The 72,089-nt window shown below is 33.0% G+C and overlaps 2 protein-coding genes across 5 annotated transcripts; both read left to right on the plus strand.

Annotated features, from left to right (window-relative positions):
- Positions 1–6,609: 6,609 nt before the first annotated feature.
- On the plus strand, positions 6,610–20,831 carry LOC132749886 (interleukin-6 receptor subunit beta-like). 4 transcript variants are annotated; one of them, XM_060739800.1, is made up of 12 exons: positions 6,610–6,759; positions 8,806–8,901; positions 12,855–13,196; positions 14,203–14,320; positions 14,763–14,950; positions 16,040–16,182; positions 17,090–17,261; positions 17,397–17,497; positions 17,917–18,142; positions 19,500–19,633; positions 20,178–20,341; positions 20,698–20,831. In XM_060739800.1, the coding sequence occupies exons 2-11, from the start codon at positions 8,820–8,822 to the stop codon at positions 20,241–20,243; spliced, it is 1,572 nt and encodes a 523-aa protein (XP_060595783.1). In that variant the 5' UTR covers positions 6,610–6,759; positions 8,806–8,819; the 3' UTR covers positions 20,244–20,341; positions 20,698–20,831. The 4 variants fall into 4 exon arrangements, with proteins under 4 accessions (XP_060595783.1, XP_060595782.1, XP_060595784.1 ...); XM_060739799.1 differs by lacking the exon at positions 6,610–6,759 and adding an exon at positions 7,133–7,181; XM_060739801.1 differs by lacking the exon at positions 6,610–6,759 and adding an exon at positions 7,649–7,806.
- A 1,110-nt stretch (positions 20,832–21,941) lies between these two features.
- Positions 21,942–29,562, plus strand: LOC132749888 (uncharacterized). The gene is made up of 2 exons (XM_060739803.1): positions 21,942–22,029; positions 27,560–29,562. The coding sequence occupies exons 1-2, from the start codon at positions 21,988–21,990 to the stop codon at positions 28,679–28,681; spliced, it is 1,164 nt and encodes a 387-aa protein (XP_060595786.1). The 5' UTR covers positions 21,942–21,987; the 3' UTR covers positions 28,682–29,562.
- Positions 29,563–72,089: the final 42,527 nt, after the last annotated feature.

The raw sequence follows: 72,089 nt of genomic DNA on the forward strand, positions 1-72,089 counted from the left end.
ATTTGTTAAGTTGTAGGTAAATGCGGAAGTCAAAATATCACTTTGTTTATAATGTTCTCTTTTTGTGGTACATTATTTCACATTTTGTGCTACTTTTTTCGGAAGACTGAACATTAAACATACTCTAAATATATTATTAAAACATGACAATATAATAATAATGCAATAATGTTTTATATTTATATACATGTGTATGTGCTCTTCAGAAAGTTGTTAAGTTGTAGTTGAATAGGAAGTAATGATACAACTTTGCTTATACTGTGCTACCTTTATGGCACAGAGTTGCAAATAAAGTGTTTAAATCTATAATCAAAATATTAACACATTATATTTGCTTTAACTAAAGGAATGAAAAACATAATAATAGAATCTTAGGTTAAATGTGCCTTAAACATGAAGAAAAAATGAATGGTTTTCGTATATAAGGGTTATTGTGCTTCAATAATTGCATTATTATTATCATGTTACCCTTATTAAATACTGTAACAGCTTATATCTTTTTTCACCAATTTAAGATCGGTCAATTAGTTATCAAAAATAAGAATCCCTAAAGAAAGTCCAAAGCGGCAAAATTGAAAATGATTGAGTCTGTTGTCAAGTGCAACTACCGTCCACGCCCAACCTTTGTTTTACCGCAATGTTGTTGTGCCTTAAAATGAGAAGAGATAATATGTTACTGATTTTAAAAGTTATTATGGTTCAACTGTTTTTATAGAGTCGAGATGATTTATATTTGTCATAGAGCAAGCAGGCAAAGGGAATATTAAGACAATACTTTTATATCAGGTTATGACAAAATGTAATTTTTATGCTGGCGTTAAAGTCATACGTTAAAGTAAACCAAAGTGTGACTAAAATGCCTTAACATTTAGATAGATGATTTTGTATCAAAATAAAAAATAGAAGTTGTTTTGGAATTATGAACAGGAGCAATGATAGGAAATGATGTTTACAAAATACATTTGTATACAATTAACTCAAAGAAGCATTTCTGATAATTATTGTGTGTCTGCTTGTTTAATTGTCTCGAGTTTCTTGGTACAACCATACTCATTGCAATAATCAATATATTAATCCAATTAACGATATCAAATGTCAAAAAATGATAAACCTTGAAGGAATGCATAAAAAATTAAATGCATGTAAGTGGTTAGCCTCTGTTTTTATTACTGCGCCATAACCTTGACGTTGGTTCAGAAAAAAAACGTTTTAATTTATAAATGTCCTTGATCGGCTCGTTATCTTGATACTTCAACGGAATTTAACCTCTCCTTGTTCTAGGACACAAAAAAGTTTCGATGCAGTTGCGCGATGATAAGATTTATGGAGGAAATATATTAAATTTATTGAAGTATGTTTTTCTTCGTGGCCAAAAAAGATTTTTATTATTATAAATGTCCTTGATGAATTAAAAGAAATAAACTACAGCCTTTCCACGAACTGGAAAATTAATGATAACATGTCGATATCTAGGCGAATAACAAATGCGGTCACTCCGCGTGAATGTGGATTTTTTCGTTGTAAAAGATACGGTTTCCAATAAAGAAACGTTTCTGAACCTGTTTTTTTTATCTCGATGATTTAAAAGAAATAATATTTCTGCCGTTCTTCGAAACAAAATAGAATATCACTTATGAAATGGGAAAACATCCATTACAGAAAAGACATAAACTAAATAAAAATGATACATGGTTAAATGTGTGAATTTTTTTTTATAAATGCCCTTGTGCATTAATTGATCGTTTATAAAACATAATACAGCTGCCTTTAAGTGATATAATCCGTTTATAAGACATAATACAGCTGCCTTTAAGTGATATAATCCGTTTATAACACATAATACAGCTGCCTTTAAGTGATATAATCAAATGTTAGACAGGTAGGTTGTGTTTGACTGGGGTACGCTTTACATCGGAGTTTGATGAAAGAGTTTTACTACTAGTATTCTAAAATTGTTAATTTAGATTTAAATTAAACTATCAATTCGTTTGTATATGTACACTGTTGAAAGGTATGTGGGAGGTTTTTGATAAGATTTTTTTCTTCAAGCACACAAGAGTTTGATTTCAATAATAACAGCTCGCCAGCATATACCTTAAAAGAACCACAGATATACCTTCCTTACATGACGAGATCAAAGAGTACATGCGTAAATAAGAACCGTCATATGCGACGACAATCTTACGTAAATCAGGACATTGTTTTCGCTACGTTACGTATCGAACGAAGGGTAAAGGAGCAACTGTTAGGATATGTTTAAATGAGATTCGTTCGACGAGTAAGTGAATTAAAAATTAAAGTCATCGATATGAATTCCCGCTCGATCACGAAGTATGCAGGTCTGCTGGTACGTATTAATAGTTATGGTTGGTTTATACAGAAAACGCTGATGTATAATATGGGTGCAGTTTTAAGTCGCTAAAAAACAATCAAAAGGTTTTCCGACTTGAATAAGTCACCTATCCATACAGTGAAATAAAGTTCAATAGTGATTTCGGTCCAAAAGACAAACTGTAAGATACAAGTATATACACGGTAAAATAAAAATACAAACATTCATGAATAGAACAGCATTAATATTTTTTATTGAAATGAGCGAAAAAAAACTCTTGCGACAATGTGTTCACGGTATTTTCTCACTTATGTAAAAGCATTGCAGACATGTTTTCCCACCGAAGTCATGTAAATTTAACCACCGCATCACGGAATACCGTTAAGTCCATTGCGGTTATACTTTATAACCCAGAGGGTGACAGTTCAATAGTGCGATGACGACAATACGGCAGTGTGATAACGCGATGGCGACAATACAATACCGCAATGGCGACAACGAGATAGTACTATCGTCCTGTCGTCATCGCACTGTCGCCATCGCATTATAGTAAAGTCGTCATCGCATTGCCGCCAAGTATAACTTTGATGGCCCGAACGGTATTCCGTACCGCAGGCATTGACAGTTTGTCAAGTGTTGTAAATGTGATACATTCAATGTAAAAAAGACCGTATTAAATTCTGATACATTTTTTTACATGCGGACATATTTCCCCTACGGCTTTCGCCCTACTTGAATACTAGTAATGGATTTGTCTCCGATGAAAACATCTGCTTGGAGATACATGTATGTACCTAAGTCCATTTATAGACATCAACCTCAATACCTGTGATTTTGAAACCCCACTAGTAACTATATCACCATACACTTTCTTCCCATAAGCACCACTCCCTACCAACCCCTTACTCCGTTAAATATAATTGGACATCCATCACCATGACCCATTGAATGCATCGCATCGCCTCCCAATATACACATGTATCATATCAAATTATTACCATTCTTATTTAAGTAAAAATACGTAGTTATCAAATTGATATACATGTACATATAAGAAATAATGTGTCAAATTTCATTTCAATTTAAATTTAAGATTGGCATACAGAAACAGCTTAATGTTCGCTTTTCCACTTAGAACTAACCAATACTGGCTCCATAAAAGGTATAATGCTTCTGTGACGTTAACCCAAAAAGAGCTCGAACTCGCAATAACTAGGTGGCTTTTTTGCGGGGGGGGCACCATTATAACTTCCATAAGGGCTTTAACCGATACGATGTGTATATATGAAAAAAAATCAAAAATGAAATATAAATCGGGCTCCAAAAATATGCTTCTTAAGTGACCCAAAATTTTACCGGTATAAATAACCTGAAATGCCCTTATTCTGTAACTTTATATTTTTGGGGTGTATTTTTGCAGTGGATTTGGATTTTAACAACAAAAAAGAAGAAACTTGTGATAAATTATACGTTAAACGCTTACACACTAAGTTTAAACTAACAATGTAAAGTGCAGCTTTCCTTACCGTCTATAACTGAGATTATATTCAAGTGTTATATCCGGGTGCATAAACTACATTCATACAAGTGTCAATAGCTCTTACATCCGGGTATGATATCATTATTGCGCATAAATTTATACTAGGACAAAAAGACAGCAGTCCTATATCTTATCGAACCTTGAAAGTAATTGACGTACAATGTAGTTAAAGAATGTATTTTTGAATGCGATGAAGGATATGTTGACCCTTTGTTTTCAATAAAGCGTTAAAAAAAGAAGTTATTTCTTGTTGACGTCAAATTTATCTAATAGTGAAAATGAGAACCCCTAAAGAAAGTCCAAAACGACAAAATTGAAATTGTTGCAGGCTCGGTTTGATTGAGCCAGTTCACTGTAAAGTGCAAACTACCGTCCACGTTCTCTAGTACCGGCTTAAGAAGAACATTTAAACATATAATGGTAAAATGCTGAATTTAGAAACATCCGTATGAACAGATGTTTTCATACGGCGGTTATCATGGAACCATCAATGTGACACTACCGTGCCATTCCATGAAATGCGGCGTATGGTCCCCTAATTAATTGAAAGCGTGTGCCCTAAACGAGAAAACAATGGGCAGAGTAAGTTTTACAAAAGAAAATGTGTATTTTTAATTTGCATAAATCATTGTTTTGAAAAATATTAAAATTTTGTTTAGAAAGAAATGTGAAAACGATATACAATTAAAATACAGTACGGATGCTTTGTGGGTTTTAACATACATTTTTTGTTTTGCTTTTTTCATTGATATTTTTGTGCTAATAACAATGCCGTCACAAGGTAAATATACCTTTTCAAGTAACATAAAAGTAACTACAAACATATGAAAAATCGTTTATTTTATGAAACGACCAAGTCTTTATACTTGACAAATTGATAAACCAACGACTTTGTATTAAGAATACTGTATAAACGTGCATTTTTATCTAAGTGTGAAGAGTTTTGAGTAGTTTTGGTAACGAATTCATGTGATGATTTTTAGACCACTTTATTTTCTGCTATATATAGATATATATATATATATATATTATACCAGATAATTGATCTGATATATACGAATACCATTGGTGCTAGGGTGCGTGAGGGATGTTGCACATTTTCATTATCCCTCATGTACAGACTAAGCCAAACCGAATCTACAATTTTCATGTTTGATGTGATTATTTGCTTCAGGAGTATCACACTTTTGCCAAATTGTTTTCCTTGTTTTATGTTGCGTGTGACACAGATACTTTCACATTAATATGTGTCATTTAAAATACCTTTTATTATAGACCCATTCATTTTTAAACTATTGAGGTTCACCCATGTATAGTGTACCGATCGTGACAATTGAATATGTAGATATCGTCACTTTTTATAATCTTTGAATCAAGTCAAAGTCAATCTTAGAATCCCAGAAAGATACTTAAGTAACAACTATTCATGGGTTTATCCTTATTGTGAACACAATAATCGTCTCAAGGATTTGCATACAACAGAAATCGGCGCAAGTCGGAACAGATGAAAGAAAATTTAAAGTTTCGATAACCAACACAAAGTAATACCTCACTCGGATATTCTGCATTACCGCACACTAGCTCGTATACATCTTTATTGGAATGTTTTATGTCGAAAAAGAATCAATTTGAAAATGGCCTTAAATTCGGTTAAAAACGCCTTCTAATATTAAAACGACATGTATATGCGTGAGGAGGTCTTGGTGTTAGATCATGGTTAAGATAAGTCAAACTGATGTGGGTTTAACCCGCCAGGATCTTTAATATGCTTCATATGAAAAGCTATCCAGCTATTCGACTAGCATACGCAAGAAGGTTTTCTACTAGAGATGTTGTTCACTTGTGCCAATAGAGCTCCTGAGTTATCCACTAGAGCAGCTTTGGTGTCACCTAATGAAGCTTACATAACTCAGGTATGTATCTTTCTTGTAGCATCTCTACAGTCACTCTTATCTGGTTTTAAACGATCAAATGATTAATTACCATCACGGTTCAGTGATCTGCTTGTGTGCAGTTTGATGTTAACTTCGTTTTGCTCTTTTATTCTTGTGTGTATGGTTTATTATTTAAGTTTTTTTAACATTAATATTATTATTATTATTAAAATTAGGGCCGTCCGTGGCCGAGTGGTTATCGCCGTTGACTTCAAAACCACTCACTGCTGTTGGTTCGAATCCCAACAGGGACTTTCGATTATTTCATGTGAGGAAGCTATCCATCTAGCTTACGGAACGTCGGTGGTTTTCTATTCAGGCGACCCGTTCGTGCCTGAAAAAGTGTTTGGAAGGGCACGTGAGGCCCGCCTCCAGTAAAGCTGGAAAGTCGCAATGACCTATAATATGTCCGTGTGACGGAAAACCTAAACAAGCAAATTATTATTATTATTACTACTACTACTACTACTACTACTACTACTACTACTACTACTACTACTTCTACTACTACTACTACTTCTATTATTATTTGTGTGTGAGAGAGATTTTACGTGCGACAATAATGTAAAGATATCATTTTACGAAATGATTTCAAATAGGAAATGATATTACATACACAAATATATATTAATATTTACGAAATGTCACGAAACATGCAAATTTGGTTACTTGAAGGAAAGAGAATGGTTGAGATTACCAGATTGTGTAATATTAAACTTGATTTATAATTAAAGATAACAATTATCACACGGAAACAGAGGCTAATTCATTACCTATAGCACGTTATTGCATATTTCCGTTCAGGACTCGAATATGACGAAATAGGTTATATATTAATCTTTAAGTGTAAAACGAAAATTAGTTTTAAAGTATTTATTGAATTACAGTCTAGTTGTTGAATATTTAATTTGTGTTCATTGCGCTGGAAAAGCATTTGATATAATCATATAAAGGTAGAAAGATAAAATATTTTACTTAAATTTTGGTGACACTAGCATTTTTAAGCTAATTTTTTTTTGGTAAATAATTATGGATGTTATTCAAAATTGCACTATTTTAAGTTTAACCGATAACTGGATATCAGTTTAATTCTTTTCACTATTATCTATTTATTTATTTTTCTTCCTAATTTCTAAGTTTTTTCTAGGAGGGTTGAGATATTAATTTGCTAATTGTGCCAGTGTGCCAACTGTTAAGGCTTTATCTAAAAAAAAAATAGTCTCCAAATTTATTGACCTGTTTATTATCTGGGTAGACTATTGATTTAGTTAAAACAGGATATTATTTTTTGCACGATAATTTGAATGACGTTTCGTAGTTTATAATGTCCTGTATATAGAACTAAGATTACAGAAGGGAAGAGATCTATAGCCCGGTATGTTGACATTATTTTTATAATTTAATATTTTTATTTATTTATTTTATTTATTTATATATTTATGTATTTATTTTTGATTTCGTGTACAATAGTTTGTTCAAAACATATATAAGGCAACTGTATACTGTACATACATTTAATATGATTATGTTTCATTGTAAAAAATAACTTTAAATCTTTATAACTAAAACATGTTTCAATGTTAAAATCACGGCTTTTCGACTTGAAACTTTTTGATAACGCTTTCACGGCATCGTTTGCATTTTAACTATCTTTGTTATTTCAACATTACGACATTGCGGTTTAAAAATATTTCATAGCTGATATAAAGCATGTGTATTGGTTCGTTTTTGCAGCTACCCGATGCGTAAACATATGATGAATTTTATGTCTCATTTATCTTTTAATTTACATCATACTTTGTTTTTTTATACGGCTATTTTTTACATTTATTTTTTCTACATTTTAACGAAATGTCGGTGATATTGACATAAGTTATAGTTGCCGTAAATGGAGCAATTCACCAGCGTGACTAGCAATTTTATTCATTCCAATTTAACAACATCATGTTCAAGAAAAGTCTTAACAAAAAAACGCATTACTGGATAGTTCATTCATACGGGTACTATTACGTAATGTATCTGAATAAATATGAAGTGTTAATATCCATTAACGTTTATTATAAACAGGCATAGTATAATTATAATGGATTTTAAAATTTGGATTTGAGAGGATATTCTACGTATATTTCGTTTGAATATTTGTTAATTTGCTATGCTTATGTACATGTAGACATATTATGATATTATGTTCTTTATTCGTATGTATTATTTTGTTATATTACATGACAGTACATTACGTTATGTTACGTTACGTCACGCCATGTCACGTGATGCCATGTCATGTTATGTTATCTTATTAATCTTTTCATATGGAACAAGCGGTGACTTAACGGTTAAGACATCTGCTAATACATGTACTGATCGTGGATTTGAACCTTATTTTAACCATAACCATTTTGTATCTTTAATATGATTGTAGGTCTTGTTGTTTCAGTGCAACAAACTAAAATAAATGAATTACATTAGTATTCAACATAATTGAGCAGTAGTACATGATACCATGTTCAAACAATTCACTATCAAAAGGCTTGAACATGATCGTCGGTTTGCGAATTCACAATTAAGCCGGAAGAAAAATCAGTTATTCTCGTGAAATCCTTGATCTTAAACATGTTTAAGTGACATTATGCCCATCTAAGAGTAAGTGATGAGTGATAAGGTAAATTCGAAATCACTTTTCATTTCGTCATATTTGCTTTCATTTTAATAATAAAAGTCACCTGAATTATCGGTAATCGCCATTTCATAAATACTTTTAAATTTCCTTCGGTAAAAAGAGTGGGGTAGTATTTTTAAAGTTTAAGCTGTTTTATATCTCATCGTATACATTTGTAATTATCTATTATTGTTCAATCACCATTATAATTGTCAATCTTTTGAAAATTGATAAACAAATATATATATTTATATACTTTAGTCAAGAAATGTGTCAGTCTTTAACACTTTCATACATGTATCTTCTAAATTTAAAGACATATTTTATGTATTTTTGTTATTAGAACCAGATGCATTAATGGACCGTCTTCGAAGGAAAATGTTTCTTACAGTGGTGTTCAGCTGTTTTATACCATGTGGAGCGGCGTTCTGGTACACCGGTTAGTACATCACACAATATATATGAAATGTCTTTAAAATTATATGATATTATTCGCAAATTCAAAACAATATTGTAATGAAATACAAACAAGACTTACCAAATTGAATACTATGAATTACACAAAACGCATTGACAAATGTGTAACGTCTTAGTGTAAAAGTACCATCTCTCAACCGAAAGATCGTGAGTTTGAGCCCTACTGGAGCCACAACCACTTTTCCTCGTATGACTCCCGTACAAGGTTCGGGGAAGCCGACTCAAGAGTTGGAAGCTCAAATTACCTTAACTCAACCATTAATCAATATTATTTAAACAAATGAAAGACCCTGATACGTGTCTGCATTGAATTTTGACATTTAACAATGAATATGTTCAGTGTAGGGTTGAAGAGGGCCCCAGAGTTGTGTCCGCAGTGATTTTTGACATTTAACACTAAATATGTTCTGATATTGGTGTCTGATTTAATCACTTTCTTGAAATCGTCTATCCGCATAACTACGCGCTACCGGCGTGTTTTGTCTTGTTTGCGTTTATTATGGATTCTTTTTCGGTTTATTTACTGTCGTATGTCTTTCGCGCTCAAAATTCAAGTGTTTTACTTGACTGAGAAAGAACATGATGATACAGCTGCAGCCCCATTTCAAAGACAACCTTTGTTCTTGTATACACCTGGTGCACGACATCGAGCAATGGAACATCTATCTTAAATGTCTCATCCAAAATACCATTACCAAAGTAATGAAGCGTATTCTTCGAACAGTTGGCCCGCGAATAAGTATTTCAGCGCGCTAAAACTGGCATATGGGATATCTGCGTTTGCTGCTGTCGCGTTATATCATTTGAATCGGTCCGTTTACTTTACTTGTTTTCGGGCCTCGCAATCCATTTTTTAAAATAATCGATTTGCCCCCTTTATCCCTCTTGCTTACATCACGCAACAAAAAGGTGTAGCGTCATTATTCTTTAAGTGTCGTCATTTTTGTGGGAATTCATCTACATGAAACTCAGAGTTCAACACTTATAGAAAACAATAGGATTGTCCTCGTCTTTTCTTAAGCGTTGTACAAAGTGTAATCCTAAATACTATGTTTCGTTAGTCTTCAGGATAATTTCAAATGATCATAAATACATTTATTACAAGATCGCGTTCAAACAATCACATGGATTCAAATATAGTTCGTGGTGTTAGTAATAGAAAGAGCATCGAAACTCGAGGCTATCTGATTTGTACGAGGGGGCGTAGCCCCCGAGTTTTAATCAGATTGCCAAGTGGTTTGATATTCTTTCTCTTTTGCGTCATAGTCAAACATAAAAACACGCTCCCTGTTGTCACAATATGAAACCCCGGGAAAAAGTAACCAATGAACGAGCATCTGAAGATGATATTTCAGTCGCTTTCCCTTTCTCTTCCGTCACAATAAGTAAACCCTAGCAAAAATGAGCAAATCAATGGGCATGCTCTGGAGTGCGGGAAACTAATACCTGCACTCCAGTTAACGCACTGTGCATGCATATGTATACGATTTAACTCTGACACATTTTCAACAGAAAGGTCACCAAACTATGGAACAATTAACTTTTAGTCGACGTTAAAGAAGGCAGGAAAATGTCATACAAACACATTTTGACGTTCAACATCAAAGGGAAAAAATCGATAATCTTCCCTCGCAATTCCATAGAACACATTGAATTAACGTGTACGTTATTCTTGCAATTAATTCATTAATTATCACACTACATAGTTCGTCCTTTAGTGAAGGGAATTATAGAGCTAGGTAGGTGAACGATAGGTGGCGTTAGGAGGATGGGGAACATACTTGAAGTATAGGCGGTGGTTTGTTCGGATGTATACGATGGGGTGTTTTTCCGGTACAAGAGGAAATAATTGTTACTGGGGCGTCTTCGGAACGATTTAGTCTCTAAGTGAGTGTTTTCTCTAAACCTGCACGAATATATAAAGAAGATTAAGAATATACGCATTCCGATTTAGAGCTGCCCACACACTGATTTGAGTGTTTATGAAATAAGATGTCACCACAAGATAAGCTTTCACCACAGGCTCATACATTTATATGAAATAAGATGATTAATACATGCATTATCTGATGTTAACATCTTTGTAAAGTCTTTGCACCTTTTTCCTTCTGCATTTTAAAACTTTGCAACGTTTATTTTGTTAACATTAACATAATTAAACGCACGCGTTAACTGTTCCGAGTATATCAGTTGTACGCTAGGTATGTATTTTTGTACCCAATATATCATTGGAAGCTATGTTTTAAAAAAGATTAAAATATTAAAAGGTGACATAAAAAAGAACATATTTTTGTTAACTTGCTTTAGAATTGACAGTTATATAGAACTTTCTACCATGCTCGCTACTGGCTAACGGGGGTTATAAACTGCGGCGGCCAGCGGCTCAATTAAAGCATAACAACTGGTAGGATGAAAACTGCAAATTTTACTTATTTCTCCTTTTTTTCCCTTTTAGTTTATAAAATTTTTTTTAGCTTGTGTTGGAAGCCTTAAAATTATTATAACACTCTCGAATCCGTTCCTGGAACCAACTAGTACTAAGCAATGAATGTAAAGTGTCTTGCTAAAGAAAAACAACGGCTTGGCCCTGACAGGGTTTGAATCAACGCGGTCAGCAATCCTTAGGTACTACTCCGACGTGTTAACAACTCGGCCACGCTAATTTCAAAGTGATTTTGTTTGTATAATGCGTTATGTATGTACATGTATGTACATAGTAGTTTAGTATATGACTTAGTTTATTTAAAATGTAGTCAATGTGTTGAATGTGCTTTTTTGAGAGTAACTCAATGTCAATAATTGTTAATACATGTATAAATGATATGAGGGCGAATGCCCTTGACCCCCAAATGCCTATTAAGAGGGGAATAAAGCTACCATTAACAAATTATTTCCTTGTGTATTCAGTAACTGAAAACAAATATGTTGCTGTTTTAAGACCTTATCATAGTGAGAGAGAAGCTTTAAAAGTCAGTTAGATTTTAATAAAATTATGATAGTAAAGCTTTAAATGATATTAATTATTTGTAATCTTCAAAATTCAAATATTTAGGGTTACTGGTATTTTGAAACAGCGTTTGCAAGCACCATGCGTTCAGTGATAGACATAAATGATAAAAGATTGAATTCTCCATTTTTATGCGCCTATTACAATCAACAAGATCGCGACGCGTAAGACGTGTTTATTCCGTCATTGGCGTCACTTTTCTGGATCACCCATTGTTTAAATCAAACATAATTACTGTGGGTAATGTAAAAGTTTACACAATAAAAATATCAAAGTATTCTAAATAGCAAAACTGATCACTTAATGTGTCGTTATCTTTCAACATTCGTTAGCGAAAATCTTATACATTAAACGATCGGCAAATTTACTTTAGATATCCCATATATAGAGGATATTGAATGAGTGTAGGTTTAATACTAAATTTAGTACGAGTTGAATAAAATCATACTATGCGAGTCTCTGGCGAGCATAATATTGTTTTATTCAACGAGTTCAAAAGATTTAAAATTGAATCTACACGAATATAATATTCTATTTATCACATATTCAAAAAGGGAACGGTTTACTGCACGGTTTACAGTTAAAACGAGTCATTATTCATTGATGCGCCTCTAGTGTAACGCTAGCATTAGCGCGCTTTAACGCTATGTGTATATGTAGCGTAAATGACGTCACGTCAAGGTGTTATTACACTAGTGTAATATCGTTTTTATTAAATGGCTTTATTACAATCCCGCGCCGCGTTTTATGTAATAAACACTATAACGAATGCCACGAATTCGTTATTTCAATCAAAACTCTTTATTATTACAAATAATTCATTATCAATTATTTACAGTTTTGAATGTTTGTATGTTAACATGATTAAGTCAACTCATCACTTTATTTCCTTTTGTCTTTTAAAACAGTTAAGAAAAGGTTCGACGGTGAAATCCTTCCAAAAGATCCAACCTTGTGTACAAATCAGAGTATTACATTCACAGCTGTACTTAACGACGATCCAGTAACAAATTACTCCATCGGCTTTACCTATAAAACCAGAGACACAAACGGAGAATACGTTACTGTAGACCAGAATAATGTCACATACATAAATGATACGATGGCTGAATATACAGTGTCCAATATCCCGCCTCTAACTGATCTAGAAAACCCCCACTATATGTTTGTTAACAGCTATTATTGGCAAGTCTTTGGTGATAATAATAATACGTTGCAGCTTGGGAAAACTACCGCAGCACGTATTTTCCGTAAGTTCAGATACTATATTTCTTAGTATTTTAGCGTCAAGGTCAAGGCAATTGATAAATAGAACAAAATATGGTCTGATTTGATAACAAAAATCTGCAGAAATAATGCATATTGCGTGTGATATTTATTGGAAGTAAACTTTAACTAGCTCCAAATCACTTGCAACTTACTACTGTTGACCCGAAAAGGACTTTTGATGGAAACTTCTTCTTTTATCGAGGTACCAGTTCCTGCCCGAAACAAATGCACAAAGGTGCACCGAACTTGTAAAGCTAGAAAGTTGCCATATGTCATGTACACTGTCGTTGCGACATCAAATCCGACAAGTCCAATAAATTAAATTATTATCGGCAACAAAATAATATAAATAAGTTTAACAAACCTTTTTTCACACTCTCATGGTAAACTTTGATGAAACAAAATATAATGTCCCCTCTCAATCACGCATGCCTCACCTTCTTATGTTATGAATACACAATTGTCAAACTTCATCCTCTCAATAAATGTGTCAGAAAATTTTATATCTAGATTACGGAACGGGAACCTGGGGGGGGGGGCATCCGGGGTCTTCTCGGAAAGTCGTCATATGTTTGAGCGACGCAAACCCACCCTTTGACTGATACGAGATATAATGATAGCTTTTTATAACGTCCAAAGTGTATGCATCACATATTAAGTATATGCACACGTTTCTGATTTGGTTCAATCAGGTCTGTTCAGGAGAATATAAAGTATATATGCATGTCTATGGTTGTGTACATCCGACTATATATCATATTGTATAATAACAAAATTGATCGAAAGATTTCTCATTACCATGAGCGTACACTTTGGTTATTCCACAATATAAATAATTTTAGATGTTTCTGCAGCCACTTGATTGTTAATAAACTACTCTTTGTCTACATAAAGCATATTTATTTAACTAAAGCTAATACGTTAAGATTTCAGTCTTGTTATAGAATTGTTTGTATAATTTATGATAAAAGAAATTAATTTTTTCAGCAATGCCCGAGGAGGTTCGTAATTTTGACTGTAAAGTGATGAATTACGAAACGATGAAATGTTCCTGGAACTACTCGACCGACTACGGTTCTTTTATGCCGGAAGTATTTTTTCAGTGGTAAATACGTTTCTTTTATTCAATATATATGTATATATTCCCGATGAAAATTGTATAAAATGAGATATTAAGATATTTACGACACCAATTTATATAAACTTAAAATTGATTATAAAATGTAAGCATCATTGTGAAATGAATCTTAAATAATTTGATTTTGAACTGAAAAAGATATATTAACAACTTAGAATGGATAACAATATTCTTAACAATCTATTACGATGATACGACGGACGATTTGTTCAATGATACGGAAACGCTTTTGCGTTTTAAATTTAAAGAAACTTCTGAAAACCACTATAAATATGTTGTCTATAAATACTGTTTGATATCAGCTTGTTTGCTAATTCGTTTGTTGTTGGAAGTCTTAGTTACTTAGTCTTGTCTGTTTCATTTTCATTATTGTTTATAAGGAGAATATTTAGTGTGTTCAATTTCACAGGAGGAATCCCGTTTACAGTAAATCGTGGACCGAATGTAAATTCTTAAACACACAGGATGGGTATTGCACGTGGAATGAGACGAAGGCTGGCTTTTTCAAAACTTCTAACATTACCATCAGATTGACGTTAAAACAGCCGTGCAACATTAACGTTACTTCTGTGTTCCATATAGATACATCAAAAATAGGTTTGTATAATCATACAATATTTCTGAGACGTACACACACATTTAACTTACCCCTTAGTACCTTATACCATTTCTAAATAAAATTGGCGTGTATGTATCCTGCAGGCGTCGAGATAGGTAAATATATCTACTTATTTTACTTTTAATGTATGCATTATCAATTTATAACATCATTTTATTCTGAGTTTCGTACATACCCACCAAAAACAGGTGTGTATGTATTATGCTATTAAATTGTATACAGTAATTTCATATTTCGCAACGAGGGGTTATCAAAATGTTCTGAGATAATTGCAAAAATATAGTGCTGGACATTTTCGTAAGTAGTTGCAGATTATAAAGTTTATTTCGATGCTTATTAAACAACAAAAATACCTTACTAGAATATAAAATAGTATATCCTGATTATGATAATAGACTGCAATCAAATAATAAATTGAAGAAATTTGATGGGATCTTAATCTTGTAGATCGTTATTACACTTATGCCATATTATATTCAATCTTTACAAATGTCTCCAAAAAAGTTCTGTAGCATTCATTGAAAACAATATGCTTTATAGAGTCTAGGCCAAAATCAACTAGTAAATGTCTTAAGACTACTTTTGTTATCGACTTTCGAAGCAAATTTACTATGTTTTTTTTTAACTTTTCACTTATAACCATGGAAACAAGTTTTAATCCTCGCTATATTCTATTATATTCTGGCTTATCAAAAACTCATTACACTTAATAAATATGCCTAGCAGTCATTAATCTTTCTATGGGGTCAAACAGACCCCAAACGTTCATTTACGTCGAATTGTAGAAGGAGTAGATAAAGGTTAAGTATATATAATGCATCTTTATCGACTGATAAATGATATAAAGTACTAAACAGATTAAAGATATTTTGCAGATGTTTGACATTCAAATCCTTAAAGAGTTTTCAAGTTCTTCAACAACGATAAAACGTTTTCAAAAGACGTACATCCTTGAGAAGATACTTTTGTTAAATACAAAAACAAAAATATTATCTCATTGTTGAAATCCGTATTATATTGTAAACTCGTTGACGAAGCTGTATATGAAAACAATGTTTACGTTTCAGTAAAACCGAATCCGGTTTCCAGTATCAGATCGAATGTTATCAACAGTACTTGTATCACATTATTATGGGAAACAACAAATTCTGAACAGTTTTATCCCAAGGAACATCTCATAACAGTGTCAAGTCAAGGAGTTCCTGTAACTGTAAGTAATGCATGTAAGACATTAGTCATGATCCATCAGGACACCATCAAGCCACTATGTCCATTTTAAGAAGAGTGATGAAACTGACCAATTATCCTATGAGAAAGACGACAGCTTGAGCTGTGTTCGGTTTATGTCTCTCACCCTTGTGGATCTTTGTTTTAATAAACAAAATAAACAGATAAATTTCACTGAAAGGAGTTTTACTTAATCTTATTATAATTCTAAAATGTTTTTTCTAAAGTTTTTTGCTTGAATCAGTAGGTATTAAAATGGTATATAAACATAGCATATAAAATTGTATATTTACACAGCACAAAATGGCGGACATCCTCCCTTTCAAATGTTCCTTATCAAACATTTACATGTTCGAGTCTTTATTTTTTAAGTTACAGTTTTAATAATTATTTTAATATCTTTCCGTCTCGACATTATCTTTTGTTCTTTATCGATTAAAAACTTCATATGATCATAATAATTTGTGCTAAGACTCCATGTACATGTAAATGTCAATAATAAGAAGCATGAGCAAAACCTTGTTTGTCTTCTTATCTCTTTGGTGAGAGAATATATGGAGATATTAAACATTATTATCTATTTAGACTGATGTTTTTGTTTATAATAGATTGTAAATAATCATTTAAAGAATATAACATAACTGTAATTTTACGTTAAAGGAACTGATCATAGCTTTGCACCCTTTTCATTGCAAATTCAAATAAATCATAGTCTGTATTCCGCGTTTCCAAATTTGCAGTACCCTTGTCACTCTCAAACCAATAATACATAATACGTCAATACTGTAGACATGTTCCTGCCCGACTCATTTCAAGAAACGTGGATTTGATGATTTGATATATATGCTAAAAATGTAATTTTATTCCAATGAGTAACATTTCAATTGTAGAACATTACACTAATAACAACAAAAGACACTGAGAGCATGGAACATAAACAGACATTTTGTGATATGCATCCATACACGAAGTACAGTTTTAATGTTCGTATCAGACCTACCGGTCTTTATTCAGGTTATTTTAGCGACACAGTTGAACATACGACAACGACCTATTCTGACAGTAAGCTTATTTTTTAATATCAATTCTAAAACATTTAATTTTACGCAATTCCTCGAAGTGTTACGAACATACATGCATAACACAAGTGGTATTAATAAAGCAAAACAATACTGTTTTATTTGCATTTTTGTGCAGTTCCAAGCGCAAGTCCTGAAGTAACAAAAGGGGGCTACAGATTGGACCACAGAGAATGTGAAGATGGCAGTGAAAGAAGGCGCGTGTGTGTGTTTTGGAAGGTAGCTAGCATACTATAGTATTTGTTACTTTGAATAAAGTTGAACACACATCATATCTTACATATTATACGATATTCCATTGTCAATGGGTATTATTAAAAAATGGAAATGTTCGCAATTGGTCATTGATTTAAAAAAAGTTATAATTTATACTCATAGGGCTTTTTTGTGGCATATCGCAATGTTTTAGAAATCACACAATATAGTTATCGGGTAATTAAGGTGTTTTTATAGATTAAAAATAAAATATACACATCAAACGCTCCTTTAAAATAGAGTCTGTATTTACTCCATGTATTAATTCCCATTAGTAATTGTAAAAAAAGAATACACTCAAGAAAGTATCAGAAAGCACTATATTTAAAATCATATTTGCCTTAAGAATGTTCCTTAGTTGAAATAAAAAGCATTTGTTTCAGCCAATCAAATTTGAGGATCAGAACGGACCAATGAAAGGGCTAGTAGGAGAGTTCACAGCATTACCTCCTGTAATCCATAAAGTTAAAAACAATTGGACCAAAGACGGGATGTATGGATGTTCTACTATACTGTGTAACACAGGTTACATATTTACTATAAAAGCAAGAAATATAAATGGTACATCAGAAGAAGGTTCAGCCGTTACCATACCCGCTTTTACGAAAGGTAGACTAATCATGTACTTTATCTTTTTTATTTCGATGTTAATATGTTGTAAATTTGTTGAAAAATACATTTACCACATTACTAGAAGCCAAGTTTATGACTGTGTTTTCTATTCCCCGTCTGTGTAGACGTGTTGTCTCAAGTTTCAACGGGGGATTCTAGGAATGCCCTTCTTCCGTCAGTCCGTCAGTCTGGCTGCCAGTCTGTTTGTTTGTAACATTTTCGTGTCCGTTCTCCCACATTCTTTGACAGATTTTTACGAAACTTTGCTCATTGTTCTGCTTACTGAAGCGATTTGCAAACGGCAGAAGTCAGCCATTTCGGCTCAATGCCAAGGTCACACTTCAAGGTCAAATGCGTTTCTTGTCCGATCCATATCTCCCATATTCTTTGAAGGAATTTTACGAAATTTAACCTGGGTTTTGTGCCCGCTCCTTATCTCCCACAGTCGTAGTAGAAGGATTTTCATGAAACCTTACTCAAATGTTTAGCTTGCTAAGTCCGCTGGCAATTATTGGGTTATCGCCGTAGTTTGCACTTTTCCATTGGAACAACATTTTGGCAAAAACGAGAAAAGGATATATTAAATATCATTGTTTTTATTGTTTCTTTTTTGCATTTAATGTACCACCATTCTAATACTACGGCACCATTCAATCTCAAGTATAGGACTGTTCAGATTCATTCTTCTGACATACTTTAGGCTTACTAGTTTAATGATAGGGATTGGTGCAAATTGTCAGTTTCATACATATTTTTTCATTTGAATGTATCCTAGATCTTTAAAATTCAAACTTTAACATTCTGGATTAAAACCAAAAGTCAGTTCATGTTTTGAAATCTAATTTATTTTCTAAACTGTACTATAAAAACTCGTTAAACTGTGCTAGATAATGGTCAGCTGTATTGCTACAAAAGTATCGCGTTGGAGGATAGCTGTCCTTTGAACTGACTTGTTATTTCAGCACGCCTAGAGCCAACAGACTTTCTTAAGCTCACTGATTATCCTCCTAACATAAGAAAGTCCAAAGTCCCTGGAAGGATTAGAAAATGCAAGTAAATGGACCACGCAGGTCACTAAATGATGAGAATAGGTTTTGAAATGATGAATATTGAATGTTGATATTTCAAGTAAAGTGTGTAAAGATATTTAAAAATAAACCATAGCCCGTTGTTCAAAGAATGACACAAAAGTTTCATGACCACCGCAGTATGAACAAATCTGTAGATGTTTCAACTTTCAAAACTATTTACCATTTGCATGTGTCAATATTGAGTGGATTTATGGCGCGGCATGTTAGCAGTTTGTATTTTTCAATTTAACTTTTTACGTATGCTCCAATAATCTTTCACTTAGGTACTGCACGACCGCAGTTTATCGTCGAATCAACCAATTCATCTGATGTCTTTATCAGTTGGACATATACAGGCAATGATACACCAAGATCATTTCTAGTTGCTTGGTGTCGGAACGAGAACGGAGATTGTCGGGTAAGAACGATAACCATTCCCAATTACCAACCCTGATTTACTAATTTTGGATGTCAATTTACGCTTTTGTCATATCCTACAAACAGAACATTCGTAATCAAATGGAAACATATGTTGAGTACTTTTCAACAATGAAATAAATAAAATCACTCACAAAATATTGTAATGTGTAAAGTATTGACATTTTTTTTCTTAAACAGAAAGCACAAAACAAAATGTGTGACATTGAAACTAAAACCTCATAAACAATTCTACACCAATATATACAAATTAAAGGAAACACAAATGAGAATAAAACACACGATCGGGATTGACTTTGAATATTCATGCATTACATATATGTGCAAACATATCAAACATATAAATGAGTTTTAAATAATGTAAACCCATGTGTAATGCAAAAGTAATGATTCAAACGAAATGTCACATTAAAATAAAATAGAATGTAACCAATATGGCGCTTAAAAAGATTCATTCTTGTCAGTGTTTTAGACCAATTACCCATAAATGATCTTATTTCTATAATGACACTATAATTTTATAGCCCGGACACGAGGTTGGTTGGAGAGAAGTCACAGGAAACTCAACTGAAATCACCATTTTCTATTGACACGCCACAAGACTATGTGTATGGTGTAGGTGCATTAACAGAAAATGATGATAGCAGTGGTGTAGAATGGCAGGATTGCGTTTATCTGAAACATTCAGGTGAGAACGTTTGTACTAATGTAACTAATTGATACAATATTATCTTTACCATAAAATGATACATACAGATTTATATACTTAAAAAGAGAAGGTTTAAACTCTAGCGAAAGAGACTTTTTGTGTGATGTAAAATAATATTGTAGATACAAATATATTATAATATCCTTCAAAGCCTTGTCTACAGTCTGTGTCTTTAGCTTCGTGCTCGTTCATGTTCAATTGTTTTCTTTTTCGTAAGCTTAATGTTTAATAATTCATTAACATTAGTACATTACCTTACCTAAGGAAAACTCCAACACACATTCATTGCCCAGTGCTTCATTAACAAACGCAAAAACTTTTTTTTTCACTTGAAGTACCTAAAAGAAGACCCGAGAATGTCGTTGTATCGACTGGTTCGGAAGATAACAGTTTAGTTGTCACATGGGAGAAACTGTCGTGTACATCAAATGAACCGTACATTGCCATGTACAATATACAGTACTACAATGGTGAACAGCGAAGATGTAAGGCACACCAGATAATATGTTCTTCTTATTACCAATGTTGATTAGCACTTGTTACAATAATTTTAATTTGACATCCCTTGGTAGTTAGTCATAAAACTAATTAAACTTGTGAAAGATCATACTCAATTATTTTACCGCTTGTACTACTTTTACATGTATTTATCACTTATAATTTTTCATATAAATCTATAATTTGTGATTGGTTAATCTTTTTTATACCTGTTATTATTAATTGGTCAAACCATTTTATCATATTTAATATTACTCAGATCACATAAATAATTCTTAAAACTTCTGTCTCTATCTAAGGTCTTTCCTGGAGTCCTCTGACCAGACAAGAGAGAAAAATAGACTGTTAATCTTGTGAAAATATTAATTCAACATCCGTATCGCACATTGCATTGTCATATCTTTATTAATTGTTTTTGTTTTATTTTTAACTAGCACGTAATATGTCAGAATCAGAAACAGCGAGGTTGGTTTTGAGAAATCTGAACGAAGACCAAACGTATTTTGTGACCGTAAGGGCCGTTACTAAGAATGGAATATATGGTCCAGAGAGTTTGCCTCACACCGGTGTACCAAGGAATAAAAGTAAGATCACTTCTTGATTAAAATTAAGTAAAGGTTTACTAATATAAATAAATTTTGTGGACATATAGAGTACATTTCTATATTTGTAAGCAGTCTTTTTTGATAGAAGGTTCCCGTCCACTTTCATGACAACAACCATTTTCAATCTCATTGTTACATTTCCATTTCACTATTTTTATTCTTAATGACAGAAGTAAACTATTGATTTTAGTGAAGTATATTATTGTTCTGTCTCGTCTTATTTCCTTACGTTTAAATTCAGAATACATTTGACATTATGTTGTGCAATTTATGAGATTTTGTTATTAATTAGAATTCTTTTAAAACTCGATTAGTTTTTTGTACATTGTGTAATTCCCAAAATATGTCACAGTCGCCTTGTTTCACAACTAATTACTAACTTCTTTTTATAGATGTTATCTTTTGAACATGGCGCAGATGAGTAAGTTTATATTTGAGAATATATTTCACTTCTACATAATGTTATCTTGTTTTAGCTTTGAAGTCATCCGAAATAGTGGGTATAACGCTTGGTGTTCTAGTATGTGTTATTTTCGCCCTCATTGGACTCGTCTATGCAGTGAGGTAAATATGTAAAATTCGATCATAAAAATAGTGTTAGTGTGAACATCTGCAGTTTGTTTTATCCATCGTTTGTATAATATATATAATATTGTAAAATAAACTGTACCTGTATCATTACAATACAAAAAGAGTACTGAAATGTTCATTAATTCTGAGTGTTTGTGTAGCCGTTATACACGATTCATTAATTCGACTTTTGGGTCCTCCTTGGCATATGTCTAACTTAATGTTTTAAAAAGTAATGCATGAAATTAAATCGATATAAATATGTATATATTCATGTGTTGGAAAATCATTTGAGCTGTTAAGTTTAATTACATTATGGTAAAAAAAGGAAAAGGTGATGCATTATGATTATGTCATAAAATAAATATTATGCCGGCAGCTGTGTATCAGATTGTATGTCTAAAAAGATATTTAGCTTTGATTGTTTACTAAATCTTTCATTTATTTGATGTATAATGTAATGCTCTGCAATGTACATAATCATTCTTAAGGTAGCTCGCTACTTTCCGACCGAAATTTGACAACATCTCAGATCTTGATGATTTTTTGTATGCAAACATGTAGATATGCGAGCTTTACTTCTGCAGTAATATTTTATAAATAAACAGCGTTACTATGACGTCAAAGCGCCCTCTATCGGTGGCGGCGAAATTGCGTCTTTTTCTCAGTAAACCAGTCTGTTCTTATCAATTTTCATCCGATTTCCTTCGTTTTAATTTTATAGTGTTCAGTAAATGTATGTCTTTGTAATGATATCTTTCTTTAACATTTGCTTAATAGTCTGCGATTCTACGTCATTTTTCTCTACATTCTGACGTCCATATCTGATGCAAATACCGCGCGATATCGCAATAAAGATTGTGTATTAAAAAAAATTCAACACGGTGAACTTTGCTATAATTTTTCGAGCGTGTAGCGAGAAAGTGAAGGAAAATATTTATGCAATAAAAATATAGGGTCAACGCGTAAGATATTTTGCTATTACTGTTTTAAAATAAAATAAAGGGAATGTAACGTAATGGTTTTGGTGGCGTTAATAGACGTTGGAGTTCAAAGAATAATACCAAATAACAATTTTCTTACGTCAAACATTACGATTGTAAGTATTAACAACACAGGAACTTGATGAAATGTATATTTTGTAAATTGTTGATTATTTTCTCATTGAAAGCATGCGCTAGATCAGCAAATTTACAATGTTTAATCGTAAATACGTTTCTAATTTGCAGGACGCAGTCTCAAACATCTTTTAATTTTTATTTTATATTTTGATGTTTGTAATGAAAGAGTGAAAAGTGTTATATTATTATATGAATTAACTAGTTTAAGCGCAAAAAATAAGATTCACATATTGCTGTAAGAATGAAGTAAGAATATTAGGTCGCGTAGCTTATACCCGTTAGAATATTTATTTTAAGTTACATTCAGTTTTTAAACACTTTCATAAAATCACATACAGTCAGACGAGCCTCGGTGTCAAAACACATGGTAAAAATGCAATTAAAATAGATATGCATACAAATGTGCAATAAGTGATAAATTTAATTCAGAAATAATATTCAAGTATGTTAAGAGTATTTAAAAACAAACTGTACAAGAAACAAAAACATTTATTTTTGCTTACCATTTTTAAGTATGTGCAATACATAGATTATATAATTATAATCTAATTAAAATTTCATAATTAGAAAATGACAAACTATAAAACTTTTTGGAACTCGGATTTACGTATACCTACTTACCGCTTTTTCATGACAGTATAACAAAGCGGCCCTCAAAATATTATTTATTTCTAAAGGGCTCCACTACATTTTACCTCTGTAGAGCAACCGCTCTAGGCAACAAAGGGCATTTCTCTGTAGATGTTATCCTGTTTATTTTAATTAAGTACAAAATATAATTATTAAATAACTTGTGCAACTTTTGTTACCACTGAATACGAATTATGTATTATGTTGACGTTATCGTGTTCATTTTTTTAATACATGCAGTTTGCTTTAAAAAAAAATAGAAAAAAAACAAAACGAAAACACACACCAAAAACACGTGTTTATGATGTAAACAATAAAGTGGACTTCTGCCTTATTAAGGGAGATCATAATCAGGTTTTTAACTTTGAATATTCTTCTGTTGCCACGGTGTAATCGGTAAAGTGGTCTAACGCTGAATTCGGAAGGCATGAATTCGAGAAACGATTGCGTATTGTACGAATAGATTATCCTTTAAAATTGTTTACTGTGTATGAAATGTTTCAAGGTCCACCTCGGACTCCTGTCATTTATTTCCGTAGAAAAGTTGATACTGTGAGAAACACTGGTTTTGTTAAATTCCCTCCCCTATAATTGAAATACTGTTGAAAGCGGCGTTAAACCAAATATTAAAAAATAAGAAGATATAAAACATAAAATGCATAGTTCATTTCTTTCATAGGCTCTACATAGCACTGTATTATGTGCAGACAAAAACGAGCTTCTCCGAAAACCATATTCACACAAATTGAGGATCCTACATGATCGTCTTCAATAAAGGGAATATGTATTAATTTTAATATGCAAAATTATCCGCTTATGAACATACAAAATAAATCAACGGATCTTTCGCCTCGAATCGAGAAATGATGGCGGCTTCAGGTCGCCTCAAAGATGCGCTAGTAAACGCATACCGCGAGTCAGCGAGTTTTAAATAAGAATATCTGTAATTATGTGAAATGCGTGGATGCGCGGATGCGCAGGCTGGTCTGGATCCATGCTGGTCGCAAACGCACTATGTTGGTTTTGTCGTGACGCGGCTCAAATAAATTTTATACGGGTAGAAAAGTTTTAAAATAAATGTCTGCTAGATTTATATAATTAAGACTACCAGTGAATCATGACTTACGGTCAAATCGTTGTTACTTCGAGTTGATCATACATTTTTAAAACGTAAATTTGATTCATTTCCTACTAACTGATATATACAATTCGAAAATGTAACATACGTATGATAACATGGAAGTTTATGTAGTACCGAGATACACATAACATGATGACACTGCGACTGCACCAGCCTTTTCATTCTTTTTTTTTCTGACATTCTTTGCAAAATTTATGTTTGTATTATTTCCACTTAGGTGGCCTTTTAATTATATCTTTTAATATTCTGAATTGTCTTTCAGTTCTCGAGGTATTTATAACCATTCGTTTCAGTTTTTTAGAGATTGATACAAACTTTTGCAGACAGTCATACCCTGATTTGTTGTACATGTATAATATTGAAGTTGTTCATCGAAATGCAGGCATCTGACAGAACTTTTAAAAGAACATTTTACGGAATATGTCTAAATACAATTGTTGTTGATGGTTTTCACACATTTTTAATTCCAGTCAGTATATACTATTTCATCGGAAAAGTCGTGACAATTTCCTTGAGAAAAAATATTTGACGTCGCCAAAATCATTACGTTTACTCATCCTTTATTTTATATTCAAATAGTAATAGCAAATATCTTACGCGTTGACCCTATATTTTTATTGCATAAATATTTTCTTTCATGACTTCACTACATGTTAAAAAAATTATAGCAAAATTCACCGTGTTGATTTTTTGTTATTTTACAATGTTTATTGCGATATCGCGCGATATTTTGTATCAGATATGGACGTCAGAATGTAGAGAAAAATGACGTAGAATCGCAGAGTATTAAGCAAATGTTTAAAGAAAGACATCATTACACAAAGACATACATTTACTGAACATTATAAAATTAAAACGAAGGAAATCGGATGAAAATTAATAAGAACAGACCGGTTTATTGATAAAAAAAGACGCATTTCGCCGCCACCGATAGAGGGCGCTTTGACGTCATAGTAACGCTGTTTACATGTAAAATAATGCTGCAGAAGTAAAGCTTACATATCTATATTTATGTATACCAAAAATCATCAAGATCTGAGATGTTGTCAAATTTCGGTCGGAAAGTAGCGAGCTACCTTAAATGCTCAGAAGTGGGTTGCCTTTTTTTAATTTTTGATCGTAATTAAATTGTTCTATTGAAATTTTTATTAATGTATTCACAAAATGTGAAAAAAAACTTACAGGAGATGCAAGACGAAAGCACAAGAAGCCATTAAACAAGCTGGAAACATTACAATACCAGAATGCCCAGAACTTGAAAAGAATGCATCCGTATGTGTAGATATTCATTTGAGCTAAATATTTGTTCATTATTTCCCTTTTTTACCTAATATGATTTACAGTTATATATCTCCTAATAAATCTAGTATTACAAATATGAAATATCATAACTATTATGAATAGTTCGTAAACAGTATTATTTATTATATGACTTGACAAACATATTGAATAACTGGATCCAGAAAATATTTATTACATTCATTGTCCTTGGATCATATATAATACAACTAACATTCTTCTTGTTGTATTCTTTGTCTTAAAGTGTCGATAACAATAGCAGTTGAACTGTCATTAATTTACAGTTTGCCAGTATAAGCTATATCCATTTAAATGGTGACAGACCTGAAATTATATAAATGTCACATATCACCAAGGGTAATAATACGAAATGTAGAATACGAATAGAATTGACATGTTTTGTTTGTCGAGGCGTCTTCAATACTCGTTACATGATTTTATTATTGAAATTGTATGGGGTTATAGACGAACCTTATTTCGGACAAGTAAAACGGGTAAAAACAAAAGACAAAAACAAAAATGATATTGCTTTTTGTAAAAGATCTTTTTTAACAATAATTACATATCCAATTTTTCCTTAGAGCAAAACACTACGTTATATCATAACATACAAAAAAACATATCACCATGGAGACTGATAGCAATTTCATACATAGTACATTTTCATATATAAAGTGATCATACATTGATTAAAATGCATAAACAATACATTTAGAATGCTAATTTCAATGAATTATAACAAACTTTAATGATAATGTCACATTACATTTATAAGTGGTTAGTAATAATTCTAGAACGTTATTTTAAATCCACAAAAAGTGGTATCATAATGCTGAGGATAAACTTAAACGTAATTTGATAAACATGTATATCATCAAAAAATATACGTAAAGAAACAATAGACATGTTTTAGTATTATGATTGAAATTTGATCCACAGAGATTAAAATTTAGGCGAAAATTATATGAAAATATTTTCAAAGCTGTTTTTTTTTATTATTTGTAATTGTCAAGGACTCGCGACATGTTTTCAAGGATGAACTTTTCACTCGTACCCGCGTTGTAATATGGTTTTTATTATTAAACCATTTTCATCGATATTCGGGACTGACAACTCAAAATAATAACAAATAATTAAAAACCAGGCATCTGATATGCGCGTGAGTACCGCTTGATAATTTTGTCAAAATATTCGTGTTAATGGGAGTGGCCTAATACATTTTAACAAGTACTAGAATAATTTTTATTGAAGTAAAACCATGGAAATTGACAATGAATGTCATAAGTTCGTACCGAAAAAGAAAAGTAATGCCTTCTCGTTCTTATATTTTCAGTTGACTCGTCAAAATAGCAAAGACAGTGGTTATGAGAAAACACCTCCTTTGGACAAGAAAATGAAAGGAAGCAACATAATAATAAACTTACCATATGATTACCTGTGTGCTACTGCCTTTACAAATGAAACACAAGATACAACAGCATCGCACTGCGTTCCTTCAGGAACCCCTGACAAATCAATGATAGTATCTGAAATGTCAAGAGATGATGAAACATCCATAGGCGACTATCCTTTACAACTTAATACTCTTAAGTGCACATCTGCGGAAAGCATGTACTCATGTAAACAAGACAACTGTGTTGGCGATTTATCAAAAAAAGAAAACACAGACCTTGTTGAATGCGCTAAGCAGTTGTCAAATTGTATTGATACAAATCATAACAATATTTCTATATTGCCCACTAAGTATGTTTGTCTTGAAAACAACATAGAATCAGTAGCACACAATGATGATAGCACTGACAAATCTAATCCTTACATTACACCAACACACCAGTATTTATCCAGGGTTCAATTACATTCGTTTTCTACGGATATATTCAAGCAAGATCATGACCAAGAGCAACAAACAGATACATGCAATTTACCCGATCAGTCTCAAAAGTGCGGAATAATCAGATCTATCAATGCATCAAATTACGTTCCTTTTGATGCCACAAGTTTCATACCATCTCAACCTGACACTGACAATGCCGGATCGGAAGATACTGAAATTCCAGAAAGTAGCGATTCGATTGTCTCTCCTAAACTAGATATTGATTTGACGTTTTTGTCCGCTTTCGGCAATGCACCAGGAATGAATCCGGAATCGCCATCTTTTTCAACGATGACTGAGTCTGTTAAAAATGCCACTTCTAATGATGATGCCTATTCCTCTCAAATCCCTGTTGAATTTGACCAGAGGAAAGATTCAGGTACTGTCGCCGATTTGGATACAATCGATGATCACAACCAGCTTCAATATTGTATTAAATATGCATCTGACGAAGAACAAAATCTAAGTTCTGTTCCGTCATCTGATGAAGAGACGCCTTTCTGCAGCAGCCATGAACAAAAGCCTAAATCAAATTTTACAAGCGATTACGTTCCTCATTCGCTTGCAAATATTGTCCAATAGAAATGTCATTCACGGGATCCCTTGAGAGAAAACAGTCAAGATGCAAATACTGACACGACCAAACATGCCAAATATAAAGATGATATGGAATTGAGCAATTATTCTCATTATGTAGCTGGACAAGAGAGCAGCATACCGTTGTCGTCTACTCACACACAACGCTCGGCATGAATCAAGGGATGCAGAAACCGTATTACTATGGCATCAAGTGCTCATAGATTTTCAGCAAATATTGGAAATGGCATTGTTAGGTATATCGATATATATACAAACATTTTTTTAAAGAACAAGAGAACAATATAACTTTTATAAATACATAACACATTTTGAAACATTGGATAAAACACAGGATTTCTTAAGGCATGTAATGTTTTACTTGGAAATATTGTTCATGGTCATAACTGTAAACTATGTATACTATGTAAAAAATAGTTTATATTGTCTTTGCTGTAAATATTGTGCCAAATAATGATATATTCAGTTTATACTGTACAAAACCGTAAACATTTATAACGAATATATATTTGTTTATGATGATCATAAGTACAGTATAATATCTGTTTGTTATATATTTGTGTATGCTTTCTTTCCCAACGGTAATAATAATTATCACCAACTGTAGACGTCCATCTAGGATATGAATGTAATGTATCAATTCAAATTTGAGTCTAAACCTTGTGCGATGTATGAATGTTATTTTTATCTCTAAAAGAGTTTTTCATATACAAAGGAGAAAGGAAATATTGTAAATAATTAGTTTAGGTTTACTTGTATATACATGATCGTTTTTATATATGTCAAGCGAACTTGCAGTTCATTTTCTATTGTTTCATGTTGTTTACTTTGTATTGCTTCTTTATTAAATAGCTTGTGTGGAAAAATATATTTTGCTCATTTTTGTCCCATGAACGCTCACTATTTTCATTATGAAATAGTTACGGAGACTCCCTCAAAAAGACTAAAAGAATATTTAATATATATTTTAATTTCACCATGTGTAATTCTGACATGTTTGTTGTCAAACGGTTATAATCTGGCAAAGAATTTAGTATGCATGGCATTATCAAAAAACAACATTTAAAAAAACGAGGTGCGTTTAGACTATCTATTATCTTTATCGTCTGTTGTAAACTAGCGGAATATAAACAACGGGGGTATATATTAATTTGTATTCCAGTAATGGCAAACCTCTCTAAAAGACGAAGCCACTCCCTCATTTTATGCGTTAAGAGGATGGACAATGTTTATTTCATTAAATATCATAACGAGGTGTATTCTTGTACATCATATATGGTCATAGTGTAATAGTTTGATCCAGAAAACATCAAAAAATGCCATTTTTTAAGGAAACTTGCATGGGTTTCAGTGAAGAATAAAAAAATTACAAACTTTACATTACCGATTCTTGAAATGTTGAACAAATAGTTTCTGTCAGCACATATAGCTCATTTCGAACCTTTTATAAATCAAGCTTGAATTGTTTATAAGCATGCATGTGTGGCACAAGAATAATTCTTAAATAAAAAAAGTGATTATGAAATTTTATTAACGAAATCAAATGAAAAAAATAAACGGTGTAACATTTATGATTCGTCCATCATTTCTAAAGATATGTAATTCAATATAATTATGTTATAAAGACACTAATTCGAACCTTAAGGTAAAACTGTTGTTGTAGACCATCTTGCTTTCAGATTAGAGAAATGGAAAAATCATATTACAGTTGCTGACATAAATATAAATAAATAAATTCTTAAATACAAACGTTCAAACTATTGTAAATTGGTATGACTTAAATCAATCAAAGTACTCCGTAACAAGTTTTAAAGTCACTATGAAGTTTAAAAATACAGGTTTGATATTCGCTTTTTTGGTGTATCAAGCCATACTATAAATGTTGTAGTTAGCTATTCAATTTAATTCCCTTTTTTATATCTAAAAAGAAAGAGCATCGGCTTCAAACTCTATGGGGTTTCTTGCCATCCATGGACGAAGCGTTATTTCTACGTGACAATTGATCTTAAATATTTGATCTAATGGTCATTCATCTCTCACAGCTGACTCATTAATTATCTAGGATTAGTAGTCGGTCACTTGCGGTTTAATTATCTGGCGGACATACCGTCGAGATGAGACAATAAATTGTTAAAACCAACCAAACAAATCGTTCTTATAACCCAAATAATATTTATTATGACTGTTCAAAAATTGTGATTCAGAAGTCTGGTAATGCTTAACAGGAGCATGTCGTTGTTTCATTGGGCATGAAACTTTACACTTTATGTAATACTAGATGGGTCCAGGAACGATTTCTCCCTTAAATGCTTATATCGGACTAAAATGAATTCTTAATTAAAATTGGATTGGTGAATTCTTATATTTGTAACGCAATAGTATCTTATAACGAAGAAATAGGATTATTAAATAAATTTGCCCACTAAGTATGTTTGTCTTGAAAACAACATAGAAAAGTTATTTATCCATGAAATACTAAAATATTAACTCATTTAGATTTTAACTCACTTCTAAATTAAAACAGTACGTTAGAAAAATCTTGATTTGCATATGTATAAGGTTCGTTAAAATTTAAACCCACTTCTTTGAATACCAATTTCTTAATGTAATCATCATTACATGTGCCTTTCTGTTATAAGAATACCACCAGCTGCCTGTTATAAAAAAAATATAATATCATAATTGATAAGTCCTAATGGTGGATATAAATTGATAAGCACTATGTATCTGTTTGAATCGTATTTACTAAGGTTCCATGTTTTTCCGGAAGTCCCGGTCTCATATTACATACCACATACATATATAGTATGGTGGTATCACATACATTATAACATTAGCCTATAGGACATCACATCCCTCCTCAAGTTAGATATAAAACATCAGTTTTAAATTGAACAATTAAAATGCTTAAATCATTAAGATATGAATTATGAAAATATTGCATTATAGCTATGTAAACTAAACTGATATTACTAATTTAAAACATGATAAACTATTCTTAAAATTTATTTGATTACGATGGAACACATATAATGAATCTAACTGAAAAACTCATCCCAATATTTTTTTCTCTAGAATTGTCACTCATGTCCAATAAAATCTAGCTGTATGTATATAAGATAAACACATTCCAATCGTCTGTAGGTCAGTTCTAGGTCAGTTTTACTATCGTCTGTAGTATCTAAATATATACACTACATGAGCAATATCGAACATTTACACTATACAAACATGAATATTTATTTTGTTCCATACTAGATTTCTCTTTCATGAAATCTGATAATTTGTTTATTTCAGTTCCGCTATTTTCTTTTAAATATTTGTTGTTAAATGCATTGTTAATGTCCACACTTTATTAGAACTTCAATGTACTTTAAAAATTATCATTTAAATCATGTTGCCGTATATAAAGTGTCATGTTATTATTGCGCTATTAAATATTAATTTTACCATTGATAATCTAATTATATAAAATATATCCAATATCTATACACTTATTGAACTCGCATGGCAGATCGCATGACCTGCTTGTTCCACTGGGTTTATTATGCCCATTTTCACTGTGGAAATAATAATCTAACTTACAAAATCTTTTAAATATGCGGGCGGGCGACTATCTCGTACTGGCTTTGCCGCATAATTCGTGTTTTGCCTTTCAGCGCGTTCCATTCCCTGATAGTCCTCAATATCGTTTTCCCCGTGCTTTTTAGGCATATTCCCTACCATGTCTAGATCTACTGTTTTCATAACAGATGAGTTCCTGGTGACACAATGCCCTGCATCATTTTGAACACTTATCATTGGTGCTTTTTTATCTGTAACTGTATATGGACTGGATCACACATGATTTTCTTGGTGTTTCGTTTCTTAATAAAACTCTGTCTCAGACGTTAATGTTTCGTTCTCATGCGTTCATTCGCTGGTCCTCGTATTGTTTTGATTTCGAATTTGATAACTCATCATTTCTTCGTGCTGTCTCGTCTGCACGCGTGTCCTCATTTTGGTGTTGATTAAAGTCTGGCATACGCGTTACCGGTTCCCTTCCGAACATTAACCGAAATGGCGTAAACCCAGTTGACAAGTGCGGTGTAGCTCCGTACTGGCGGAGAAATCTGAACAGTTTTTGTTTGAAATTCCTTCTCTCCATGAATGCCGATTTAACACTCTGCATCAACGGTTTGTTGAATGCTTCTGCCTGTGCATTAGCCCTTGGCCTTTTGGCGTGATTTTTCTGTGCATAAAACCATAAAATTTTGCAAAGTTCGCAAATGCCGTACTATGAAATGGTAATCCATTATCTGTTTTTTATCACTTGGGGACACGAAACATTGAAATAATTTTGTTCATAACCGGTATGACCGTATTTGCTGAAACACTCTTTACTGTTTCAACTATTGGATATCTCGAGTACTCATCTACTGTAACCAATAGATAATCACCGTTTTCTAAAGGTCCACAAAAATCTGCACTCATATTTTTTCAAGGTCCAGATGGCAAATCTGACATTTTCAGTGGTTCTCTCGGTCTTTGTTCCCTTGAGTTAGCTTGACAGGCTAGACATTTTTGTATTGCTTTTTCAATTTCTGCATTCATGTTCGAAAACCATACCTTGGATCGTATATAGCTTTTAGTTTTAACAATTCCCCGGTGCCTTTCATGTCCCAGTTTTATCGCATGATTTCGGAATGTTTTTGGTATCACTTATTTGTCATTTCTTAAGACCGTGTCTTTGTGAACCGTCAATTCATGTTTAATTTACGCTTCTGAGTACCGCCAGCTCTTCCATTTCAATTTTAAAATGTGTCACTGTTTTCACTTCATGCCATTTTCCATTATTCGAAATTCAATCGCTTTCTGTTAGTTTTATTCCTTTAAAAACTGACATACTATTTTTACATTTCTAGTGCATTTATTTGGGCCTGCCTTTGCCCGGGAAAAAAAATGCTACTATTTATTGGCTGTTATTTCCTTCTGCTCGTCACGTTTTCAACGGGATGGGCGAGACATGTAATCAGAAAGGGTTATTCCTTTTTCCCAGGGCCTATATTCAAATTTTTAAAATTAACTGGGTTGTAGACGGTTTAATCCCCATTCGCTTCAAATTTCGTGTATTTTGGCTGTTTTTCTGCCATTTATTTCGTCCAGTGGCATGTGAATTTTTAAGCACGTGAAAGTATTTTGATCACCCCTCTTAAGGTGAATTAGTCTCCACGGGACCATACTACTGCCACAGCCTCTCTTTCTGTTTGCGAGTAACGTGATTCTGTCTGTGTCAGTGCACGAGACGCGTACGCGATAATTTTTCCTTTCTGTGTGAGTATCCCAGATATACCGACTGGTGAAGCGTCTACTATTAGCTCAATTTCTTTTAATGGACTTAAATATGTGATGACCGTATCACTACTTAACTCGCTTTTTAGTTTTCCAAACGCGACTTGCTGATCATTTTCCCATGACCAGGGTGTGTTCTTTTTTGTTAAACGCCTCAATGTTTCCGTTATTGTCGCATAATCCTTTATAAATCTCGAGCAATACGATGTCATTACGAGAAAACTCCTCAACGTTTGTTGGCTGTTGCATGTCTCTCACGACTTGAACCTTCACTGGATCTGGTGAAATGCCGTCTCCTCTGAATACAACACCAAAGAATGTGATTTTAAGCTTGTTAAATTCACATTTTTCTCTATTTAATGTCAGCCCGTTACGATGCAATGCATGAAAAACTTGATCAAGTGCCTTGTCGTGATCTTTTTGACTGTTTCCATACACTATTATATCATCCGAAATGTTCTTGGCACCAGCTATGTCTTGAATGATGGAACTGATTGTTTTCTGAGAAATACTTCACTTGCAGAGCTAGTACCGAAATTCAAACGTTTATATCTGTATAAGCCCATGTGTGTAGAGAATGTAGTGATTGATCTCGATTCTTCATCTAATTCCAACTGATTATATCCAGCTTTTAAATCTAGTTTGCTGAAGATTTTTGCACCGTTCATGTCGTGTATAAGTTCATCTATTGTGGGCATTGGATGCCGTTCTCTTTCAATAGCTTTGTTTGCCTCTCTCATGTCCATGCATAATCTTACATCTCCATTTTTCTTCGGTGGGGTGACAATCGGTGACACCCATGGTGTTGATTCATTTTTATTTTAAACTTCTTCTATGATGTCATTTTCAAGTAGCTTTTCAATTTCCTTCTGACCTTTCTTTCTTTAAAAAAATAGTGTACGTCAATTTCTCTGTGCTTCAGGTTTTACATCACGGTTTATGTGTAATTTGACTTTTTGTCCCTTTAATTTCCCAATACTGTCATAAATTCCTTGATATTTATCTTCCATATTGGCGTTATCCCTTGGTTTATTCTTATTATTTCTAATTCACATGATGTTTCACACCTTTATAGAGCTCCATGGTTTCCTTTCACAATATAAAATGGTGTTACTGTGTATATTCTGTTCTTTTCGACAGTTAAATTCACACAGCCCTTTACGTTTAATTCACTTTCCCCTCCGTATGGAAGTGAATTTTGCAGCCCTTTTGTTTTCATCTTAGGTTTTTCTTAGTAATCATACGTAGTTTCATCTAATATATTCACATTTGATCATGTGTCTATTGTAGCCGTAATTGTTTTTTCGTTGACTTTCATCTGTGGTTTGGGCGTTTTTGATCCTTTATGTTTACCGACATTTTTCACTGTGATATCATAGAGGTACTCCTCTTCCGAATCGAAATGTAGCGAACTGCTGGTGTTATCACTGACCTCTTTGACATGCTGATATTTCGGCGTTTTACAGTAGCACGTGAAATGATTAGGTTTCTTCCATACATTGCAGGTTGTACTTGTGGTTTCCCTCTGTGCGGGAACTCATAACCACATTTTCTGCATGTATTGGCTGACGCACCATCACGTGGTCTACTTCGTTGTTTCAATCTGGTTCTTTGGACCAGATTTCCCACGATCTTCAGAATTTGCATACGACCCTCTAGTGTTCCCAAGGCCATGAGGTATCGGCGCTCGTCCACGTGTTCTTCTATTGTACAGATCTTGAATTTTCTGAATTTTCCATTGCGGATGCTTGTATATCCGATTGTTCATGCATACGTCCCATTGTAATAATGTCATCGAGTATTTTATCTGGTTCACGTGCTCTTTTTCTGAGCTGATTTGAGCGGCCATGTTGTATCACTTTTTTAATATTTCATTGTCAATATCTGCGAATGCACAGTTCTTAGCCAAAGTTCTTAATTCAGTCACATATTCATCGAGCGTTTGTCCTTCTAATTGCTTGTATGATCTAAAGTTGTAAATTTCAATTTGAACGTTCTTTTTTGGAGCAAAATAGTCGCTAAGTACCTTTTTTGTTGCGTCATAAGTCGCTGCGCTGTCCTTTTTCTCTACGTCATAAATGTCGTTCACTTTTTCTCCGGCGTAATGTAGTAATAAGCTCTTCTCTGGTCAGCGTTTATTATTTCATCCCCACAAATAAATTTTCGAGGCGTCCAATACATTTCCCCCCAACGCGTGCCTGCATTGGATTTATCCGTTTCAAGATCAAAACTTGGAAATGCTGGTAAATTGTTTATGGTTAACGTCTTAATCCATCAATTAACACATGAAAAATATATCCAAATATTATATAAGTAATTCCTTTTTGTTTGTTTTTATCCTCGTCGCAAGATGATAAGTCCTAATGGTGGATATTAATTGATAACAACTATGTATCTGTTTGAATCGTGTTTACTAAGATTCTATGTTTTTCCGGAAGTCCCGGTCTCATATTACATACCACATACATATATACTATGGTGGTATCACATACATTATAACATTAGTCTATAGGACATCAAAATAATTCGTTTTCAAGTATGTAAATCAAAATATTAATTCTAACTGATTCTGATTGAAAATATACATAATCAGCATTTTAACAATTTATTTGTTAATCAGTTTTAACGATTTCCTTGCTGCTGGGTTGTGTTGGGGATAGGATTATTGAATGTCACCATTTCTTGTTGCTCTTTGTCAATTTGTAATAGTCTTAAATTATTATAATCGCGATCTATTAAGTGATGAGGAATGTAAGTTAAGGTTATATATACATAAAAAACTTATCAAAAATATTTATTTATTTTCTTATCAAACTATACGCGTTTAATTATTTTGTACCGGGAAGGGCACTAGATAACAGATAAAGAGCTAAAATTAAATCAAACTTGTGGGAGTAAATTGCATTTCTGTTAGCAATTATTTCTTTTTCTAAGCTGTCTAATTTTGCGCTCGCTTTGAACAAATATGCAAACAAAGATAGACATCCTGACATTTTAACTTGAAATTATTAGAATTTACCACAGTGTGACGAAATTGTTTCGTGTTGAAATTCATCCAATCACTTTATAGGACATATTTTAGAAATAAATATTCTTGTTATAAATATTAAAATATTTCAATTTTGTGTGATTTGTTTCAGTTGCTGATGTTTTTATTGCTATGCCCAATATTTTGTGGTCACTTTTGAAGACGAAGGAAATAAATTTTCTAATTAACTGTTTAGGATTCATGGCAGACATAATATGATTTATTACAATTTTGGAATAGCGCATCAATAGTTTCGCTATAGGCGTTTGAGTGCACAAGGGGGCAACTGCACGCAAAACAAATCTAAAACGCGTTGCTGCAGTTATTTAAATGTGCAAGCTTTCTGCTATAATTCAGTCAATTATACATTCGTTGACATAATGTAGTCCAATAGATATACGAATCACATACCATTTTTAAGAGCGTCAATTTATTTATTAATTTATTTATTAATTTATTTATTGGAAACGCATGTTTCAGAGGTTTTTCACCACAGCAAAGCTGTGAAGTCGATGAATAGCCATTACAGTGTCGATCTGACTTGTTTGTTTCGTGTGTTATATAGTTTATTTGTAATTGCTTCAAGATGTCTTTCTGAATATCCTGATATATCAGAACCTAAAATTATTTCTTTTAATTCCATTCACAAACAAAATAGCATTTATTTCTAAAAAGTAACATACCATATATTTAAAGCTTTTTTGTATTAGAAATAAGAACACAGAAAAGCAAACCTATTGGCAAAGCAGTGATATGTAGTAGCTGAACATTAATGGAACCCAACTGAGGATTATAAGCCTAAAACATAACATTTTAATTTTTTACATATATAAACATGAGCACTTTAAACAGAACTATAAATTACTTATAATTAAGAAATACACAAGAAATATATTGAAAATCATATGGTTGTGCTATTCTCAGTCCGATTTGAGTAAAAAGCGTTTAAAAGGCTTTTCAATTTTGGGTCATTTTTCACTATTATAATAATTATTCTGGAAAAACGAAGCGAGCTAATGATCTGATATTTTGCACATAAGTTATTAGTATAGATCTACATTAAATGGAGTAATAATCTCAAAAATATATTTCAAGTCCCGTCAAGACTCAAAAAACCTCAGTGGAGTCCCTTTAAGCATGTTAAGTATTATGTTAGTCAATTGAATTTTACCTTTACATGGACGGATTATACAAAAAATGCATAGATGAAAGAATAAATTGAAAGATTTTAAAATTAAGGTAAATAGTTTACCATTCAGACAAGGACAAATTGTAGAGGAAACAGATAAAAATTTATTACCCTTCCAGATTTTTTCCGCCTTTGTGATTGGATATTGATCACCCGAAAGATATTGATATAACCGAGCCAGACGGGTAATATACATATTAAATTTCCCCGTTGGGTACCCAACGTTGTAAACAACATGCGCTGAGGTGATGCGCGTACGGTTCGATTTTACGCGGTGTAAATTCCGATTTACAATCACTTTTTAACTGTCAATTGATAAATATTTACCAAAGTAGAGTAATGATACAAATTCCCATCAGTATTGAAAACAAATATGACCTTGTGAAAGCTTGATATTAATTACAAAAAAGTGCTTTCAATAGACTACTCCTTTTTCTCTTGTTTACATTCGTTAGGTGCGGGAAAAATACGTCATGTATTTATGTGACGTCATGTTGTGATGAAGAGGTACCCTAAAGGGAATCTTATTTCGACGTTTCATTTGAAACAGCAATGATATTTATAAAAATCGTCTAAACTCGGCAGGGGAAGGGTAATAAAATTATTATTTTGGTTTTGGAGTGATATATGTGGATATATTACCTGCCAAGATAAAATATCACCCTCGCCTAACGGCTCGGGTGATATAAAATCTTAGCAGGTAATATATCCACATATATCACTCCAAAACCAAAATAACATATAATATCACATTTTGGCATGCATGTAGAAAAAAATGATTGCATCGTAAATGTTTACCATTCTATTTAGGCACGAAGAATTGTACAGACATTTTTATGTCGGGAGGCTGCACTTAACAACAATGAAAGTAATTTGAAGAGCCTTATCCTGACTATAAATCGAAATAATAGGATGCACTATTGTAGACTAAAAGCAATACAATAAAATTCAGTACAAAGCCATGAGATTAGAAATAACAATTTTATCTATTTCAATACTTGACGGTAGCATATAGACCTTGCATAAATGTTTCTTGTTAGGAACATACACCATGTATTTTAAATTGTATCACCGGAATGTTTTTCCTCGTATCTGATTCAAAATATTTAAGGTAAAATATATAAAAAATCGATAACAGTTCATATAAATTATCAAATTTTGAGTCTACATTTATAAGGCAGTTTGTTAAAGAGAGTATAATATAAAAAGTATATATATTTTTAGAAAACTATCAACTTGTTATCCACTGGAGTTCAATAAAGCACACCAAACTTTCAACAAGACAATTTTATGTTATTATTTTGTATGTTATGTAAATTGTTTGGTGCTATTTGTCTTATATTCACACTGAATTACTAAACAATAGGCATGAAAGTCACACCTTCCGTATGAATACAATATTTCAGAAAATTTTATCTCAATTCCTAGTTTTTCACAAACATACAAGTAAAATAATGCGTGTGCCCTAAACGAGAAAACAATGGGCGGAACTAAATAAAATGGAATTTTGAAAGGGGATCTGAGGTTATGAAGCCTGCATATCACAGATATGACGTCAAAAGACAAATTTAAAAAGCAGGCAACATATCCTAAGCGTGATTATACAGTATTCAAGTAGGAATACTGGAACCACCCAAGTTGAAAAAGGCCAAATAGAAGAAACTTAAAGTACCACATAACATGTATACACAACAATAATGTCGTGCTGAAAGGCGTGAATAAAAGGATTTTGATTTTATTACATGTATACTTATTTATTGGTCTGAAGGCATATAAAGTAAATTAATGGAATTACGTTTTATGCCTCACATCTGTCCCTTGTGGGGTCTGTCTCGAACGCATGTCAGAGTGAAAGGTATAAACAGAATTCTGCATCACAGAATATCTTATTATAATCTAATTTCTGATCTGGAAAATAAAATGTCAATTGTTGCGTTTATGATTCCCTGTTGACATGTTAAGGTCTTGATTTTTCAGCTTCGTCGGTTTAATCGTAAACCGTGTTAAACAATATCAATAAATGACTCTCTGATGAATAACGGAAATGTTTGTCTTAGAAACGTCGTAAAAAGTAGGATGTAACTTTTTTGACCTTTCGCTTAGGGAGTGGAAAAACTAAATTACCAATTTACACAACAATTCCTGCAAACTTTTATTGTCCATTAAAGTAATTATTTAGATACAATAAAATGATGATGATTATCCCAATTTTACTGTGCAATAAAATAATAAAGTTTGGTCGATCGTTTATGTGGTTTTATCAGCGCTCTCTGATCTATAAAGCAGCTTTTAGTATATCATCAGGAGCGACTCTTTTTATGCGTTACCAGCGTAAAACATCATATGTTTTACCATCTCTGATGTTTTTGAAAAATTAATTCATCCCGAAGCTTTAAATACAATACTCCCAGATACCTTGGAAAATCAGACGAACTCATATCCAGTAAAATGAATAGTTTTGTGAATGTAAATGTTCAAGATATTTCTGTTTACAAAAAAAGTTTAAAATTTTACTCTTTTATCCATGGTATTAACGGCATTACTCCTAATCCAGAAATACTGACAAAATAGTTAGGTCTCTTCTTTACAGGTATACCTTGTTGCATAAGCAAGTTCGTCACTTATCAGTATAATATCTGTTATAATTTTCATAAATTACTATTAATAGCCAACTGTTTACAAAGATTCTGGTATAATTACTAATATTATTACTTCCCGTGTTATAGACCTTGTTTACCAAAATCGACTTATCATTAAAAAAAAACTTTCAAAATCCATTAGATACTTGTCGAGTCATTCTAACTTGCATACTTAACATCGCTCTTAGTACAGAGTGTTATAACTTTGATTTTGGAAAAAAATAAGTGTTTGGTATCAAATTGTTCATACCTTTTAGCTCTACCTAATGGAAAGAATAACATTACTCTGGTTCTTACCTGTACCGATTTATTGAAAGGGTCAGACTTATGTATGTTCATCAATATATATAACCTGTCAACTCTTTCAAATCGACTTTCTCAAAATGTTTGAAATTGGACTTACATCATTATGGAATGAAAGTCTTGTGCAATTTTAATTATGAAAAACATTGTTTTAAAAGTTCAGAATACACAAATACAATGTGTTTGTTTTTCTCAATCTTACAAGTATGACTTGTCAATAATTGTTGTAATTATCACGAAATCAAAATTTCATTAGCATTCATGTAAAAGCAAAGGAATGATTGATAACATTTTCCGCTATAAAACCATCACCCAAAGCTACTTCATCGGAGTGGTGGAGGTAGTTATTCGGTACGAATATGACAAATAGTTTGAACAAGGATTTGTCGCGATTAATAAACGATCCTGATAGGAAAGGACTGACGATCAAATGCACATAACCAACGTCTGTAACGAGCCTTAACCGAGACATCAGATCGCTGCATTCAACAAAGCCTGCTGTGCATGCTGAAAATGTAAGGTGGTTTAATCGAATATTGAGGCAGACGAAAGGTTTTGAACACAAAACGTCTGTTAAAGCGTTCATAGAAACACAGATTCATTTTGAATCGGGTTGATTTGTTTGTATTTTCGTCAAGACGGGTTTATAAGGATGACGACAACGAATTTGGCGCAGCAATCGTGATATAAATAATTGAGTTTTTTATTATTTTAGCTCGGTAAATATTAAGAACTTAGACATTTAAAGAAATTTATTTTCACTATCAATTTTAGACATCACACATAAGGATCCAGCGGTCTAATGCCCTGGAGAACCAAATTTTTAGAAATTATTTTAGTGTATAGTCAAACCAAAGTACTTAAATTTTATAACGGTGTGCCAGAAAAAAATCCTGACAGTCATCCGATCACTTAAAGGGAAAATTGTAGAAATGATAATGTTGTATATTTTGCGGTCATTTTTGCTGCTTAAGATATGATTTGTCGAAAGAAATTGAAGATGATGGGAAATAAGTTTTATAAGTAACCATTTAGGACTCTTGGCAGACACAATATGATTTATAACAATTTTGGCAAAGCGCATCAACAGTTTTTAGCAATTGTCGTTAACGTTTGAGTGTTATGCACAAGGGAGCAACAGCACGCAACACACATCTAAAAACGCGAGTTCCTGCAGTTATTTAAATGTGAAAGCTGTCTGGTATAATTCAATAAAATATACATTTCCTTGACAAATTGTACATCAAAAGATATACGATTCACATTCCATTTTGAAGAGCGTCAAATCATTTATTTATTTATTTATTTATTTATTTATTTATTTATTTATTTATTTATTTATTTATTTATATATATATTTATTTATTTATTTATTTATTTATTTATTTATTTATTTTTTTATTTATTTATTTATTCAATATGTTGATCTTTAATGCAAGAAATATTTCAGATGCCCTTAACCACCACCAAAGCTTGAAAGTACAGTGTCGGTCTGAATTAAAATTGTTTTGTGCGTTATATGATTTATTTGTTAGTTGTTTCTTTGAAATTATACATATATATTAGCACTCAAATAAATATACAGTGTTTTGTTTTAATTTCATTCACAAATAAAACAAACATTGATTTTTCACAGCAAGTGCTCAACGTGACGTCCACTCTTAGCAATTATGACGTTTCCGATATATTAACTAAGAATCAAGTATCATGGTCAAATGTATCTGACCTTGACAATATCAGATTATTCAGTAAATACATAAAGAAGGAATTAATTTGATATAGATCAAAATTTAGGTAAAGAGGTTAAGATCCAGACAAGGACAAATTTGTAGAGAAACCAAATAACAAATATATAATACGTTTGCATGAATGTAGAAATAAGCAAAATGATTGCATCGTAAATGTTTACAATTCTATTTAGACACAAAGAACTGTACAGACATTTTTATGTCGAGAGGCTGCATTTAACAACAATGAAAGTAATTTGAAGAGCCTTATCCTGACTATAAATCGAAATAATGAGATGCACCGTTGTAGACTAAAAGTAATGCAATAAAATTCAGTACAACGCCATGAGATTAGAAATAACAATTTTATCTATTTCAATACTTTATATAAAAGTATAACACATAAAACTTTACATAACTGTTTCTTGTTAGAAACATACACCATGTACTTAAAGTAATTTAAACTTTTATCAAGGGAATGTTTTTCCTTACATTTAATTAAAAAATTTAAACGTGAAATATATAATCTTAGATTAAAGTTCATATGTTAAGATTATCAAATATTACCAACAAAATGTTTAAGGCAGTTTGTAAAACAGAGTATAATTTTAAAATTATATATGCATTTTTTAAACTTGTATCATGCAGTCATGATACGCAATGCTTGTAATCATGGGCTTATTCTATGTCATAATAGTTATTTTGTAACTTATTTCAAGATATAAAAAAAATAAACCTTGAGTATAGTGAAAGAAACCTGATATGTGTGTGTTTAACATAGGACGTTTACAAATTGAAACATATCTTAAATACCTTCCAAAGCAAAAATATTTGTTTTTCGAAGTGTTACCAGCATAAATGATTGTATTGCGAAAGTCCTTAAAGGCATTAAGATATGTTTAATTTAGAATGGTTTCTTTTTACTTTTCTTTTCTTTTTATATTTTTAAAGACTTAAATAATAATGGTGTACTGTTTATTTCTCAAAGTTACATTTTAATATACAATGTACTTATACTGTAACAAAAGCGCTATGTATATTATATTTTAATTCCATCTCATTTGCGTCCCGATTTTTTTTACGTTGGTGAAGGCATTTCACACAATAGTGTCTTTTGTCATTCCCTTGGAATATTATATTAGGCTATTATGTCCCTTTGGGGCGCCTATGGTCGGGTTGTTTTTCAAACCGCTTGTCCATCATAGCTGTGGACTCGAATCCTGACAAGGACTTAAACTGTTTTCATGTGAGGAATCTACGCGGCGTTAGTTGTTCTACTCGTCGTTACGTGTCTGACATAATGCACGGACGGGAATCTTAAATTTTTCTCTTCCAATAAAGTTGCCATATGACCTATACTGTGTTAGTGCGACGCAGCACATAACCAAAAAGTTATGTCCGTTTACAATTATCATATCAACATTTCTTATTGTCATATGGTTAAGATCATATTTTATGTCATGATGCTCAATTATTTACAATGTTTAAAAATAAATGAGTCTTTTTGTCCCAACTGTGTTACGAAACATTTTGTTTCTTAATTTATAATACCAAGCAGTACTTAAAAGCATTAAAAATCTCATAAGCACATATTCCCTGTTGGTATCCTTCCTGAACGCTTCTGTCATGTCAAAGTGCAGATATAAACCTGAAGTTGGATCCATTTATCTTCGCTAATGACATTTATTCTGCCAAGAAAAAAGATGAAAAAAAAATTAATGTTATAACTTCAGTAACATACCATTGTGACATCAATGTTTCTATAGGTGTAACCGCAATGTCTATCATTTAGCTTGTAAATCCAATTTATGTTACAAATGTCTTGATTGTTTTCTACTTTATCGGCTTCATCGTTAAAGTATAGGTGCAGTCTTCTTAATTCGGCATATGCTAAATCCGACACTTGAAACCAACATAAAGTTACCTTTCAAACAAAACCATTTTATCTCACAAGGGCCTTTTTTCTTATTATACATGTTATAAGAGCTAAAAAGGTTCATAATCAATTCAATGGACTTGAAATAAAAAAATGCAGACATCACACTGGGAGTAATGAACGAAATGAATGTCGTTTCCCAAAAGGACTTCAGCTTTTTATGCAATAATATGTTTCAAAACCAAGCGTGTCTACTTCATAGACTTGTCATAAATAACAATAAAAATACATATTACGTTCCTTAATCATAATTATACAGAATCACCTCATGAAATAACCAACATAAGGGAATAACATAATTATGTTTAAGGTGTTGTAGGATTCTGTACTGATGGTTGCCTTGATATAGATAAAATGTGTTTGTGCAAGATATGATTTAATTTCTTCTATCATTTATTATCCACTGGAGTTCAATAAAGGAAACTTGATTCAATAAGACAATTGTATTTTATTTTTATGTGGTATGTCAATTGGTTGGATGCAGTATGTCTTATATTCACATTGATTTGATAAACAAGACGTATCAAAGTCACACTTTCTGAATAAGTACAATGTTTCAGTAAATGGTGAATTTAATCTTCCTAGTTTTTCACTTGCATAAACTTTAAATATTATGTGTTGCGTTCGTTTGTACTGAGTATTCTGCCTACAATTCTGAAATAAAACAATTGATGATTGCCGATTTGAAATGCCAAACATAATGGAACACATCCTTGATTTAATTTTTGATATTAAATGTTTATAAGCATGCAAGTCGGAAGTTATTTGATTTTATGTTTTTTGTGAACCTTTTTTCATGTTTAGTCCCTCTTTTTATCTTTTAATCCTAGACATTGCCATTTAAAATAGATAAAAGGAAGAAGTTTTCATTAGGAAGGATTAGGTTAAGGGACAAACACAATGTTCAGGAGCCAGTTACAAAGGAGGCTCCTTCAACTTTTCCGTCGAACGTTTTTTCCAAAAGAAATATTTATACCTTAAAGTAAGCCTACAAACTCGTAACAAAAAAAAAGAAAAATCGCAAAACATATACATTTGTGTATGTTAACAGAGCACAATAAAAATGGCGACGTTTGATGCAGATAGATATCAATGTCTGTATTCATTGCTGACACAAACGGTTATTTTGAAAAAGTTAAAAACTGTAAAAAAAGTACCTGACTACCAGAAATGTGTATCAGGTGATGATTAATTTTAGTTACAAATGGTTGCCCATGGTCGAGCGATCATGAACAGTGGAGAAACATTGTTATTATACAGACACAATTTTCAGTATCTCAGAAACTTTAGAATGTAACAATTTGAAGGTGCTGAGAATTTCAAAACACACTATGTGTATGTCTCGTATAAGAAGGTGGCTTGACGTCAAAAGTGTATCCCTCTTACTTTAGAATAATATGAAACATTAACAAATTAAATAACAGTTATGCTTTTTCTGTTGCTGCTGTTGTTGTTTTGCATTCTCACTCAGCAATGCCGTATTTAATACCAGTCAGAAATACGTTAAGTATTTTGTATTTAAACTTTGTTTTGCATGATCTCTCGGGACAGCCCTCGTATTTTTGCTTTCAACAAAGCTTCATGCGACTTAGCTGTGTATATTGCTTTATGACAATTGAATGTTTTATTTAAACTGCATAAAATATCGCACAAACTTAACATTAAAACGTTATTCATACATTTATCCTGACTGGTCTGCTCTTTTATGGCAGAAAATCTCATTTTTATTATTTGTTTGTTTGGGTTTTACGTCTGTCTAAAACAGTAAAGGTCAAATGGCGACGTTCCAGCTTTACTGTTGGAGGAAGACCTCAGGTGCACTTCCGTGCATTATTTCAGGCACGAACAGGCACCTGTGTAAAATCACGGAAATTCCGTAAGCTAGCACCTTTTTAGTAAATGAATGAATAGCAATTGTATGTCATGTTCTTCTTTTTTTCTTTTTTCTTTTTGTAAGGAGGGTGTTGTTGTTTTGTTGTCATTGTTCTTGTTATTGTTTTTTATGCTTACCCTAACAAACTAACAAATCTTTTATCAAATAATGAGTTCGTATATCGTTAATATGAATCGTTTTGTTCAACTAGCATACCATTTAGATTATTTGTATTTGGCGTGAAAATAAAAGTAAGTGTACAAAAGAATGGCTTTTAAAACAGATATTTCGGCGGCTTTTTTTCGTTTTGATTGTTGACATTTGACTAAATCACTTCTAGAAGGACAAATAATTTATTATCTTTTTGGAGATCCGTTCGAGTACCAAAAAATAATGTCTTCTATGATGTTGTTCTATGATATAATTATACATGTATCTGTCAAAACTCCAAAACATAATCAGCATTTCAACAAATGCTTAGAAATTGTACCATTATATTATTATCTTTCGTCAACATCATCTAAAATATAGGTTAATTTCACTACGTTTATGCATTGAAAATGTGGATGTATAATATCATATGAATAGAATTATGTTAATTAATTTCAATATCTTGTTCCACTTCGGTGCATGATGTTTTGATCTTCAGTCTACATTTTAGAGTGTCACGCGATAACATGCCATCTGCATTTTCAATTATGCCAGTTATACAAATCATTCAAGAGGATCACGCAATAGCATTCTATGTCAATCCGTCCAGCAATATTATTAATTATTTTTAAATAATTTGTACTTCCATATATTTCCAGACTAAGTATATAATTTACTTAAACATTAACTACTGTGTGGTCTTTATAGGATGAGACATACAGTTGACTCTTGTTATCTCAAATGTACCGGGAACGTCGAGCAAAGGTCGAGATAACGAAAAATCTAGATAAAAGTATAAGCCGTGATAAGGGTTTAGACCAAACAGTAACAGATTTTTCTACATCAGACTAGTAAATACGTACCTATTATCTAAGTCAGAAAAACTGAGTATGATCTATTTTTGTAGTGTCATCTTCAGGCTATTCGATGAGAGGAGCTTATCATCGTATAGTTTAATTGTGTCAAGATAAAACTGTCTTTATATACTGAAATTATTAATAAACTATTTTCTCACATTGTCCTATCTCAAGAGAGTTTTAACAAAGTATTTTTTCTTAAAGGTACATGAATTTAATGTGATTTTTATAGATATTTTGAATATTTAAAAAAAAAACATACAAACAAATATTCTAATTTTTTTATTCAATTGTTAAATTTGTATTAACGTCACACCGACATAGCATATGGCGACGTTCCAGCTTTACTGTAGGTAGAGAAGACCTCAGGTGCCCTTCCGAACTCGAACGGGCACCTGAGTAGAACCACCGACGTTCCGTAAGCTAGCTAGATAGCTTCCTCACATGAATGAATACAAAATCCCTGTCAGGATTCGAACCCACAGCGATGAGGGTCAAGTAGTTTGAAGTCAACGACCTTAACCACTCGGCCTCGGACGCCCCACAATATTTCAATTAATATACAAACAAATAATCTAATAAATTACAGGAGGAAAGGTATACAAACACAAATTCTAATTCATATTCAAGTGTTTTCGGCGTTATCCTTATAAGATTTATCAAATTTATTTTCAGTCTTACAGATAAGACTTGGACAGGGCGGACAGGCGACGTTATTCAACCTTAAAGCGATAAAGGCATAAACGAATGTCGTAATGCGACGTTGACCTAACATATTGTTTTAAGTATTACATGTATGTCTGTTATGTTCATATCCATTAAATATTGCAATATTTTGACATATTCTCTTGCAGTTTAAGTGAATCGAATTTCGAAAAAAACATTAAATAACTGAAAAAGAATTAACATATTAGGTTTTAAGATTGCGTTGGAAATTTTTATACTTGTATCAGCAAAATATGTTTATATTATAATAACACAGGTTGCAAAATATTTGTTAAAGTAATGATGGAAGTTTTTGTCATAGTCAATTGTTATCATATATAAAGTATAAAACTACAACATTGGATTTTTAAATGTTATTTAAAAAAAATATTACATAATAAAATTTTTTCTTTTAAAATGCTCTAAAGGTGTAAAATAGGATTTTGATTTAAATTTGTTAGACTTATTTATTAGTCTGTAGGCATATAAAGTGAATTGTACAAATTACTTTTTATGCCTAACATTTGTCCCTTGTGGAATCCGTCTCTGACGCTTTTAGCATGTCAGAGTGAAAGCTATAAACCGAATTTTGCATAACAGAATTACTTATTATAAAGTAACTTCTGATGTGGTATAATGATTCCCTGTTGACATATTAAGGTCTTGATTTTTCAGCTTCGTCGGCTTAATCGTAAACCGTGTTAAACAATATCAATAAATGACTCTCTGATGAATAACGGAAATGATTGTCTTAGAAACGTCGTAAAAAGTAGGATATAGCTTTTTTGACCTTTCGCTTAGAGAGTGGGAAAAATTAAATTACCAATTTACACAACAATTGCTGCAAAGAAAAGATCACAAACTTTTATTTTCCATAAAAGTATTTATTTTGATACAGGAAAATAATTATGATAATCCCAATTTTACTGTGCAATAAAATAATAATGTTCGTGATTTTATCAGAGCTCACTGATCTATAAAGCAGCTTTAAGTACATCATCAGGAGCGACACTTTGTTTGCGTCACAAGCGTAACCATCTCTAACGTTTTTGAAAGATTATCATTTTAATTCATTCCTAAGCTTTATACTCCCACATACCTTGGACAATCAAACAAACTCATATCCAGTAAAATGAATAATTTTGTGAATGTAAATGTTCAAGATATTTGTGCACAAAAACAAAACAAAAGAAACAAAAAAGTTTAAAAAATGATTCCGCCATCCGACCATGTAATTAAGGGGCATTACTTTAGATATACTGACTACTTAGTTAGGTCCCTCCTCCTACAGGCATGCCTTGTTGCATAAGCAAGTACGTCAATTATCAGTATAATATCTGTTATAATTTTCATAAATTACTATTAATAACCAACTGTTAACAAAAATTCTGGTATAATTCCTTATATTATTGCTTCCAGGGTAATAGACCTTGTTTACCAAAATCGACTTAATATCATAAAACGATTCCTTTCAAAATTCCTTGGATAGTTGTCGAATCATTCTTACTTGCATACTATACTGTAAGTCTCTCTGATAACAGCAGAGTGTCGTTACTTTAAGTTTGGAAAAATGATTGTTTGGTATTAAAATGTTTATAATTTTAGCACTACTTAATGGTAAGAAAAACATCACTGTGGTTCTTATCTGTATCGGTATATTGAATGGGTCAGAATTCTGGATGTTCATCAATTTAATAGTCTGTCAACTCTTTAAAATCGACTTTATCATTAGACTTACATCATTATGGAATTAAAGTCTTGTGCAATTTTAATTTTGATAAACCTGGTTTTAAAAGTTCAGAATAATGTCTTTTGTCTAGGTCTTACAGCCATGTTTGTCTTGTCATAATCAAAGTTTCATATTAATACCTGTAAAAGTAAAAGAATGATAACCACATTGTCCGCTATAAAAACCATCACCCAAAAGCACTTTATCGGACTGGTTTCGGTAGTTAATCAAATAGTTTGAACAAGGATGTGTTGCGATTAAATGACGATCATGATCACCAAAACATTTTGTGCATGCTGAAAATGTAAGGTGGTAAAAGCTGATGATGCAGACGAAAAGTTTCGAATAAACATTGTTGAAGCTTTCACAAAGATACAGATTCATTTTGAATCGGGTTAATTCGTTTGAAAGTTCGGCAAGTTTAGACAGGATGGTAACAGTTTGTTCGCTCGAAACTGATGACGACAATTAATTCGGCGCAGCGACTGTAATGTAATTAAGTGAACGTAAATTATTTTACCCCGGCTAATATCAAGAACTTAGACTAATAAAGCAATTTCATTTCAGTTTCTAGATATCACACGTAAGCATAAAGAGGCCTAATACACCGAGAAAAATGAACACAATGAAGGTCTTATAGTCTTTTATGAATCCAACTCTTTCAAATAGGCCGAAATATTTCTAGATCATACTTGAAAAAGTTACTAGGATTTTATAAAAAAAAAAAAAAAGGTAAAACGATTCATGTGACAATCTAGATTTGATGTACATAATTATAATGATTGATTTTGCAGTATTTATCATCATATTTCTACTACGAGACTATTACAGCAATGGCTATTTTTTATAATTATTTATTTCTTCACATTTTTGGCAATTTACGTGGATTGTTAAGTGTAAATTACTTTCTTTGTTCACTTCACAATCTTTAACTTTAAAATACATTTTCCACATTTTCATGAAACTAAGCATGAATCTGAAGGCATGCTGCTTTAAATACCATTCCATTGCAGCTAGTGCAACAACACTGTGACTATAGTTAGACAGTCACTGAAAATCAAAATATTTTTTTTATGGATAGGGAGTAAAATGGAACTGCAACCTCATTTAATTTGCAATTCAAAATGACATTAGTAATAAAAATTGTTAATGACCCGCTGAAAAATCTACTCAATTGCCAAGAAACTAGTTAACATGTGATCGAAGGTAAACAAATCTTACGAATCTATAAAATACGGTAAGGTTTTGATACTGTCCCTTGTTGATTTAAAATGAACTATCTTTACAGTTTCTGCAAAAGCAATTCCTCACAAATAAATGAGGTCCAATACAACAGCTTTCAATGTGGAACAGCTGCTTTTGTTTTGTCATTATAATATCAATAGACTATCAAATTGCTGCTTCATTTTTCTTTGTATTCAGCCATATTGAATAAATTACACCTGTGACGATGAGTTTTATCAGTTTGATTGGCTAAGGTAATTATATGTTTCTTTTTTCCCCTAGTTTCCATAGATATAGATGTTTGTACTTTTTGTTGTTGTTTATATTTGAGCATCATTCATAATCAAGTGTAACATCATGTAGAATAAGGTACAGGTGCACGCTGGAACAACTTATCATTTGCGTATGTATATGTGATATAAATAGAAATACACGTAACTTGGTGTGGTCGATCTGTACAGAGATCTGGGAAGGTAGATATATTATGATTTGATTCACTAATTATATAGCAAATGCAGTATTGATCATCTATGTGCACATTGTAGCTTAATACTCAAGCGTTTAACAATTACAATTAAGGCTAGGAAAATAAATTAAATTGAATATCATCGGAAACTGGTGCTGATGTTTTTAAATTAAATGAGCCACGTCACGACAAAACCAACATAATGCTTTTGCGACCAGCATGGATCCAGACATGCCTGCGCATCCGCGCAGTCTGATCAGGATCCATGGTGTTCGCTATCAGTTTCTCTACTTGTAATAGAGTTAGTAAGCGAACAGCACACTATGTTGGTTTTGTCGTGACGTGGCTCAAATGTATGTTGTTATATTCTAATTTCGGTTTGGATAAAAATATATGATAATGAGCAAAATGAAAATGAACATTTGTCAAAAATTTAAGTAGACGTAAATAATATGAAAATATTCATATCAAAGAAACAATTTAAGATTAATATCTGTATAAAAGATAAACTGCACTTTCGATTAGGAAGAAAAAAGAATGATATATTATTGCATAGCTTATATTTAGAATTTCATATTTACACCATTTAAATAGACTTCAATCAGAACGTTCAAATTTTCTTCTTTTTCTGTCTTGATAAGTCGCAAAAAGTAAATATTGAAACCAGGCCATGTTTAATTTGTCCATGAGCTGCGTGCCCCCAGCTGAGCAAAAATAGTTCAAAAGAAGTAATCTTGAATAAAGCGTCCTACCATTTTATGGAAAATAAAAATATTCATGATAAGAGTAATGATTACATGTCATGTGCGATTATTGCCTTAATTTGCAGTATCCATCACCGTATTTCGTCGCCAAGATAAATGATTTCAAAAAATTTCACCTGAGAAAAAAAAAAGATGTTAAAAAGTAAAATTATTCAGATTTGGCATTGTGTGATATATTTCTACCATTATGACTAACCAAGAAAGGGTTATTTTTGCATTTTGACCACTTTTTAAAATGTTTCCTTGAGTTCCGATTGAAATGCGTTAATCACTGCCATCCTTCTCCTCACAACATTTTACTTTAAAATACATTTCATAACATTTTCATAAAAATAAGCATGGAATTGCAGGCACACTGCTTAAACACTAAATGTCTTAATAAAGTGGATTTTGCCGTAGGCATTCATTACAATATAGAAGACAATGGCGGAAACAGCACGTTTCAAATGCCGACCTTAAATGTACATTTATGTTCACACATACCTAACAATAATGCTTTAATTTATCTTAAAATAAGACTCGTGTAGTAATATTATTGAAATTTGATTCAAAATTTTAAAACGACCATGATATCAAAAGTGCAAATTACTCTTTAAAGATTACAGGTCGAGGAGTTTGCAAACTGTAAAGGAGGGATAAGAAGATAAATTCACAGGTGAATATTGTTACCTTTTTGATATTTTTATAACACTGGTACATAACATTTGTAAAACTACATTTATTTTAAAAGTCTGATTTAAAATCATTTTATATCATTCCTAAACAATGCTTATATAATTTTCATTTTTTACGTAATTTAATATAAATATTGAATACTGATTTCAAAAATCATACAGGGATTTCATTAAATTTCAGTGGAAGAAATTAATACCAAAATTAAGCACATTCGCTCTTACTATGGAAAGAAACTGGCAAAAGTAAGAAAATCGACAAAATGTGAGGCAGGGACTGATGATGTTTACAAAAGCAAGTGGTCTCACTTTGAGAGTCTTGATGTTTTTCTCCATTGTCAGATAACACCACGACAGTCTTTAAGCAACATGGTAATAAGAAAATTTTTAAGCTAACTCCCATTGCCATGATACTTGTCTATTTGTATTGAAATAGTCACAAAATTCATCTCTGACATTACGGGCATCTTTTGAATTTCTATTTCCCGACTGTTGTGCACAATTAGAAACTGAAGTAAGTCTTGTCTCGTTTCTCATTCCCAAGGCCTTTCATCATCATCAAAACTTTCTGGAGGAGTGTACAGATTCCTTGAAGATTGTTTTGCCCTCATAAAAATGTGAAGGACACACACCACACGCACTACAAAGCATGCCTTTTGTCAACATTAAGCTGTATGTTAGGATAAGGTTTTAAAAGATAATTCTATTAAGGGAAAGCATCATCTCCAACAATGACATAGGGAACACTCACATTTCTGCCAGGCAAAGATTTAGGAGGTAGAACTCCGAAGTGATTAACTTCAAGCAGTTCTTACAGCTTGGAATTGCAACAAACTCCACTGTCATTTGACCTCCCAGCACTACCTACGTCAACATACAAGAAGTTTTAATCTGCATCAACAATAACTAATAAAATTACACTGAGAAAATGTTTATAATTGTAATACAGTGACCCACTGTTTGCTGGACACTTTATAGATACATGTTTACCATCTATAGCACCATTGCAATTTGGGAATTGCCACCTTTCATCAAAACGAGTTGCAATATGTTGCCATTCTTGTTGCGTGTCTGGTACCTGCAAAGTAAATAAAACGAACAGGTATTTTTATTTCAGACTCACAGACCGAAGAACAAGACGAAGATCAGACTGAAGATAGAGAGACTATGGTGACGGAAGATAACCAGAATTATGGCACTTCTAAACTAAAGAAGCAGAAAACTGGTCTATCCGTGTTATCCCAGCTTAAAAATTAACATGGGTTAAGGAACACCGAGAACAGAATTTCCGGATGAAGAACATAAACATAAAAGATATAAAAACATAAACTTATATAGTAATAAAACGACTTACTTTCAATCTTGCTTTTATTACAGGATGGAAACGCTTACCAATAATAATTACTATTTATCGGTTGTCTTACCTCTTGTTTGTGATGTTGAAATGTAGGCCAAAAGGTAGGTCATTGGCCGATTTGAAGACATTACTAATAGTACATTTTTCAAAATGTCATAACTTATGTTTTACATGTCATAACTTTTATTATGAGCTGGGATGGAATATATACGTATCAGATTCATGCATTAGTGGTCATAGTATACTCCCTTAACAAAACATATAATGCTGTCATCCAGTTGTTAAGCACCTGCCTAGGTACTGCGAAGGTCTTTTATCTAATGAAGTAGTATAGGCGCCGGTTTAGGGCCACGACTGCGCATGCGCGGCGCCATATTGGATTCTATTTTTAGAATGACATCATCGTTCTATTTTGAGAATGTGATCATCCGTCTATTTTTAGAATGACATTATCGTTCTATTTTTAATCTCCCGGAAGTATACGGAGCTGACTCGTATACACGATCTTAGGGCTTGAATCGCGGACATTGAGGGTCAGGTCCTCGGCCCTAGACGGAGAGATAATTACCATTATGACAGATAAAAGAAATGTTTGTAAATAGATACGTACTTAACATTTTAATTTATAAAAAATAGTTTAGGTTCAAAATAATATTGATACAAATATAACTCGTTTACTTACCTACATTTAGTAAGGAAATGACTGTCATAGCGTAACGTTCTTGTAGACTGCGCATGATCTATTTTTAGTCGCGGTATTTCACAACCACCAGGAGCTATTTCATCAGCCCCACGCGGGTGTCAATGAAAGAAAAAGGCATTAAGTACAGTCGCCGCTCAGTCTAGATTCACAATACCTAGCGGAACTATTTTGAACAAAAACCCTTTATCCTTCGTTACTAAATATAACTTTTCATTAATCACAAAAGAATCTATTATCCTTTCAAACGCAGCGACCGTCAAGTACAGGCGCCGCTCAGTCTAGATTTACAATACCTAGCGGAACTATTTTGAACAAAAACCCTTTATCCTTCGTTACTAAATATAACTTTTCATTAATCACAAAAGAATCTATTATCCTTTCAAACGCAGCGACCGTCAAGTACAGTCGCCACTTAGTCTAGATTTACAATACCTAGCGGAACTATGTTGAACAAAAACCCTTTATCCTTCGTTACTAAATATAGCTTTTCATTAATCTTATCCTTTTAAATGCAGCGACCATTAAGTAAAAACTCATTAAGGAGAAATTGCTAGGCATGCATTAACATATTTTAACACTTCATATATTGTACCGTTCCTTTTAAGTGCATGCTACGGTAAACTGATTGCATATTTTCAACACGGTTGCCCTTAGCAACTGGTAAATGTTGTGATTTTTATGAACACTTCAGATTCTTATTTTTTATACAAAAATAAATTTTAAATGAATACACTTATGTATAAGAAAGTTGTAAACTGATTTTGAATGAGATTTATAATACACTTAAGCTATAAACCGGTTTTTCATCGTTTGGGCAACCGTTTACGCTCAAAATTTTTGAGATAAAGTCGTTATAAGATAGAATAAACCGAAAGCTTTCGTTTTGACCCGGGGTTCTCGATTCGATTTTCAGCCGTTTTTGAGTTATGACGCAAGAGCGATTTTAAACCCTAAATTGCGAAAGTCAATAAAAACGTTACAACTTTTTACCAATCGATTCGTCTCGTCGCGCTGATAAAGAAAATATATAGTTTTATGGGTTTATCTTTTACCGTTTTTGTGTAATTCGAGTTTAAAGTCACCGGAAGTGACGTCACAGAAATTTCAAAATCGATTTCTTCGTTATTACTTGACCGAATATATACGTGTTTGGTATCGTTGGAAAGCATTTTACCACACCTGTTACCTGACGCTATTTAAAAAGCCATTGGACCGGAACTGAAATCACTGAAGCGTAAAAACGTGTTTTCTGTACCACGCCTGGACCGATCTTAGGCGTGTTTGGTATCAAATGAAACGTCTTAAGCCGCTCTTTATGAATACGGACTAAAATCGAAATTAAAATCACTCATGCGTAAAAATCATTAAAATAACTAAAATAAGCTTACCCCCAGTCTTTACTCCTTGCCTATCAAACTATTTATGACAAGTTACTATAGCCTATCGTTAAACGGTCCAGTTACGACAGGTTTAAACCGGTATTGCTATTTTTGATAAGCCAATGAAATTGAAGAACGGTGACGTTTAAAAATAGACAGCCTCGTTTTGAACCCACTCTTTTTCATTAACCAATCAAAATGGAGAACGATGACGTTTAAAAATAGACAGCCTCGTTTTGAACCCACTCTTTTTCATTAACCAATGAAAAGTGGAGAAGGATAACTGGATAAATTTTGACATAAAAAACGCCTTTTTTTGTCTTTTATGCAACACTTTACGATATCGATTTTCAAGATATTTGTTTCATTTGATAGACCTTACCAAATGCTTCAAAATAAACCCTAGGTTCTCGATTCGATTTTAAGCCGTTCTCGAGTTATGGCCCTTTAGCGATTTTTAAACCAATTTTTTAAAGTCCATAAAACCGTGAAATGTATATACCGTTTGAAAGATCTCTACGAGTAGATACAGAAAATGTATTATTATATGGATCTATCTCTTACCGTTTCTGAGATAGGAGAGTTTGAATATGGCAGACAAAATCACTCATGCGGAAAAACGCGCATAACTTTTTCGTTTATGAACGAAACATAGTCGTGTTTGGTATCAAATTGAAGGTCTTGACGAGTACATTTTACATACGTGATCAAACCGGATGTTAAGTCACTCGTGCGTGAAATTCATTTATTCTCCCCAACCAACGGACCGATCTTATCAATACCTGTATCGAACGAAAGGTATTACTCGCTAAATTCAGAAAATGTATATTTTTGTATCGCTGACTCGGATAGGACACGAGATATGAATTAAAATCACTCAAGCGTAAAATGTTTATTTACGCCTTTATTAGTCAATATAACCCGGTCATGTTTGGTATCGTACGAAATGTTTTAAGGCGCTCTTTATGAATACGGACTTAAAATCACTAGTGCATAAACGCTCTATTTCTATTAAACATTCTTCATTGAAAATACTGTACTTGAAATATAAACTCAACTTACTGCGTTAATGATGTTAACTCTATGACGTTCAATCACCAAATGACTGAAGTTACCAATGCCATACATCATACGCATGCGTTGATCTAAATTTAGAAATGACATTGTCCAATCTAAAAGCAGTTTCTCTTTTCTTACGGACTAATGTAACCAATCAGACAAAAGAATTATTTGACCAATGATTTTGATCACGTGACTATAAATAACATAAATAGATGAATAACGTCATGCCAAAAATAGCAGCCAATCAGATTTTAATACGTGTGTATATAAATGAATACTTATCAGCGTATTGGCATAAGCAAGATGAACGCCACTGACTGTACATCCTTCAACCAAAACATGGAATACTACGAAAGTAGACTTAAAACGTTCGATACGTATCCAAAACAATTACTCCCAAATAAGTACGAACTGGCAAGCGCGGGATTATACTACAGTGGGAAATCAGACTTGTGCGAGTGTTTCAGATGTCACATAAAATTAAGCGCCTGGGATAGATCGGACATCGCATTGAGAGAACATCACAAGTGGTCACCCAATTGCGAATATATTAAAATAGTAGGCGCTCCTCAACAAAAACCGCCCCCAATAGGCGGATTTGGCGCGTTTGTATCAACAACTAGGTAACACCTTGCGGTTTTGGAGGATTCGGTGGTTTAAGTTCAACGACATCTACTGTATCAAATTAGACAAAAAAAATGTTAACATTCGTTTGTATAACCATAACATTGATAGTGTACTACTGTATTGTAACATATCTTTTGTGTTTCTTTGTAAGAATATGTTTATCTGCGTATATTTTATCAATAAACATGTATGACTGGAAACAGGATTTGTCTTTTATTAATCTCCTGCTCCTTCACCACCACCACCACCACCTTCACCACCACCACCACCACCACCACCACCACCACCACCTCCACCACCACCACCACCGCCACCACAACCATCACCACCACCACCACCACCGCAACCACCACAACTTCCACCACCACCACTACAACAACCATCACCACCACCACCACCATCTCACCATCACCTACACCAACAACAACAACAACACTTCACTCTAACGTAAGAAGGGTGACTAACCAGTATAAGAACGAATACTTCAGTGTACTTCTGTCTTTTTTTTTAATAATGAATCAATGTCCAATTTGTCAACAACTTTTCTCAAGACGCGACGCCATGTTGAGACATCATCGTAACCTGCACGAGACTGACAAAATTGTAAGAGATAACCATCCATCACCACAAATAACCCCTGGGTCAGAAAAGATGACGTTTCAGCATCCGTTTTCGATGGTCGTCTCCGGGCCTAGCGGTAGCGGAAAAACTGAATGGACAAAAACATTGCTTTTATCCGATATAGTAAGTCCGCCACCGGAGCGCATCATTTGGTGTTACGGTCAATGGCAGATTCTATACGACGAACTTCAGCGTAGAATACCCGGGATAGAATTTGTACATGGCATTCCCGACTACTTGAATAGTCCAGAGTATATTGACGGGCGTAAAAGGAACTTGATCGTTTTTGACGATTTGATGACAGAGGCCAAATGTGACCAGAGAATTGCCGATCTTTTTACCAAAGGCAGTCACCACAGGAACATATCTATCGTGTATCTGACTCAAAATTTATTTCCTCAAGGAAAAGCCTGCAGAGATATCGCGTTGAATACGCAGTACCTAGTATTATTCAATAACCCTATTGACAGACAGCAGGTGGCTACGTTAGCGAGGAGAATATATCCTTCCTCCTATAACATCTTTATGAAACGCTTCGAACGAGCGACATCGAGACCTCACGGTTATTTAGTGGTAGACTTGAAATCCTCTACTCCAGAACATGACCGTTTGCGCGAAAACATTTTTGAAAGTCAAGGTAGGAAAAGACAGCCTGCGGATGATTCCGAAAATGAGATTAGTGAAGAAGAAACCTTGTCTGACAATACTTTAAATGATGATGTTGATGATGATTATGAGGAGGAGGAGGTGGATGAGTCAGACGACGAAAATATTGGAATGAAAAGAAAGTCTTTCTTTACGGGACCCCCTGGTAAGCGTATAAAAGAAGAGCTCAAAGAAGAACGCAAACGTCATAACATATGGGATAGAAGATTTCAAAAGCCTTTACGACAGTTTTGTAAAGAACAATTTAAAGACGGGCTAAACAGTTACATAGATCAAGAATTCTCTTTTGATGAGGCTTATGCTCGCACTGCTAATGATGTGTTGCCACATTTGAGAAAGAAGATGAGACAAAATTATGCCCAGTTTTTGATTGACTTTTACGCATTACAAGAGGACCCCTCTCAGCAACAAATTCTCCAGTCAGCGAAGAAACTTAGACATCAGCACGACATGACAATTGAAGAATCTATCCGACAAGCCGTTAAACTTAGAAAAGACCTGTTTGAGACGTTATGGCCCAATCACGACATCAAGGATTGTAATGGTGAGAATAATAAAGATGATGACGATGAAGATCACTTATTAGATGAAGAATAAAAATACCGTAAGAATGATCTTTGCTCCTTTACTTTCAAAACACAACATGGGTTCCATAGAGGTGTACGATCATACACAACAAAAATGGGTGCCGTATATAGATGACTCAGAGAAATGGTATCAGCATTTTAAAGATTTGAGAGACGGTTACGTGACACCCGATCATAGAGGCCGTTACATTATCGGTAGCGGTAATTCGCGTAGAAGGCTCGTGACACTAGAAACGAAACTCAAAGAAACGGAGAAAAAGCTTAAAGAAACGGAAGAGAAGCTTCAAAATGCACAACGCCCTGTGGTCAATATGGTTAGCCCCGTGACACAAGCGGTTGAAATGGCAAAGTCGGAAGTTAAACGATTACGTGATTCCAATATAGAAAAGTCGGCGCCTAAGAGGCGTAAAACGGATATTGACTGGACTCGGTTCACTTTCTAAAATGGATAATTACCAGCTAGAAAAAGATACTAGTACCTAGTGACAGTGTGTGCGGCTGTTGAAATTCATAAACAAAAAGGAAGATTTGTGATTTCAAATACAGACACGAGTGAAGGATCTGGAAAATATTAGGTCGTGGACCAGACAAGTCTTTTTAATTCATTGAGTAAACGACCCAGTCAGTATACTGTTCACTTTGAGGAATTGTTGCAAAGAGCCTTACTGGATGAATTGCAGTCAAATACAGGATTCAAATTCGAAAATATGCGGACTATATTGTGTATATTACATCATGTATAGAAACATAAAAGACCTTTTAACACAATTTGATGTACAATGCAGGAAATTGAATGACGATTTTATTCGATTTTATTTTAGTTTCATGTATAATGAATGTAAAAGAACCCAATAAAAGGTTGTAAAGAAAAATATTGCCTTGTTATGTATAATGATACCATGTAAATGTAATTGATTGATACGCTTAAAATATAAAGAAGACAAATACTACTTCAAGTCAAATATGTTTATTTTCTATATGGTAACATATATAATTACAAAGTTATATATCATTTTACATAATGGGCTTTTATGTATGTCGTTTTCAGTTTAAACTGTTCTCTCTCAAGATAGAGCTTCTTTTCTCCAACACACTGTGAATATGATCAATAACTTTAGAAATTTGTTGTCCATTTTCGTGAACGAATTCTTTCATATTTGTATCGGATACAGGCATTGAATATAAAAAATGAGGGTGTGTATACTTTACATGAATCAGTATATGTACAGGTAACAATCCATTCTTCTGTCCTATTTCTTTTGCGCGTGGGTACCATACATTAAACAGTTCATTCATTCTATGTAAACACTTGCGTTGAAAATCGACCTCAATACAGTCATACACCCGAAAAGGAACACCCATACTTATTGCCAACATTGACAATGAACTAGGTACCGCGTTATTTAAAAAGTAACTTTTCAGTTCTGCCCGAGTATTAAGTTCCATAGTAGTTTTTGAGCTTAATGTCATAAATGCTTGTTCCATTTGGTCGACTTGACACAAGTCTGTAGGTGTATATTCAGTCCCGAAATCATCATAGTCCATCTTGAGGGTTAAAATTCTAAAGACAGAATGAGAAAAATCTTAGATTCTGTATTTCTTTATACATGAAGGTTTCTCCTGATTGGTCAGTTTATTCAAGCATTTGATTGCAAGTTATTTTTAGCTTATGACTTCATGACCTATGAATAGAAAATTATTGAAATCGATTCATATATAAGTAAATTATGATGGTTTCAATATATATTTTTACGCATGAGTGATTTTGACTTCCAGTATGAACTTTACTATCAACAGCGTCTGAAAGTACTCTTAATTTGATACCAAGATGGATAAAATCGACCCATAAATAAGGACGCCACACTCGCTTGAATATTTTCAAACAATTTAGTGCAATAACGCTTTATCTAACATCGGTGGTTAAAATACACTAAGTCTATATCTGTAATATCTCAGTAACTCATAATGATAGACCCATAAACCTATACATTTTCTAAATCTACTCATGGAGATCTTTTTAACGGTATATAAATTGAAGGGTTTTGTAAACTTTGAAAATTTGGGTTTAAAAATCGTTGTTACGTAATAACTCTGTAACAGTTGAAAATCGAATCGACAATGGGGGTGTAAATTAAAGGTATTGAACTGTTCTTTCAATTGGTAGTCAACAATTAAAAATCATATCGGATTCGGTTGCTCTAGTAACCAAAATATATATTTTTTACGCATGAGTGATTTTGACTTCCAGTATGAACTTCACTATCGCCAGCGTCAGAATGTACTCGTCAAGACCTTCAATTTGATACCAAACACGACTATGTTTCGTTCATAAACGAAAAAGTTATGCGCGTTTTTCCGCATGAGTGATTTTGTCTGCCCATATTCAAACTCTCCTATCTCAGAAACGGTAAGAGATAGATCCATATAATAATACATTTTCTGTATCTACTCGTAGAGATCTTTTCAAACGGTATATACATTTCACGGTTTTATGGACTTTAAAAAATTGGTTTAAAAATCGCTAAAGGGCCATAACTCGAGAACGGCTTAAAATCGAATCGAGAACCTAGGGTTTATTTTGAAGCATTTGGTAAGGTCTATCAAATGAAACAAATATCTTGAAAATCGATATCGTAAAGTGTTGCATAAAAGACAAAAAAAGGCGTTTTTTATGTCAAAATTTATCCAGTTATCCTTCTCCACTTTTCATTGGTTAATGAAAAAGAGTGGGTTCAAAACGAGGCTGTCTATTTTTAAACGTCATCGTTCTCCATTTTGATTGGTTAATGAAAAAGAGTGGGTTCAAAACGAGGCTGTCTATTTTTAAACGTCACCGTTCTTCAATTTCATTGGCTAATCAAAAATAGCAATACCGGTTTAAACCTGTCGTAACTGGACCGTTTAACGATAGGCTATAGTAACTTGTCATAAATAGTTTGATAGGCAAGGAGTAAAGACTGGGGGTAAGCTTATTTTAGTTATTTTAATGATTTTTACGCATGAGTGATTTTAATTTCGATTTTAGTCCGTATTCATAAAGAGCGGCTTAAGACGTTTCATTTGATACCAAACACGCCTAAGATCGGTCCAGGCGTGGTACAGAAAACACGTTTTTACGCTTCGGTGATTTCAGTTCCGGTCCAATGGCTTTTTAAATAGCGTCAGGTAACAGGTGTGGTAAAATGCTTTCCAACGATACCAAACACGTATATATTCGGTCAAGTAATAACGAAGAAATCGATTTTGAAATTTCTGTGACGTCACTTCCGGTGACTTTAAACTCGAATTACAAAAAACGGTAAAAGATAAACCCATAAAACTATATATTTTCTTTATCAGCGCGACGAGACGAATCGATTGGTAAAAAGTTGTAACGTTTTTATTGACTTTCGCAATTTAGGGTTTAAAATCGCTCTTGCGTCATAACTCAAAAACGGCTGAAAATCGAATCGAGAACCCCGGGTCAAAACGAAAGCTTTCGGTTTATTCTATCTTATAACGACTTTATCTCGACAATTTTGAGCGTAAACGGTTGCCCAAACGATGAAAAACCGGTTTATAGCTTAAGTGTATTATAAATTTCATTTAAAATCAGTTTACAACTTTCTTATACATAAGTGTATTCATTAAAAATTTATTTTTGTATAAAAAAATAAGAATCTGAAGTGTTCATAAAAATCACAACATTTACCAGTTGCTAAGGGCAACCGTGTTGAAAATATGCAATCAGTTTACCGTAGCATGCACTTAAAAGGAACGGTACAATATATGAAGTGTTAAAATATGTTAATGCATGCCTAGCAATTTCTCCTTAATGAGTTTTTACTTAATGGTCGCTGCATTTAAAAGGATAAGATTAATGAAAAGCTATATTTAGTAACGAAGGATAAAGGGTTTTTTGTTCAACATAGTTCCGCTAGGTATTGTAAATCTAGACTAAGTGGCGACTGTACTTGACGGTCGCTGCGTTTGAAAGGATAATAGATTCTTTTGTGATTAATGAAAAGTTATATTTAGTAACGAAGGATAAAGGGTTTTTGTTCAAAATAGTTCCGCTAGGTATTGTAAATCTAGACTGAGCGGCGACTGTACTTGACGGTCGCTGCGTTTGAAAGGATAATAGATTCTTTTGTGATTAATGAAAAGTTATATTTAGTAACGAAGGATAAAGGGTTTTTGTTCAAAATAGTTCCGCTAGGTATTGTGAATCTAGACTGAGCGGCGACTGTACTTAATGCCTTTTTCTTTCATTGACACCCGCGTGGGGCTGATGAAATAGCTCCTGGTGGTTGTGAAATACCGCGACTAAAAATAGATCATGCGCAGTCTACAAGAACGTTACGCTATGACAGTCATTTCCTTACTAAATGTAGGTAAGTAAACGAGTTATATTTGTATCAAATATTATTTTGAACCTAAACTATTTTTTATAAATTAAAATGTTAAGTACGTATCTATTTACAAACATTTCTTTTATCTGTCATAATGGTAATTATCTCTCCGTCTAGGGCCGAGGACCTGACCCTCAATGTCCGCGATTCAAGCCCTAAGATCGTGTATACGAGTCAGCTCCGTATACTTCCGGGAGATTAAAAATAGAACGATAATGTCATTCTAAAAATAGACGGATGATCACATTCTCAAAATAGAACGATGATGTCATTCTAAAAATAGAATCCAATATGGCGCCGCGCATGCGCAGTCGTGGCCCTAAACCGGCGCCTATACTACTTAATGACTTGGACATTAAAAAGCAAAAATCATTGGCCTTTTAACTTAATAAATGTCTCAAAGTCACTAATAGTGTCGAATAGGTATGCAACACATTAAAATATACATGTATAATATGAAAAGAAGGAAGTTGTTTATTTTTGTAACATGTGTATAGTCAATTGCATATGTGTGTCTGATTATAGATCAGACATCCCGCACACACCATCCTATTCACATACATTTGTGCTTTAAGACATACTATGCACATCTTTCAGTAATATATTTTTATCACAGAAATTTATTGAAATCTATAAAATTCTTACTAAATATGTTTAAAAACAATGTTTAAAAAACAAATACACATAATGTATAGGAATCTGCTTTCCTTATTACGGGTCAAGTAAATTTGTGCCTGTCTTTAAAAGAAACTTCCATATATTTTTTTGTACATTGTAATAACACTATACATGAATATTCATACTGCCCACTTACAGTGTAAAGGATTTAAACCACAATATTTGTGTGAAGCCAAATTATATTTATTTTATTTTACAAAAAAAATCAAGTTTGTACTGTACTAAGTCGTGGCCACGAGTTACTAAGTCGTGGCCACGAGATAGTTAAGTCGTGTGAACGAGATACTATATCGTAGCCACGAGATACTATGTCACGGCCACGAGTTACTAAGTCGTTGAAGTCGTGGGAACGAGATAACTAAGTCGTGCAGACGAGATAATTAAATCAGACTACACCATGATTTTTTAAACTTAGAAAATTTCGGTTTAAAGATTTGTAAACGTGCAACATTAATCTTTGAAAATACTGAAGTGTTCACTTTGAACTTGATTAATGTCTTTAGGATCATAAGGCCCATAACTCAGACATTAATTTTGACTAAGTTATAGCTCTTTGTTGGGACAATTCTATGATAGAATTGGCCATTTTGTACGTACAACGGCCTGTTTACATTGTTTATACCATAACTTGAGAGGGACTTAGTCCTGGTTTATTCTATTGGGTAGGGACATTGCCCATGGACAGTATATATCCTATAAGGATGTTTGAGGTCACGGGTCAGATAAACATGACACTTCATGTAAAATCCTTGTCTGATGAATGATTTAGAGAGAATAAGCCGTAGTTTACATAACCTAAAAAGATCAGTAGATGACACCTAATTATTTTTAGGCAATTTGGTCAGGATCAGGGTCACAATGACGCTAAATCTTTGACCAATCAATAACTTGTATAAATGGCACTTTTACGGGCAGGTGAAGTAGGGCATCCTTGTTAGGAAAAATCATATAAATAGTGTAATTTGATTGGTTATTTTATCTCGTTCGCACGACTTAACTTTCTCGTGGCCACGACTAAACTTTCTCGTGGCCACGACATAGTAACTTGTTCCAACGACTTATTTATCGCGTGGCCACGACTTCGTTATCTCGTTCCCACGACTTAGTTATCTCGTGGCCACGACTTAGTAACTCGTGGCCACAACATAGTATTTCGTTCCCATGACTTAACTATCTCGTGGCCACGACTTTGTAACCCGTGGCCACGACACAGTATCTCGTGCGCACGAGATAAATAAAAACACACACATGTCACCTTTGTGCCACCGTAAGTAACAATTGTATAAGAGGTGAGTTGCCACTTGTAGGACATCTATAACATGCTGGCGGAATCTTTAAAAACACGCACTTTTCGTCTGTCGCATCGTGTTCTCTTGTTTTTCAGTAAATTTTCCCTTTACATGTCAGTCCCCAACTAACACTGTTCTGTATACGCCCCTATATAAAGGGGACGTAACTTTGTTTACTCCACGTGCCAAAATAGGACCGCCAAAATACGGGATCATCCGGAAAATAACGGGATGTACCGGCAAAGCGACACCTGCTGTCATAATATGAATACAAATTATTGCAACTCGCATTATGCTTACTGCCAACTGCTTAGTGCGTACTGTCACATGCGACTATGATATCGCTATCGTTGTCATCTTCGTTGTCGATGCGCAGTGATCATGTATTGCATTATATTTGTAATCAGTGAATATATTGAAGCATATGAATGCTAAGACACATCAAATTCGCCAATTATTGATCAAAATTAATAATTTATTGTGACATTATGTCGACAATACAAGTGGCAGATTTATAGCAAATTAAAGGTACTGACAGAAACTTACCATGTTACATATAGTTATATCAAGAACAAGCAAAGAATGTTATCTTAAACACCAAACATAATACGTTGTCCTTAAAAAAGATGCAATTAAACATATAGCATATTAAAATATGTGAGTTTGATGGTTTAGTAGGGAACACATAAGGTTGCAATTACATTAAAGTGCATTCAGTAATCATAAGGCATGATTGAATTCAGAAAAACGCAGGTTTTCATTGTCATAAAGAAGTATAGAAGCAAGCATAATGTAAGTCCCGATATCATAAAGCAAGATGGAATAAATGCACTAATTCTGTTCTATATATCGCAAATACAGTTACTGAAAATGAAACTGACGGCTGCAGCAAACACACCACATTAATACGTTGATATAACCCATTGATTTCTTATATCTTATTGTCTTCATGATTGAAAAGAAATTGTATACATCCACTTATTCACTGAAATTTTCTTAAGATTCTGAAGCTGTATGTCAGTATTATCAGTTACATGTAATATATCTTTCCAATAATTGGTATTCTTAAAAAATATTCTGCATGTATTAATATAAGTTAAAAATCTTTTTCTTTCATTAATGCGAACTTTAGGATGCAAAGAAAGAGAGACAAGTATATAGACTACGTCGTGCGATCGTCTGAGAGATAGGACACTTTTTTACCTTGGGTTTCCAACGTTGATAACTGATCAAAACTCCATCGAAAAGTAACTTAAAATCTATTGCTAGACCGAAATATTTTTGTCAATTGCAGGGAAACTTAAACATTTGTAAATCATATTTGATATATAGGTTAACATTTTCAAACTAGTAAGCCAAGTTGTCCGTTCACTTCATTTCATTTTGTATTGATACAGTATATGATAAAGCTAAGGTGACTGATAAAGCTAAATGTATCAAATATGCAGTTTATCAACAGACAAAATGACAAGATAAAATGAAATAGAATAAATTCCCTGAATCAGCCAATTAAACAGGTTTTGATATTATCAACAACCAATCATGTCACATAAGGCAAAGTTATCAAAGTAGCCTCGTGATCAGTTGCGTTTAATAATCTAAACCAGTTTTCAAAGTTTATAATACATGTATTACAGTATAAAGTAAATTATTTTGACTTGTTCATGCATTCAGGATGTGTACATCATAATAATGGCTGAAAACGCATAGCTCGTTATCAAAGACCTATTTTCTGCAAAAATAATTGACTGCTTGTGGATACTTCTGAGGTAAGACGCAATTTATTGTTAAACAAACAAATACAGTCCGTACTTTTGTTATTTTCCTTTTATCAATTGGATATCTTTTGATACCACGCAATTCCATGACCGTTCTATGAAATGGGAGTGTCACATTTATGATCAAATGATAATTTCTGCTTGGAAAATTTTTCAATAATGCCACATTTTAGGGACAGGGAGAGAGTAACAAGAAAAGGTTTTCGAACAGAAGCCTTCACAATGTTTCCGAGGTTCCTACATAAAGATAGTTTTTCAGGTCAATGAAAAGGTAACCCGACAAAAACATTACGAATGACGTGCCCCGTTGGTGCTAATTTTGAGATTTTTCGCTGTCCTTTTTTTCTATGTGGTATTTATTCAACATTTTCATTGGCTTAGGGCAGTAATGTACATGTAAACAAGGTCACATCTCATCAATGAAATGTGAATTAACCACCAGTGTTCAATTCTAAGTCCACTCGGGTCATTTTCTTTGTGATTGATTATGAAATTCTTGCTACGGCAATTCGCACTGTACTTTTGCTCTGGCTTGTACAGATGCTATCAGATCCTTGTAAAATCTGAATCAAGTAGAATTAATGAACTGCCTGACAGCATGTCAAGCAACAATGCGCTGGCTATATCATTCTCTGATCTTTTCAATGTGGCTTACTGCCGTGAAAGGGTGAATTACAAAGCAAAATTCAAGTATAAAGTTGACAAGGCCGGTCTGGTTTTATCAATTGTTGGGCCGATAAAAACAAATTTAAAAAACAGAGCGCCGGTTGGGGTTGAGTTTTAAAAAATAGTGAAAACTATAATCCCTAAAGAAACTCCAAGACAAAATTGAAAATGTTGCAGGCTCGGTTTGATTGAGCCTGTTCATGGACGGTAATGGAAAGTGCACGTTACCGTCCACGTCCCCTAGCACCATCTTAAGCAGAATTCAACATTTAAACACTAAAATTGTGAAATTTTGAATTTAGAAACATCCACAGATGTGTTCATACGGCGGTTATCATGGAACCTTGATTGTGTCACACAGAGGTGTCAGTCCATACAAAAGCGGCGTATGGTCCCCAAGTAAAAGAATGCGTACGCCCTAAACGAGAAAACAATGGGGGAACTCAGTAAAATGGAATTTTGAAAGGAGATCTGAGGTTATGAAGCCTGCATATCACAGACCAGACGTTAAAAGACAAATTTAAAAAGCAGGCAACATATCCTAAGGGTGATTTTACAGTATTCAAGTAGAAATATTGGAACCACCCAAATTTTGAAAAAGGCGAAATACAAAAAACTAAAAATACCATCTAACATGTATACACATAAATAATGTCGTGCTGAACGATCTTCAAGGATCCAAAATACAACATCATTGATTAAATGTACGGGGAGAATTTTTACAGCCGCCATACGGCACAAATAACACGGATGTGACAATTAAACTTTTTTTCCCTCTATAAATGAGTAGGGTTGGATCTAGTTAAACAAATCGGGAAGAAAAATTCAAAAGAAAACTGCACATTTTATGTTTGATACGTTGCACAATACGTGTATGTATAAAAAATCAATTACATTTCATTGGAAATGTTTTGGATTTCATAACCAGTGATAAAAGAGCATTATCATTGAATTTACGGAAAGAAATACTATCAAGTAATAAAGATTAAAAGTATGAAAGGCACTGTAGGCAGTAAAATTCTATTCTTCAAGCCTCTCTTCAGATGCACTCTGTACTTGTTTCATAGTTTATTCGTGTGTTCTATTATCGATAATACTTAAAGGCACATAATAGCTCGAATATTCATATTTTTCAATTCTTTAGAAATGTCATACATGTTTCGAGTAATATTTAAATAATTTACTAAGAACATGTAAGATGCATGCTTAAGCAGTACTAAATGTGCAGATATATGTCGTAAAGGTAGCACAATGTAAACAATGTAGAATTTCGACATTCATACAAAATACTAAATCACTACATTGTACAAACTGCCAACAGAGCAAAGGTTGCAGAAAGTAAATATTTCATGAATATGGCTAAAAAGTATGCTTAACAACTGAAGAAAGCAGTACTAAATGTGCAGATATATGTCGTAAAGGTAGCACAATGTAAACAATGTAGTATTTCGACATTCATACAAAATACTAAATCACTACATTGTACAAACTGCCAACAGAGCAAAGGTTGCAGAAAGTAAATATTTCATGAATATGATTAAAAAGTATTTTTGGGAAACTGGGGTACGATACCAGAATTAAAACGTTTTTGAAAAATAAAATTGCTAGCATTTCTGAGGCATAATGTGCCTTTACTTATCAAAAAACAACATCTCTTAAACCGATTGGCTGATGAAACTTTACAGGAATAAAAGCACTTTGAATGGTTTCTGTTCACTGAACAAGATGAATATGAGAGTTCTTCCTGTCTGTTAAGAAGATGGCCGACAGAACTAAAAAACAGAAATGAGCTTTATTTAAATGACATCTTCCTCCAGTAGCTTGTTAGAGTTTAATGAAATCTTCAGAAATTTGCCTTGGGTGGTTCTTCATTTCGGTTATGTCCCTTGCAAAATGGCCGCGTCTTATTTGTACACGTGTGAAAAATAATTTAAAACTTGTTGGACTTGCTTAAATGACCATGGGAATTAACATTTAGCAGGGGAGATTACGCATTGGATGGTCTGTCAGCCTAAGAAGACAATTTTTCGTATTAATTTAATGTGCTCACAGTGCATGTAGGATCAAAATAGAAATTAACATTTCGTGTAACCACGTGCATGCTTGTGTTTTTGATTATTTCTGGAGATATTGAAAGCAATCCGGGACCTATAAAACATAAAAAGCCGGATGACACACGCTAACTTATTTCGGACAAGGCCCAGAAAGTGATTAGTTAAGACAGTCAGAGCAAATGACCTCACTCGCTACTACCTCTCAAGCAACGTTCAGCCATTGGCAGATTCTCAACATGGAAACCGTATTCATGAACGACACCTGAGAATTTTCGGCTAATAGATTGAGCTACGCGAATATCCGAAGATGACGTCGAGTCGGAATAGTCCGAATAGAGTTAGGCCAAGGTCCTGATTACAATGATTATGACAATAACATTTATTGATTTTTTTATCATGGAACATTTGTGGTTTAAGAAAACACAAATGATTGTGAAATTATTAGTTTTTTAGTAAATTTGATATTATACATATCTGCGAAACATGGGGTAAAGAATATGGGAATTTGATAATTTTCACAAGTCATATATTCATTTTGATTTTATTAGAAATATAAAACCAAATGCTATAGGAAATGGCGGTGGTATAAGTGTATTTATTAAAAGTAGTTTGAGCAAATTAGTTTCTATACAACGTATTTATGATCACTTTATTTATTGTCTGATTTTGCAAATTATCAAACAACTTTCAATGTGATGATATTATTGTGTAGTTTACTTACATATCACCTGAAGTGTGTTGTTTTTATGATAATATTGATGTTAAAAATGGCGTAGATACAATGTATGAGCACTTAGATATATCCTCAATCAATGTTATATATATCAGGAGACATGAATTTTAGATGTAAAGATTTTTGGATTACAGACCAAATGATACACTAGATTATATTTTTCATAATATTGAATATGATTGTAGCAATTTTGATATTCTTCGGAAAAAT

This window comes from Ruditapes philippinarum, unplaced genomic scaffold, assembly GCF_026571515.1.
Source record: "Ruditapes philippinarum isolate M1 unplaced genomic scaffold, ASM2657151v2 ctg3822_1_1_1_1, whole genome shotgun sequence".
In the NCBI taxonomy this organism is placed as follows: Eukaryota; Metazoa; Mollusca; class Bivalvia; order Venerida; family Veneridae; genus Ruditapes; species Ruditapes philippinarum.

Excerpts from the sequence above, each read along its gene's own strand:
- LOC132749886 (XM_060739800.1), top strand. The coding sequence starts at position 8,820 with ATGGACCGTCTTCGAAGGAAAATGTTTCTTACAGTGGTGTTCAGCTGT. Across the intron at positions 8,902-12,854 it reads AGCGGCGTTCTGGTACACCG|TTAAGAAAAGGTTCGACGGT; the intron begins GTTAGTACATCA and ends CTTTTAAAACAG. Across the intron at positions 17,498-17,916 it reads GCGTGTGTGTGTTTTGGAAG|CCAATCAAATTTGAGGATCA; the intron begins GTAGCTAGCATA and ends CATTTGTTTCAG.
- LOC132749888 (XM_060739803.1), top strand. The coding sequence starts at position 21,988 with ATGTGTTATTTTCGCCCTCATTGGACTCGTCTATGCAGTGAG. Across the intron at positions 22,030-27,559 it reads GGACTCGTCTATGCAGTGAG|TTGACTCGTCAAAATAGCAA; the intron begins GTAAATATGTAA and ends TTATATTTTCAG.